The sequence below is a fragment of the Rhodamnia argentea genome, chromosome 3 (assembly GCF_020921035.1).
Source record: "Rhodamnia argentea isolate NSW1041297 chromosome 3, ASM2092103v1, whole genome shotgun sequence".
NCBI lineage: Eukaryota > Viridiplantae > Streptophyta > Magnoliopsida > Myrtales > Myrtaceae > Rhodamnia > Rhodamnia argentea.
Genome location: NC_063152.1, coordinates 6690540 through 6749992, shown reverse-complemented (window position 1 = coordinate 6749992; position 59453 = coordinate 6690540). Strand labels below are relative to the sequence as shown.

General features: G+C 40.1%; 5 protein-coding genes across 5 annotated transcripts; 4 read left to right on the top strand and 1 right to left on the bottom strand.

Moving 5' to 3' along the window:
• Positions 1–6706: 6706 nt before the first annotated feature.
• Positions 6707–8809, bottom strand: LOC115726403 (disease resistance protein RGA2-like). The gene has a single exon (XM_030656258.2). The coding sequence runs from the start codon at positions 8807–8809 to the stop codon at positions 6707–6709; it is 2103 nt and encodes a 700-aa protein (XP_030512118.2).
• Positions 8810–15661: 6852 nt separating this feature from the next.
• Positions 15662–21039, top strand: LOC115730784 (external alternative NAD(P)H-ubiquinone oxidoreductase B2, mitochondrial). Its single transcript, XM_030661389.2, is given in 11 exon segments — positions 15662–15913; positions 16845–17115; positions 17333–17452; positions 17454–17540; positions 17811–18061; positions 18570–18786; positions 18898–19002; positions 19704–19976; positions 20068–20189; positions 20471–20590; positions 20685–21039. Coding segments are annotated over 11 exon segments (1743 nt in total). The 5' UTR covers positions 15662–15824; the 3' UTR covers positions 20773–21039.
• Positions 21040–24899: 3860 nt separating this feature from the next.
• On the top strand, positions 24900–26935 carry LOC115730782. Its single transcript, XM_030661387.2, has 2 exons — positions 24900–26850; positions 26886–26935. Exon 1 carries the CDS (start codon positions 25063–25065, stop codon positions 26836–26838), a length of 1776 nt encoding a protein of 591 aa, XP_030517247.2. The 5' UTR covers positions 24900–25062; the 3' UTR covers positions 26839–26850; positions 26886–26935.
• A 2901-nt stretch (positions 26936–29836) lies between these two features.
• On the top strand, positions 29837–32533 carry LOC115726408 (pentatricopeptide repeat-containing protein At5g46460, mitochondrial). The gene has a single exon (XM_030656263.2). The coding sequence runs from the start codon at positions 29843–29845 to the stop codon at positions 32006–32008; it is 2166 nt and encodes a 721-aa protein (XP_030512123.2). The 5' UTR covers positions 29837–29842; the 3' UTR covers positions 32009–32533.
• Positions 32534–37674: 5141 nt separating this feature from the next.
• LOC115726414 (sugar transport protein 1-like) lies at positions 37675–39679 on the top strand. Its single transcript, XM_030656266.2, is given in 5 exon segments — positions 37675–37723; positions 37726–37806; positions 37930–38252; positions 38349–38978; positions 39129–39679. Coding segments are annotated over 5 exon segments (1563 nt in total). The 3' UTR covers positions 39609–39679.
• The last annotated feature ends 19774 nt before the right edge of the window (positions 39680–59453 follow it).

Genomic DNA, 59453 nt, shown 5'->3' with positions numbered 1-59453 from the left:
AAGATCCAATCTCGTCCAAGCATCTATTCTTTATTTGTGTATGTAATTCACCTGAAAATTATCGTCTAATGTCGCTTAGAATAGTTAGTCGACGGAAAATACTTTCATGATCAACAATAATTTATATGTAAACATTTTAATTGATGATCAAAATCTTTTTCCGTTTATTCAGTTTTGTGAGAGATACAAATGATCATCTTTATTTAGGAAAATATTTTGTACATCATTTACTTTTCGCGAAACAAATACACACTCACTATATAGTTTTTTTTTTCCTACCCATTTTATATGGGTCTCTCGGCATTTCATTTCGAAAAAGAAAGAGATAAGTACAATGAAAGTCCTAAAACTTATCATGAAAGTGTAAATGAGCCGTAAAACTTGTTAAATTGGTGCAATCTAATCCATAAAGCCTGTTAAGTTGATGAAATCAAGCCCTCAAACTTGTTAGCATTTTTCGTTTGTCAAGTTGAACGGAGTTAATGGAAGGACTTGATTGCACTAACATGACAAGTTTTTAGGACTCAATTATATTTTGGTAGATAAGTTTTAGGACTTTCATTACATTTATCCCTTAAAAGAGAAAGTTAAGTTGGCATGCGAAGAAATCAATAAAAAGAAAGATGGAACAATGAAGAAGAATAAAAAATTAATTCTGCCTCAACAATTTGAATCAAAAAGGTATTTCAGTTTCAATCGGTTAATTCAAAGCAAAGCAAGGCATTGGGAACTCCTAGACTCTTCACTTTTCTTCCGTCCCAATCAAACCAAGCAAAGTATCTGTGACATCCCGTAATCCGGCTCGTTTTGAACCCTTGAATAAATGAAAAGTCTCATCGATGTATTTCAGTCGAATCTCACTCGGAATTGATCCCTCTCGAGCATACTAACCAAATGGGAATGGCTAACTAGGAAAAATCAAGTACGTGGACCTAAGAACTTGATCCTGGACTGACTTTTTGGCCATGAAAATTGTCGAGGAAATATTTTGGACCAATATAGGCCGATCATAGAATAATTAAGGAACGAGTTGGGCAATACCCTACGTTTGGATCACGGGTGATTCCGTTCGACCTCGTATGGGTTCCGAACGTTCCTGAATTATTTTCTAACGATCGTGTCCATCGGGACTAGTGATTGACCCTCGTAATTGAATGACAACCAAGGTCGCCAGGGCTCGAGTAATTCTTAAACGTGATTTTAATCACGGGTCGATACGCGTAACTCCTAAAAGCCGTCTGTTAGTTTGAGATACGCTGAAAATTCTATTGATCGAGATTGATCGCGAATCGAGCTTCAGAATTTGACGTCGGACCTTCAGGGGTTTCAATAAATAAAATTTTGGACGTTTCCTCATCCCGTGTGAAATTCTTTCGCGGTTCGCCCCAAAGAGGTTCGGGAAAAGTATATTTGGACTGGATATGGGAAAGGACCCATTTGCCCTCAAAAATACCCCATTTTTCACTTGGAACTAAGGGTATTTTGGCCATTTTCCCTTTTGGCCGAGATTGACTAGTCAATGAGGGGAAATAATTATTTTTTCTCTTGATTTTGTAGGCATAATTAATTATTATTAACCTATATTAATTATTATATTGGCCCTCTTCTTCTTCATTATCCAAGAACTCTCTCTCTCTCTAGCTCACTTTCTCTCTACCTCACTCTCCCTCTCCCTCTCCCTCACTTGGCCGAACACCCTCTCTCTCACCCTTCATTGCCGAAAATTCTTCAAGCCTTCTTTGGTGTCGCTTTGGAGCGCTTGGAGTCGCTAGATCGTCGCCGAGTCACCGGCCATGCAAGGATCGCCGGAATCGCCAATTGGTTCGAGCTTTTTCTCAACCGTTCAACGGACGTTTTTGCGAGTTTTTGAGGTAGGATTGTTTCTAAACCTAAATTAGGTGGTTAGGTTGCTAAAAGACCATGAAATTGTGAATTTTTGATGAAGAAAATTGTTGGATTTGGGCTTGAGGAGGGGCTGGACGAAAATTGCAGATTTGAGGAGAAAGAAGGCTTGTTCTTGCATGAATAGTAAGTCAAGAAGATAATAGTGGTCAAAGTTTAACTATGGTTACTTTATGCCCTAACTAGAGTTACTTTATGCTATAGTTTAATCATGGTTAGGTTAGTATTTGACTCTAGTTAATTTTTGAACCATGGTTAGTTAATATATTAACTATGGTTACTTTTATGTGACATAAAGTCGTTATGTCACGGTGCTAATTAAATGTGACATTATTATAGTATAGTACTATGGTCATGAATTAATTATATGTTAGAAAATTATTATTGTTCGGCCGTGATAAATTTCCACGTTAGTATAATTTTAGTGGCGCGTGATTTACATATTGCTACGTTAGCGTAATATGGTCGCATGACGTGGATTGGATACTATGGTAGTATTAATTGATCGGGTAGTCTGAATTAATATTTGAATTAGTGTGAATTAATTGGGTGATCCCGAACTATTAATTCTCTAACGTGAGTGAATCACGTGGTCCCGAACTATTCTAAGAAATGAAAAGGTCGTATTTAATCAAGTCGTTCGAGGCCAAAGTGAGCCGTATTCGTCCGATTGTCTGAGACCGAGGAAATGAGAAGGTCGTATTCAATCAAGTCGTGCGAGGCCAAAGTGAGCCGTATTCGTCCGATTGTCTGAGACCGAGAAAGTAAGAAAGTCGTGTTCAATTAAGTCGTTCGAGACCAAAGTGAGTCGTGTTCGACTAATTGTCCGAGACTTTATCCGGTCGTGTTCCTATGTGTCCGAGACCGAGATCCGTGGGTCGTATTCCTATGTGTCCGAGACCCCGATATATATAGAGCCGTGTTCCATAAAGGTCCGAGGCTCAATTTCATGAACTTATGATGGCGGCGGAGTAACGTGGAATATTTGTGGAGTAACGTGGAATATTCTGGAGTGACGTGGATTATTTTTGGAGTAACGTGAAATATTCTGGAGTGCCGTGGAATATTTTTGGAGTAACGTGGAATATTCTGGAGTGACGTGGAATATTTTCGGACTAATGTGGAATATTCTGGAGTAGCGTGGAATATTTTCGGAGTAACGTAGAAATTTTCGGAGTAATGTGGATATTTATATTATGGCCGGATGTGTTAAAAACGGGCCCCGGAGTACGTAGAATATTTTATTGTCGGACTAAGGCATGGAACGCCGAGACGGGAGTAACGTACAATATTTGAGAAGGTGTGAGAATTGTCGGAGAAAGAATGGAATTTTCTGGAATTTAATTGGAGAATTTTTAGGTAAGAAAGAAAGAGTTGTTGGAAATTGTTGCTCGCCTAGATTGTGTCTGGAGGCACTAGCGACCTGATCTAGGGTTAGAGATTTTCCTACTGAGATTTTATCTCACCCCGTCATGGGTTGGTTGTTTTCAGACCCTCCGCCGCAATGATCCGACCCGGAGATCGAGATGCCGGGAGACGTTGTGGAGCCTTTGGATGCTGAGTAGCCGCTTGAGATAGTGAGGATGAGGCTTAGGATAGTCGGCCCCTCGGTTTTGTGGAGTGTTGTATTTTGGTTGTGTAGCGGGCTTCAACCACGTGTCTTTTGTTATAGGTGGTCACAGGCTTGTACAATGGCCCCCGAAGCCCTAGGTTTGACAGTTTGTAACAACTATGTATATATGTACATATGTATGTTTTTACCATCCCAAGTTATCGTAGTGTTATTGGTTTTCTGTACGGAGATTTTGTTGCTTCCGCATGTGTTGTATAATATTGTTGGCCCGAGAATCCTGGAAAACTGTACGCAAGCGAGGCCATGTGGGATGTCGACGATTCGTAGGGTTCGGGTCGTGACAGTATCGAAAGACCTTGTAGGGGCCATTGATTGAAATCTTTTGTGATATGTTGGCTCATCACTTTTAAATTGGAAATTAATGACAAGCCCTTGTTTCCTAAATATTTTAAAACAATCTCTCTCTTTTTTCCCGATAAGAAACCATTTGGTTCACGAAAATATTTTAAATTTTCATTTTCAGTGAAAATGAGAATGAAAATAGTTTTATATCCTCAATTTCTATCCTCCTAAAACTGCGTTCGGCTTGTGAAGAGGAAAACTTTCAATAGAAATGAAATCATGAGAATATGTCTGGTTGCAATGTTTTCGGTAAGAGTACCTATCAATCCGTTTCGATTGCCTAGTTGTCTATTAGATTACAATCTATCGCCGAGAAAGCCCAATAGATCAATCTCCCTAAGAAATTTCAATTCCCAATCATACATAGCCAAAACACATTATGATGAATGTTTTAAGAGTTTCGAATTTATTAAATTTAATTTTCTCGTGCCGTAAGATTTAGATTAAGCAAAAAATAAATAAAAATTAAATGTTAATCTAGACAGCCAGACCATTTTAAGCTTCCATTAAAAAAAATCGGAGTGAGAAAGCAATTGTAAACGTGTGGAAAGTAGTCAATTAGACAGAGAACTTGTTTGCTTCCCTTTCTATGTGAAAGGGCGGAAAGTAAATTTGATACTATTATGGGTAATATGACACATACACACATATATATAGACATATCTTTTGGGGAACACCAAATTTAAATATAAATTTAATATCGATTGATAGATGAAGAATGGAAATGAAAAAAAGAAAGATATGTAGATGGGCTGCTTGCCAATGTTGGAGTTGAAATAATAAAAAAGGAAATTTTCAAAAAAAAGGCTTGAAGTGCCTTCGTTTTTTCAAATAAAGATCCGAAGGAAACCTTATTTCAAATAAAAACATGAAGTATTCTCATTGTTTCAAAGAATAGCCCAACCAAAGTACATTTTTGTCCTTTATTTTTTTACAATTTTTTCATGTCTTTTTTCCTTTTTTCTTGTTTCCCTCTTCCCTCCCGCCGGAGTCGGGGCTTGCCCTCGCCAGCGTCGGGCGAGGTGGGGCTGGGCAAGCGACCCTCAACCAACGTCGGCCAAGGCGAGGGTCACCAACATCGGAGAGACTCTCCCACTCGCCATAGAGGAGAGGAAGGAGGGAAGGGCATTTGATGTAACGACCCAACCCGACAAGGGTGGCAATTCCGGACATAAAATATCACAAGATTTGCAAATGCCTTTTCTCATAAGAAACCGATTTTGGGGGCAATTTGGGAGAGGAAGGAGGGAAGGGCATTTGATGTAACAACCCAACTCGATGAGGGTGGGGAGCGATGGCCGAAATTTCACTTACTCATTCCCACACGCTGCTGTTGTCTCTTACTGAAGCCCAGAATTGTTGATTGGCCCCCGAGAGATTTCAGAGCAAGTGGAACTCACTTGCATTTCTCGAAGATTTTGGATTGTGATCGCGAACCGGTTCAGCACACCCTTTATCGATTTGCCGTTAGAAAAACGGTAACGGGTATCAAGAGAGCTTCATGAACCGTAGACAACGAATGCGAATCGTCTCTGGTCTTTGGCTGAAGATCATAACGGCTATACTTAAAACCTGTTCCGACTCAACGGATCATTCTGTTTTATAAGCAACGGACTGAACTTTAACGTTGTACTATGGTGCGACCCGACCATTGGTTTATCTTTTTGTTTTCTCTCCTGAAAATGGTTTCAGCTTTGCACACAACACTAAAGTACAGGGACCGTTTATGGACGGAGCCCCCTCGACCTCATTCTCATGTTCAGGATGTCCAATTTGGGCAGTTCTGTCCACTCTAGTTTACTCATGAAATCAATCTGATGATGGCTTTGAGCAGATTACAAAAAAATTATTTGTTCGTGCGATTAGACTTTCTGCATTTATTTTCATAAGATTCAGTCTTAGGAGCAAAAGGAAAAGAAAATTCTAATCTTCCCTTGGAGAAGTGAAGTACAACATAAGATTTGGTGGTGTGGCACGATACCATTCGCTGTCCGTGGATGAAAGATAAATATCGACATAAACAAATTCAAGTAAAGATAATCAGACAGTACTTCTCATACAATACGAATTAGACAGTTTTTCCATAGAGAAATAATTTGCTTAATACAAGCCCATACGAAAAACAAAGCACTGCACTCATTCAAGGAAAGAAAGAAACGCATAAAACATCAACGACCATTGTTTTCATCCATTGAAATGAAAGAGATTGACGAAGGATTAGTTGAGGGTACATCCGAATCTCCCCAGAGATTCACGTGACCATGGGAGTTGACCTGCGCTCAAAAAAAGGAAAAGGAAAAGAAGAAATGACATTTAAGAACTTTCACGACATTTAAGCAAACATATTCGTATATATTAGCTTCACAATTTTTTTTAAAATATAAATAGCATTTTATATTTTAGCAAGAAAGAAAAAATACATTTTATTTTTGCTTAGCCATATAAATTTCATTTTTCTCCATTATATATTACATCTGTAAAAACAAAAAAGGAACGTTTTGTGGCCATGGCTTCATTGTGCCCCTAAATGCATTTTAAAAGAACGTTGTCGGAATCTTTTTTTTTTTTTTCACTTTTACGTGTTCTGTTGTGAGAGTTATTGAACTAAATCGTAAAGTAAGAAAAACCTTAATGAAACAAAATATATATATATATATATGTACACACATACATTACAAACATAAGAAGAAAATACTTATAAGAAGTTGAACCACATCACCTGAAAAATCGTCATTGTAAATATGTGCAACTCCTTTAATTAAAGGTTGATTTGATTTAGGAATTAAGTGAATCCCTATGAAAACGAAGAAGAAATAGATAGATGCTTACCTAATCCTCCGTCCATTGTACTTTTATACAATCAAGTAGGATTCGAGGAATGTGAGCGATTTTGGGCCAATGCTCGCCGGTTGTTGGTCGACATCTCTCGCTCGATTCACCACAATCTTCGACACGTAATTCTTTGAGGGCATTGAGGGATTGGATTCCTTGCGGCATAAATGACAAATTGGGACATCGGATCAAGCGAATGAATATGAGACGTGTATGATTGGGCAGCCATTCAGGTACAACAGTGAAGCATGGGCAATCATAGACAGCGAAGGTCTCCAAAGTGCAAGTAGACTTATCGAGACATTGGAGCAACTCCATCACTTGTTCAAACCTTGATATTGAAAGAGTACGAAGATTCAAAGGAAAGTTGGACTTGTTCTCCTTGGTCAACACGAGCTTGCAATCATCAATCCTCAAGGTCTGTAGGGCAACCAATTCAGCAAAAGGCAGAGATATTGGTCCTCTACAATTATGAATTTCCAACACATGAAGGCAAGTCCACCGGGAAGTGCCTTCAAACAAGGCTCGTAGATTTTGGCATCCATAGAGTCCCAAAATTTGCAGATTTTCTAGGTATTGTATCCCACTTTCTTGCAGACTCTTTTGCTTTGTTGTTGCAGATAGCAATATGAGATTGATGAGCCTATCCATATTTTTGGGTAATTCGCCAAGCTCTGAGCAACCATCAAGATATAAGTATAGCAAACTCTGCAGCTCGCAAATGGTATCCGGAAGCTTCTTCAAGCGCTTGTTCTCAGAGAGATTTAACGACCTCAATTGCTTCAAGTTGCATATGGAACTTGGCAGCTCCTCAAGACTACCATTTCTTAAGTGCAGATACCATAAATGGCTACACTTGGAGAGGCATGTTCTAGCAAATTCTCTAGTAATAACTCGATCATTAACATGGAGTGGAAGTATAATTGCACGAAGCCTCTTTGAAGTTGGCTTTCTCAAAAAAGGTGGGACTCCTTCAAAATTTGAGATATCCTCTAAAGAATCGCTAGAGAACGAAATGTAACGAGCTCCTTCCGAAATCTCTTCAGTGTCTAAGCCAACAACGGAGCAATCATTTCGTGCCACAATCGTTGCAAGGGAATGGACTAGATCGTGCACTTTAAAAGTCAATACTGATTCGGACTCGTCGACTTCTTGGATCAAAGATCTCTTCCACAACTCTTTGACGTACTCAACACCGAAGTCTTCTTTTTCCGTTGTTGAACTAACGAGTCCTAAAGCCATCCATAAGTCATCTAAATGAACGCTATGAAATTCAAACCCTCTGGGGAAAAGCGAAAATGTGGCAAAACAACGTTTCAAGTGGGACGGTAAATGATCATAGCTGAGCTTAAGTACCGGTAGAAGGTCCCTTTCTTCTTCCACTGACTTCCATACCTCGCTATCTCTTATATGGACCCAATATCGTACTTCCTCCTTCGTGTACGGTAGACTCCCCAAAGTTTTCACAAGGAGAGGAACTCCTTGACATTTTTTGACAATGTCATCTCCCATCTCAAGGAGATCGGGACGTGGGTGCTTTTCCTTTTGGTCGAAAGCCCATTTTTTGAACAAGGCCATGGAGTCTTCGTGAGAAAGACCTCTTAGATTATGTGCCGGATGGGTACCCGTTATAGAAGCGACTTTTGAACTGCGCGTTGTCACAATTATCTTGCTTCCACTCGCTCCTTCGGTTAGCAAAGCTTTCAATTCTTCCCATCTACTGCGGTCATTGCTCCATACGTCATCCAAGACTAGTAGAAATTTCTTGTCTTTGATGATGTATCGCAAAGAGGTTTGCAATTGCTGAATGTCAAGGTTACTCGAGCTTTGACCAGTTGCATCTTTGATGATTCCTTCGATAGTTTTCTTTAAACCAAAGTCCTCAGGCATGCACACCCATAGTCGTGATTCGAATTGCTCTTTCACACTGTCGTCGTTATAAACTAATTTAGCTAGGGCCGTCTTGCCCATACCTCCTATTCCGACAATGGGAATCACCGAGAGGTTTTTCCGATCTGATTGCATTAATATCTCAATCATCTTTTCCTTATCACTTTCTCTTCCGACGACATCCAACTTGTTTACGAAAGAGTAAGTCATCTCTCGTGATCACAAATGCACCACACCATTGTCGACACTCCGCACATTAAGATCAAACTGATTCTTTTCGATGGAAATTTTTGATAATGTCTCCCTAATCTCCTTGATCTTACGACTGATTTTTGCACGGAGTATCAGTGGATTAGAGAGAGAAAAGAAGCGGTGTACCTTCTCTTTGACGCCCCCGTACCGATTGATTACCCGCTTCCGTAAGGCTTCACACTCGAGTTCATCGAGCACATCCTCCGCATCGTACAACACGTCTCGAAGCCGACGCAGCCACAGTTGCAGGCGGTGGTTCTTCGCCTGTTGCTCCTCAGCATCTAACAGCACGGCTGTAATGGCATCCATCGTATCTTTAAGCTCGTGGATCTGATCTTCGACGCTGTAAATTGCGACAGCTTCTTGGAACGCCGGAGATGCTATCTTCCCCAGCACACCCTGGGCAATGCTGAAAAGGAGTGACTCAGCCATGCTAGGTGACGGGGAAATTGATTCAGGCTATTTGATTTGAGACGAATCAGAGCACACAATGTCTTCCTCTCGTGAGTCAGCAGTTGATATGATGATGACTTGCTCACAAATGGATGAAAAGGAGGTTCTTTCCTTAACGAATGGCCTGCAAGCTAACCGAAACATTCTTTGTACCTTTTCTTTACCTTGATGATCCGTTTGGTTCTTGAAAATATTACTTCAAAGACCCAATCTCGTCCAAGTATCTACTCTTTACTCGCTTATATAATTCACCTGAGAAATGCTTTCATAATCAAACCATGCCAATCAAACCAAGCAAAGAATCAAAAGATAGCACATATTGATGGTGTTATGTATAAAGCAAGATGGAACAAAGTGAGATATGGACCAGACGTTGTACGGACCATGGATTGAACTCCTTTTGCGATGTGTTGGTTCACTTATGAAAATTTTAATTAACGATGATCAACTCGTCTCGTAAAGATTTTAAAAGACACTATTTTATTCTTTGTTGATCCGTTTGGTTCTTGAAAATGTTTTCAATTTCCATTTTCAGTTGAAAATGAGAATAAAAATAGCTTTATATTCTCAATTTCTATTTTTTCTGACAGTGCGTTTGGTTCATGGGGAAGAAAACTTTCGATAGAGAAAAAATAAGTAAAGTTTAAAAGTCGATCCAGATAGACCGCACCTTCTAAAAAAAAAGTTAATTTTTAAGGATTATCGGGTTAATAATTAACTAACCTAACCGGACTCTCCCAAGTCCATACCAAATCGCAACTTAAGGTTCAAATAATTAACATCAATGTGATTTGAATTTGGATCCACTAATCATTTCGGAGGTGATTAGAAACCTAAATAAAATACGGAAAAACTATCTTATTTCCGCCCGAGATTTCGAATGGGATTTGGTTCGCATTTCTCAACGCCCTTCGGTACCATTTTCATGAAAAATATTTGATTTGACAATTTTGATGAATTTTACTTGAAATTCAAAGATGCAATTTTTGGTTTTTCTTCTTTTTATGGGGATGTAAAACATTGAACTTTGTACGATATACACCATGGGTGATTTAGAAAGAAATAAAACGCAGCCACACAGTATTTATAAAAATAAATTAACATGTAATAATCTAAAATTTAACACGTGGCATGTCTAAAAAAACAAACAAATGTTCAAACCAAACGATTACATTTTGTAGATCGAGATGGAAATGATTACCTTCTATTACACAAAATCTTACTCACATACACGTTATAGTTCCCTTCAAGATCTCGAGGAAAACGTGTCGTCGAAAACAACAATGGCGTGGGTGGCGAAAAATGTTCGGGACCGTCAAGATGATGCTCGACTAAAACTCTTTCTTCACTCTCGAATTTCTCTTCTAATTTTCTCAGAACTCTCTTTTCCTCTCTAAAAATTCCCCTCAAAAACTCTCTCAAAACTCTCCAATCTCTTCCACTCCCCCAAGAGCTCTCTACATTCCTATCACCAAAATTCTCCTCCCAATTCTCAAGAACCTCCCTCTTTATAGCCAAATTTCTCCACCCTTCATTCTTCATCTTCATTTCTTCACCTTCCATTTTCATCTTCCCTTCTTCATCTTCATTTCTTCACCTTCCATTTTCATCTTCCCTTCATCACCTTCCCTTCTTCATCTTCCCTTCTTCATCTTCTTTGGTATTTGCAATCCCAAATCCAAGTATTTGCAATGCGCCCGAAATTTTAAGTATTTGCAATCCAAGTTCAAATCTTCTCGGTGTATTTTTCATCCCATGCCTAGTCCAGACGCATGCTAAATTAAGTGTTCCCCCCAATTATATGCCAATGCAATGTACGCTAAAAATAAATATGTGAGATGATTTTTATTTAGAACTAAAATTAGTTCTAATTTTTATGCAAAAAATAGATTAGTCAAAATTTAGGCGTCAACAACCACTCTATGCTTTCATAAACCAAAAAATTATAGATGGGAGAAAATTTTTAAGATTAATTGGTATTTGCTCGGAGTGGACATTATTTCAAATAATAAAAAGGTTGAAACCATGTGGGAAACTATGATGAGACAGTTGGTGGAAAATTGGATCGCTCTTTCCATAATTCCTTCCTCGAACCAAACCCAAAAATGTCCAAAATAAGTAGGAGCGAGCATGGTTTCAGAGTAAAACTTGGAACCTAGAACCGGATCGGTCCGGTTCCACGTTCCAATAAATGCATAGTAGGATTCGGGTTCTAAAAATTTAGAACATGTACCAATGAATAACTTCTAGAGCCTCCGTTTGTTTCGTGAAAACTGTGAGGCTTTCGGAAAATGTTTTCCGGAAAGTTATTTTCCAGAAAAATAACAATATTTTCCGGTGGTGTTTGGCTAAACTATGATCCGACAAATATTTTCCATCATTTGGTTCCACGAATTTCTTTTAATAATTTTAAAAAAAATCATAATTTTTCTTTTTTTTTCTTTTCTCTTTTAATTTTCTCTTTTCTTCCTTTTTTTCCTTTTTCCTCCTCCTCCTTCCTCCTTCCTCTGGCTGCCGCAACTCCTTCCACCTTCCTCTAGCCGCCCCGCGATTGGCCATGACTCAGCCCATCATGCTCTAGGAGGCCGGTCTCGGCGATCTCGAGCTCGCCAAATCCAAGCGAGCACGAGCTCTCCCACGGCCGGACCAAAACGAGGTAGCCCGATTGCAATGCGGCCCTAAAGAGATCGAGACAACTCCTCTGGAACGGCGGCATTTGGATCCCGATGAACTCCTCCTGTCGCTACAATCGCCATTTTTGGGCTTCGGCGGAGGGCCGCTGCCGGTCCAATTCGCTCTAGCTCAGGAGAGCTCGAAGCCGATGCACGGCCAGACCGCAACGCCATCAGGGCGTCGCCGACGTCAACAACGCCGGGAAGCCGACGCTCCTATGCGGAATCCGAAGAAGAGATCGAGGGCGTCGAGGAGGAAGGTAGATTTGCATGACTTACGAAAGGCAAGAACGTAGTGAGATCCTAACAAAAAAAGATTGGAAAATGATTTCCTTTCCTAAAAAAAAAATCTTTTCTCTCAAATGTAGAAGGATATTTTCTGTTGATCGGGAAATAATCTCCTTGACCACATATTTTCTGTCCCGTAAACACCAGAAAATGGGGAAAACATTTTTCAGGAAAATATTTTCCGTAAAACAAACGGAGCCTTAATAACTATTTTTTTTTTCTCAAGCTTACAAGTAATGGTGATTTTATTCTCAATTGAAACTGGTTCTTTTAATGTCATAACGAAATAAGCTGCCACTTTTGTTAGTTCTATCTAATTGATATCTATTTCTACTATATAGCTTATAAATGAAAGATATCATGGAGTAATACAACAAATAAGAAGTATGATTGAGCACTTAGACATGACAAACATTGTTCGGTGATAATGATATTATGTAAGCATTTATTACTCAAGCTAAACACAAATCAAATGATTTCTCTTATTATGCACGAAAACAAAAATAAATGTAACCAAGCGGCACCTAATTTTGTTGTTATCGACTTATAAGCAATTGGCGTAATGGTTGAGGTGCAAAACTCTTTTTTAGGTATATAATCTTGGATAGTAGATGACATGTGTAAATGTGTAGAACCACGGGCTAATTCCTACAAAACACCAACTTTAGGTCTAATGACGATTCTAGCTGAACTTTTTTTCATCCCATGAAAAAACACAAACTTTAACTAGAGTTCCAAATCCAGCCCCTCTTAATTGGAACCATTAGTTGTCCAATATGACAATTTCACATCATCAATAAATCTACGTAGTTTATTCACGTGGATTTAAGATAATATTCATCGTCTTCTTGGTACGGAATCCGAAGTTGTTCATCCGCTTTGGGGGGGGGAGGGAGGTAGGTCTGGGCTTGTTAGAAAAAGAAGGCTCTAGTCATGAGCTTGGGGGATATCGTCCATGGCATCTCTCCATGGGTGGTAATACACAATTTCGGATTTCAGTTAGACAGGTTGATGCTTGCGGGTGAAGTGAAGGAGATGATGAATAGGTTAACCGTTGTCCTTCAAGTTGTAGCAGAGGGTTAAGCAAATGAATACCTTCAAATTCCGTGCTAAGAAGACAATGAATAGTGCCTTAAATTCACATCAGCAAACCATGTGGGTTTATTGATGACATGAAATTGCCACGTTGGATAACTAATTGTTCCAAATTAAGAGTGATCAGTTTTGGGACATAGTTGATCCGGACAAATTTTCACCCCTCAAGTTAGTATCTCTGACCTAAATCAAGCATCTTTTCAATATCCCGTCACAATGCATATACGGCAAACAACTACAAGACGGATCCTATGTTGAAATTCCACGCGTATTGACGAGTATGCATTTTGACAGGGTATTGGACGCGGATACTAACACGCGCGGACTTTCCAACCTCGGATCTATTGGTTCTCCACGCCATATTCGTTTTGTAATTGCTTGCCATTGTGTTAACACGCGCGCACCTTATTGAGATGCGGGACGAAATGCTAAGGAAGGATAGATTTGGGTAAAATAGGTTATGAGATATCGATTTGGATATATCCGTGAGACAAAAGTCGACTTTGACAAACGGTGTCGTGTGGTATCGGTTGGAAATTTTTTATGGGACGAAAACTAGCGTGGCATAAATATATCGCAGGGGCACCTGTTTGTAATTGTAATTACTAACTTCAAAAGTATTATTCGAAAATGAGAGCAACTCTAGAGCCGAAATACTACAAAGCTGGATGGCACGTGGGAAACTTCCAATGACCAGGTTGTTCAGAACCGGCACCCTCCTAGAAAGTCGGGTCACTCTTTCCGTAATTCCTCTCTCGAATTCCACCCGACAACGTCCAGAAGTCATTTTTTTGTACTGGTTTTTTATTAAATAAAATATACATGTGTGTACTAATTTCCATTCAAAGCTCTACAAGCGTGCCCTACTATTTTAATGTTTGGAACATTTCGAGATATTTTAGATGTTTGTCGCAAAATAAAAGTCGAATTCCATTGTGACACCCGTAAGTTTTATAAAAAAACAAAGAGAATGTGCGGAATTAAAATAACAGGATTGTAATTCTGCTTTTGATTTTTAAGCCATCGTGCTAAAATTACCTTCCATTTTTTAGCCGCCGGAAAAATGAGAAAAACGTGTTTCAGTCAGAATGTTTTCTGCGTAACGGACGGAGCTTTACGGGTTTATTTTTTTTTTCTTGAATTTTGACGTTTTTTTAATCTTATATCGAAAAATTGATTGAAAATTATGTTTTTTTTTTTGGGTTTGGCATGAGAAGAGAGGAGCTGTCCGAGTTTTCCGTACTCTGCCCGCCGAACCCCACGATGGGTCAATTGTCCAGCGCCGCATCCTAGATCTGACCATGTGCCACGTGGGCTCTGCTTATTCGTATCCTTTTCTGCCCCTCATATATTTTGTTTTGTTTTGTTTTTTTTTTTTTTGGTCCCTACCGACAAGTCATGGGTAGTCATCAATGACAGAAATTCCTAACCTTCATTCAATTTCAGCCCCAATCGAAGCCCTTCCCCCATCTGAGTTTTGGGTTCAGCTCACCAAGATTCCAATTTCGATTTTTGGGGTGTCAAAACAGTATTTTGGATTTGGGGGATGCCAATGCCCTCCCGTCTATTAATGGATTTCAAATTCATTTCATCAAATAGGACGCTATAGTAATTAAAAAGTAATCTCATCGATCTTATCAAATTTATGGCCAGTGTACATGTGAATTTCTCTCATCCGTGTCGACTAGTTTTCTGCTCCAATAGGCTTACGCATGAAAAAAGCGAAAGAGAAACCATCGGGAAGTTTTTTAGCTCGGGAATTGAAGGTCACTCGTTCGAATCCTGTTCACTGCAAGCAAACTTTTCTGGACTAGGATTACATGCGCAAGCCCAACGCCTGGGAGTTAATCGACTCACGAAGCTTGTAGAGTTTTCGTTGGCTCCAGTTGGCCTAGACGATCATTCAACATTGGAGACCTTTTCCTTGCGCCATTTCTATATATTCTCATGGGGATTGCATCTAAACATTTGAGAAAACGTTCGGACCGATCACGAGTCCACGTGCATCGCATGATACGCATCAGGCGGCCCCAAAAAGACCCGTGCGGTACAACGGAAACATCACATGCATCCACGAGGGTTGGGGCCCGCCACGATCTCCCCCCGGCGGCCGAAGACCGTCCGATGCGATCAAAACCCGAAACTGAAAAAACCGCGCGGCACGCATCGCCGGGTGGGCCCCGCAGATCCACTTGTCGCCACCCACGGGATCCGCCGTGATGGACACGTGGAGTCAACGGCATCGTGCTTGAAGAACAAGAATAGTCAAAAAAAAAAAAAAAAAAAAAAGGGAAAGAACGAAAATTCAAGCGAACAAGGCAACTAAAAAGAAGCGTGGAAAGATCGCGAATTTGACGATCTCTCTCTGTCTCTCGCTTTCTTTCTTCTGCTCTTCAAACAACACCGTTCTCTCCAAAATTGTAGGAGAAATCGTTCGCAGAGATCTAGCGAAGAAGCTCCGGAAGATGAGGAACTCGACGCTGCTGGACAGGCTCTCTCGCGCTTTCCACGACCACCCCTCGCTTTCCAAGCTCGTCGTCCTCTTCACCGTCAGGTCATACCTCCTCTGCTCTTTCCGCTTTCCCCCGCGAGCTCGCGCTCGCGTTTCTCCGCGCCTTAATCCGTTCCGTTTTGCGCGCGTGAATCGGAGGAGCCGTTCCGTAGCGACATCGTCCGAGCGGATGAAAGGGTGTCGGATTGGGATGTCGTTGGATTTTTTCGAGCCATGTTGGAATTTTATGGCAGTTTTGTATGTGGACCTACCTCTGTTCTATAGCGAAGGTTCTGAGACAGGAACCAGTAGAGCCCCGTTCCTGCTTGTTACCCCCCGAAAAATCCGATGTTTCGCTCGGGGACAGGTTTTAGAGCATTTGCATCTTCTTCCCGTGTCCTGTGAATGGCATCGGAAGCAACTCAGCCGTATTGTCGCTTGAAATTGTATGTCCTAATTGCTTCAGAGTGAGGCTGAGAACGGCTGGATTTACCCGGAAAATCGATAAACTTCATCCACATGTCAAGAGACAATGATGAAATGAGAAGGTTTATGGCATGGCCGTCGCGTCGCCGCGCATAGCGGTTCTTGCCGTAATACTTTGTAATCATACATACATTTTGCTATCCACAAAATTAAATATAAGATTGTTACTTTCGGCCCGAGATCGGGTATTCCAAATTCTTTTTTTTTCTCGCTTCCCCGAATCTGAGTTTCGATGTCCCCCTCTATCAAGAAGCAAGGATGCCTAGACGAAGTATTTATAAGCATTAGTTCTTTCGGAATCAGAAAATTAACAGCGTCGGGTGCTTTAAATAGCAATCACATTGCATACTCACTGAATATGAAATCGTGTCAGATGCCAAATTCCTTTCTAATAGTAGGTTTTTCTTTTAAAGGAAGAGATCGTATTCTCTTTTGCATATAGTTTTACATGTCTTATCATTTAATGTCAGAGTTCCTTAGCTTGTTTCTTCTGTTATGATTCGTTCAGTGGAGGAGGGCTTGTGGCATATGCTGAGGCAAACTCAGGTGCACAAGCAATTGTACCGGTAGAAGCAGAGAGCAAAAGGAAGAGGGTGGTGGTTCTCGGAACTGGCTGGGCTGGAACGTCTTTTTTACGGAATATTAAGAATTCCTCCTATGATGTCCAGGTCATATCACCTCGTAATTACTTTGCATTTACCCCTCTGTTGCCGAGTGTTACTTGTGGTACAGTGGAAGCTCGTAGCATTGTTGAACCGATTCGGAAGATTGTTCAGAAGGTAATAGAACTCCCATGGAATAAGAGTAAACCATCAGAAAATCATTAGATCATGTTTTATTTGCACATGAATTTCTTATTTGGAATGCTTATTGAGGATTAGACAGGTTCAATGAGAGTGATCTATGTGATAAGTTACTAGAGAAATATTTATCTGCTATAACTTTACTCTGCCTGAGGGATAGCTTCATATGGTTTGTCTTGTTTTTGTGAGGCAGAAAAATATGGACATTCGTTTCTCGGAGGCCGAGTGTGTCAAGATTGATGCAGAAAATAAAAAGGTCTACTGTCGAACTAATAACGGAACCAATTTGAATGGAAAAGAGGAATTTGTTGTCGAACTTTGACTATCTCGTTATAGCCATTGGTGCCCGGTCCAACACATTTAATATTCCTGGGGTAGAGGAGAACTGCAAGTTCTTGAAGGTAAGCTTCCTGTAATTGTCCACGTACTTTTAGATTTGCAAAGATAAAACAGTACCATATAGTTAATTTTCACTACAGGCACGATTGACTATAGGAATTAATAGAGTGGAGATTGTTGTGTGCCTAATCATGTATATTTAAATGGTAAGATGCGTGAAATAAACGGAACTAAAGTTTTGGTGCCTGTGAGCAATTGTCATTGTAATTTTAGTTACAGCACCAGGAATGGAGTTTATGAATTTTTTGTTTTTTGACATTTTGATATTTTAGGAAGTAGAGGATGCTCAAGAGATTCGAAGAAGTGTCATCGACTGTTTTGAAAGAGCAAGCCTACCAAACTTAAGTGATGAAGAGCGAAGAAGAATTCTTCATTTTGTTGTTGTTGGTGGTGGCCCATCAGGTGTGGAGTTTGCTGCAGAGCTTCATGACTTTGTGAATGAGGATTTAGTGAAATTGTATCCACGGGTGGAGGAGTTAGTGAATATAACACTTCTGGAGGCAGCTGATCATATCTTGAACATGTAATTACTCTATACTTCATTATGTTGTTTCTTTGGTGAACCGATTATATCTTTGTGTAGATGCATACAAGCTATCTAGTGTCTATCTAGACAATTTTTCTTCTTCCATCTTGGGGGGCACTTTCAAACATCACCATATAGATATTCTCCAGGATCAGCGCATACCGTAAAAACTGTTGTTTGATCAACCATGCATATGTGTTCAAGTCGAAACTATTTTAACTTCACTAATATGCTTGCCTCTTAAGTAGAAGATTACGTTGTGGAATGTCTGCTATTTGAGGATTCTAGCTTTTATGCCTTAGGCATGGCATGAGTCATGTTATCGATGGGAGTGTTTCTGTGCGTTAGTTAGAAGAATTGTAACATTTGCATCTTACAATGATAAAGCGGCCTCTCTTATCTATCTGGAAGCTGAAAGAGTAATATTCCTACTAATACTGGAAGTTTTATCATCCTCATAATCCAGACTCGGTTCAGCATACTAAAGACATTTATTCTTTGGCAGGTTTGACAAAAGAATCACACAATTTGCTGAGACCAAGTTCCGAAGAGATGGAATCAATCTAAAGACAGGGTCAATGGTTGTGAAAGTAACTGATAAGGAAATTTCTACCAAAGAGAAGACTGGAGAAACATCTTCTATTCCTTATGGTATGGCTGTCTGGTCAACTGGTATTGGGCAGCGCCCTGTAGTCAGAGATTTCATGAAGCAAGTTGGACAGGTATCTCACATAAATATTTGTCTGCTTCTAGTCTATATGACATTTAAGTTAACCATAAACTTGTAGACTTGTGCGAAATAATTATTTTGGATGAACGTTTTGGTGAGACAGGCCAACAGACGTGCTCTGGCAACTGATGAATGGCTTCGTGTCGAGGGATGTGATAGCATATATGCACTCGGTGATTGTGCTACAATTAATCAGCGAAAAGTCATGGTAACATTCCCATATAGCTCTGTAATACATTTCTTTCTTGTCGTTTACGGCTTCTTTCATTTTCATTGCTAGAGCTTTACTTCTCAATCTACCTTATAACTTGAATTGCTAAGGTTGACATGTCACCATTTATCTTCATTGAAAATTTTTTGTTCTGAATGATAGAGTTAACGCCTCTCCAAATTTATACACCCATTTGCCATGCGGCACTTTAGTAATGTGAAAATGTTTTGATGTGCGTTCAAGTTGTCTTGTCACAGCACATAATGGCTAAAGCCAGTCTGCAGTGCCTTAAATTTCATTATGAAAAGATCATCACCACATTTCTCTCATTTTTGTCTGTTCGGATTTCACTCGCTATGCAGCACCTGCTTCGGTGTGCAAAGTCAATTTAATCTGAGTGCCTAATAACTCTAGTTTAGAACTCTTTTCTTTGGCTTTCTCAGTTGAAATGCTAAGAGCTGCTCCAGGGAATTATTGAAATGGTTAATCTCAAAGTGGCTCTATTAAAAATTCAAATATTCAGAAAATTCGAACTGGAAATCTATTCGTCCTGGTATTGTAGCAGGGGCGGAAATTGGAGATTTCCCTCGAGTTAAGAGAACATGAATACGTTCTCTTAAAGATAGGGCTTCACTAAATATGCTGATCAGCTAACTATTAGTCATGGCATGACAATTCCTTTCATTTTTTGTTCTCAGGAAGATATTGCGGCTATATTTAGTAAGGCAGATAAGGACAATTCCGGGACGCTGACTGCAAAAGAAGCTCGTGAGGTCATTGCTGACATTTGTGAGAGATACCCTCAGGTGGAGCTGTACCTGAAGAATAAGAAATTGGGGGACATTGTTGATCTGTTAAAGGAATCGAAGGGGGATGTCAAGAAGGAAGCAATTGAATTAGACATTGCTGAATTTACGTCGGCTCTTTCCCAGGTGGATTCTCAGATGAAAAATCTTCCAGCAACAGCCCAGGTATAGGTCCGGACATGATCAAAAGCTTTTCCAGATGGTGCTATCGGGTTATTCATTGGTCGTTTTTCTTGAATCTGCCATATTAAAACAGGTTGCAGCACAGCAAGGTTCCTATCTAGCTGATTGTTTTAACCGGATGGAGCAGTGTGAGAAAAATCCAGAAGGTCCTCTCCGGTTCAGAGGAGAGGGTCGCCATCGGTTCCGTCCTTTTAGGTATGTAAAAGTTTGCTGAAGCATCCCATCCTTGAACTTTGAGAAAATCACTCCTTGTTTTTCCTTCTCACAAAGAATTATCGAGATCAATTTTAATCCTATGAATACAAATGCGGGAATTGAGCTTATTCTGCTTACAGTTACGCAGAAGAAATAATACACGTATCTCTGTGTTGATTCATTTTTCTCCTAGACTTTCTTCTAGTGCTCATTACATTTTGACTTTTGAGAAGTGTTTTAATATGTTAAACAACTTCATATGCTTGACTTGATTCCTGAAGGTACAAGCATTTAGGACAATTTGCTCCTCTGGGAGGAGAACAGACAGCAGCACAACTTCCAGGTGATTGGGTCTCAATTGGCCACAGTAGTCAATGGCTCTGGTATTCCGTCTATGCAAGGTCTCTCTCTCTCTCTCTCTCTCCCAAATGTTTCCTTCAAGCATGAGGTCGTTGAATAGCGTCTAACTGCAACCTTGCTAATCGCTGAATTCAGCAAGCAAGTTAGCTGGCGCACGAGGATGTTGGTGATATCAGATTGGACAAGGCGTTTCATTTGGGGGAGGGATTCGAGCCGTATCTAAATCTATGTAAGTTCATGCTGGTCTTCTTTTCCTCACCAACTGCGGCGTATAGGTTTAGTGATTCGATTTTCAAAGCTTTGAGAGCCACCGAAAAGTTTTGCTTGTAATAATAATTCAATTGACAGTCCCATTGATTAATTCATGGTAGGCAGCCAACTAAGCATATAGCTACCCAAATAAGCTCAACTGCTTGAACCTTCAAATTATTTTCCTTTGGGAGACATCCTTTCATCTGGATGGTGAATGTTAGTTAAAGTTTCTGCTTCATGATCAAGTTTTAAGTAGTTTGCCTACTAGTCGATGTTATAATGCATAATTCTCGCTAAATTCATGTAAATTCAACAACTTTGAGCGTCAGTCTCAAATATCAGATAATGATCAAGTTTGTCATGTCATTTTGGTGATTTCTTCTCTCATTCTCACCATCCTTTTAAAGCAAAAAATGGAGAACATTTCGTCTTTGGGCTTTAGTCACGGTTTTGTTATCGTTTCTCCCCACATGGGCTACGGTGGCGTTGGGAAGCCGATCCAGTAAGTCTTGCGCCTCCAAGATAAGCGCAGTGGGGATAGCCTCCTTTGACTATCAGCTTCTTCTTTCTATGTAACTCAGCACAACAAACTTATTCATACGATCCAAGTTGGAACATGAATGCAGCTAGTGGATCCAATTGGAAAAAGCTCTGTTTTGAGTTGATCCGAAGAAACTCAATTTACCTAACGAGTGTATAATCCCGATAATATGATGCATTTGAATCGTCAATTAATGGGGGCGTGCAGGTTTCAAAGTGAGGCAGGGCGTATCTTCTCGCCTACGAACTCATTTGATCGATGCCAGCCGTCTCTTCGGAGCGTACGGGTTTAGGTAAAGGATCGCCCGAATATACGCAAAACATTATCGGAAACTTAAAACTATTTGTTACGCTCAAACCGTGTCGCTTTCCATGTTGCAGAAACCCTATAGCATACATTGCAAAAGTCTCCCCCAACTTGGGATTGCCAAGCAAATTACATGGTTGAATTTGCCAGAATACATGAAGAGTAATGTGATCAATGATGAGGCATTCTTCATTTAAGTGTGCTTCATTCTGCAACCCCAGAATTCATGGCCTGTGTCTATACGCCACCCCCAGTCTCGTAGCAACTCGACATCTTGTAGTCTAGAAGCATCAAAAGAGAGGCTCCCACCAGTTCAAACTTTCATTTAGTGTGGGCGCAACATCACAACATGTGCACAATAGTCCTAAGTCTTTCAAGCAGAATTAGCATAGAACAATACTTGAATATTCGAAAACAACTATATTTGCACAATCATATTTTTTGCACATGATGCATAATAGATGGGGTTGGCCCAATAAAGTAGAACATTTACCATGTACAGTCTCTTGAATATTGAATTCACTACGTGTGGGAAAATTATCATAAAAGTTTTAAGTATGTTGTACGGCAATCAATTTAGTCATGAGCTTTCAATTTGATCAATTTAGTTCTAAGCCTTTGCGGGGGTTTCAAATGTAGTCCTTTTGGCCGGATTAGACTAGAAATCGCTGATATAGATCATTGGTTATCGAAACAAGATTAGTTTTTAGAGCCCAATGGGTTCTTTTCTTTTCTTGTTTAATTTTTCTCCTTCCTCACTATTCATCTTCCTGGATCCAGCCGGCAAGATCACTAGGACCTCGGAGTGAGGCGAGGCGAGGGCCTTCACGGCCTTGATAGACAATGCCGGGGTAGCGACGCCCTCATCTGACCAGATCAGTGTGAGGGGGCAAGAATGTTGTGGCCCTTATTTGTGGCTAACGATAGCAATCGTTGAGGCCCCAGCGACCCTACATTGGCCGGAAATCCGTAAGTTGAACAATGAGAGGGGGACAAAAAGAAAAGAAAAAAATTTCTTAGAAAGAATCAAAATAAAAATATTTAATTTTTATGCTCAAAACGAGTTCATTTTGAGCCCCATCGGAGTTGCCGGTTGTTAGGTCATGCTGCACAGGTTGGCCATCACTAATTGGCCCATAGCACCAGTTATTTCTAGCAAATATTGGTCAAATTAGAACATACCAAAAATTTGTCAAAAGATTCATGACTAAATTAACCAATTAATAAGTTTAGGACCGAATGGTCACCGTGCAATAGGTTTAAGAACTTTTGGATAATTTCTACCACTACATACCCTAAACCATCAATCTTGAAACTTTTCTAACATGACGGCCCATAGGTCTCGCATTTTCGCTTATACCGGTATGATTTTCTTCTTGGATTAGAGCTCCCCATAATCTTTTTTTTTTCCCGATTTTCCCTTGTTCCCAATCTTTGTTTTGGCTAATTGCCGATCTCAAGCAGTTGGAAATTGGAATGATTACAAGCCCGTGAAAACCGGATCAATAACTGACAATTCAAGTATACTCTTGGGTTGGTTCCTGCTTTTGTTTCCAACCCAAGCAATAATCTCTTCCTCTATGTATTCTCACTTATGCCGCTACATGTTACATAGCTTATAGGGTCAACTTTGCCCAACAAGACTTAGACATGTAGACGTACATTGATGCGTGGTGGTTACCTTTCCCTTTGAAGCAAAGCGACTTTTCGCAATTAGCTTTCCGTTTTATCTCTCCTTTCCCGAAACTTGTTCTATTGAATCGAGTCAATTATGCATCGAAAAAAATAAGGATTCATATCGACCGAATTATATGTTAATTTCCATACATTTTCGTGTTTTTGGGTGGATGTCCAAAAATATTGTTGTCGGGTGCCGAAAATGTCCCCATGAATGAATGAGGAAAAGAGAGAGAGAGAAAGAGAGGTAGGAATACAATTGAGAACAAAATTATTAGGTTAGAATTCCTTTTGATGGAAGTGAGCATTCTACAAGATCACAGAACAAACAGTTGAAAGGCAAGTGAGGAGGGTTTTTCAGTCTCTCACATGGGCGTGGGGTTACAAGAATTTATCATCCCCACGCCTCCGGATGTTGAAGTTGTCTGCTTACTTATGTGGTTATGTGGTCCTTCCCCCTCTCTCTCTCTCTCTCTCCATGCATTGGCCAATGCCTTCTTATCCAAATGGCAGAGCGCATACGATCGACCGGCGATATGCAAATGGCCGAGCGCATACGGTCAACTCGCAATGCCACAGAGGAGAGCGATTCATGCACCTGCTTCGCCGTTGGTGCGAAGAAGCTAATCAACCAGTTACCACCGGTACTTGAGTATCTAAAAAAGAGAAAACTTTCTCTCTCTATCTTTCTCCTAGCACCAATCCCCAAGCTTTTGTCTCTTGCTAATGAGAACCAAAGTCCTTTCATTTGCATTGTGGGATGCATCTCCTGTCGATCACATCTTCAAATGGCGAAAAGACAGTTTTTAACTTGAAAAGAAGAGAAGCCAGCGATGGAAAGAGAAGACCGTGAAAGGAATTGGGAAACGTTTGCGAAGTTTCCTTCCCTCAACGTGTAAATGTGTCGCCTTTTGGCTTTCTCTAGGGATATGAATGTATAGAATCGATGGCTTTGTCCGGCAATCCGAAGCTCTTGCTTTTCCCCAGGGATTAATCGCTCTTCTCCATAAGTTTAATCGCTTTTACCCAAAAATAATTACAAAATTTATTAGGGATAATTGTCCAAAAAATCCTAAACCTATTGTGCGGAGGCCAATTCAATCATAAACTTTTCAATTGTGCCAATATAGTTCTAAAAACATTTTGACGATTTGTCAATTCGGCCATAAACTTTTCGACTATGCTAATTTAGTCATAAAATTTTGGATGATTTAGTTCTAAATCATTTGATAATTTGTCAAACGTAGTCATTTCTATCAATATAGGTTTATGACTAAATTGGAAAAACTTCAGAAAGTTTGGCATCGAATTGACACATTTGAAAGATTTAAGACTATATTGACAAATCGTCAAAAGGTATAAGACTAAATTGACACATTCGAACGGTTCATGGCTGAATTAGCCGCCGTATAATAAGTTTAGAATTTTTTGGATGTATATTATATAATGCATGCGTTTGTTTTTTATAATAGTAAAAATGGGTCGGTCCAAGAAATCTCATTTTCGAAGTTTTAAGTGACAAAATACCGTTGTGTGAAGTGTCACTTTTTACGCGACACGCACCCCAGTCCAAATACTCAGAGCCCTGTACTGGCAATGAATGAAGGCACAGCCTCCGATTCAGCTCCTTCTTCCAAGAACCGAAGATGAAGTCTCGTCCTCTTTGATCCCCTCTCAAATTTACAGACACTGGCTTCGCAGATTGTCCTCCTTCGACAACAGCTAGTAGATGCAGAAATGGGGGAAGACGAAGAAGAAGAAGCAGAAGAAGAAGCTGGAGAGGCTCACAGACGATCACTCCAAGAACAGAGCTTCCGAGAATCATCGGCGGACCCGAACCCCACCTGCGAAGAGGCCATCGAGTCGATTTCTTCGGTGGCCTCCCTGTCTCGCTCGATCAAGGTCTTCGCAGTGAAATGGCAGCTCATTCGGAGCAAGCTCGTGGAGATATCTTCTGCGCTGGCCGTCTCCGACGAGAGCGCTGAGCTTTCCGGCACGGTTCGAGAAGCGATGGCCACGGTCAGGGAGTGCCGTGGCCTTGCTGAGAAATGCGTGGCTCGTTCCTACGGTGGGAAGCTGTTGATGCAGAGCAATTTGGACATGGTCTTGACGAAGCTGCATTGCCATGTCAAGGATCTCTCTGGGTTGCGCAAAGCTGGTTCTTTTCCTCAGGGGTATGCCATTGTTGTCTCCAAGCCGAGGTTCGGGGCTTGTAAGGAGGACATGAGGTTTTACGTTGAGGATTTGTTGACGAGGATGAAGATTGAGGAAGACCCAGAAATAAGGAGGCAAGCTCTGGCTAGTTTGCACGATGCTGCGAGTGAAGATGAGAAGTTCGTGAAGGTGGTCATGGGAGTTGGGGAGATCATTCACCTCCTGGTCAGCTTTCTTGATTCTCTGGAGATGGAAGTTCAAGAAGAGGCTGCGAGAGTGCTCTCGGTGGTTGCAGGGTTTGATTCATGCAATGGTGCGGTGATAATGGCAGGGATTGTGGCTCCACTGGTTAGGGTTTTGGAATGCGGTGGCGAAGTGGGCAAAGAACTGTCTGCAAGGTGTTTGATGAAATTGACTACTAATTCAGAGAATGCGTGGAGGGTCTCCGCTCATGGCGGTGTCACAGCTCTGTTGAGAATATGTTCTTCCAACACCGACTTCGCCAAGGCAGAGTTGATTTGCTCTGCCTGTGGGGTGCTGCGGAATCTCGCCCGAGTTTTGGAGATCAAGAGGTTTATGCTTGAAGAAGGCGTGATCTCAGTGCTCCTCAGGCTAGCAAGGTCTAGAGATGAGGCCGTGCAGATTAGCTCAATCGAGTTCCTGCAAGATTTTGTCTCGGGGGATGATTTCTTGAGGCGAATGGTCATCGGAGAAGGCGGATTCCATGCTTTATTGCGCCTCCTCAATCCGCCATCATCGTCTTCATCGTCTTCCAAAGCGCTGGAGGTAGCTTTCAGGGCAATTGAGGATCTCTGTTTCTCTTCCGAGACCGGCCTCAAAATAATGCTGAACCACGGGTTCGCGGAAGTCGTGGTCCGCTACCTCCGAGACCGCGAGGCCTCGGTCCAAGAACTGGCCTTCAAGGTGGCATTCAAGCTGACCAAGACATCATCGGACGATGCTAAAAGGGCACTAGGCGACGCCGGCTTCATGTTGGAGATCGTCCGGTTCCTCGACGCGAAATCACACGGGGTCCGCGAAATGGCGGCCGAGTCGCTCTCTAGCATGGTCTCGATCCCGAGGAACAGGAAGAGGTTCGCTCAGGACGAGCAGAGCGTGGAATTTCTGATGCATTTGATCGAGACGGATGCGGATCATTCGGGTCGGAGGAAGTTCTTGCTATCTGCATTGACGTCGTTGACGAGCTGCAGCAGTGGAAGGAAGAAGATTGCCAATTCTGGGTATCTGAAGGCCATAGAGAGGCTGGCAGAGGATGAGGTTTCTGATGCAAAGAGACTCGTGAGGAAGCTGTCCACGAACAAATTCCGCAGTGTGTTGGGTGGACTTTGGCATTCTTGAATCCAAGAACATGTAATGCTAAAAAAAGAACAAAAAAAGAATCCAAGAACATGGTTTTCCACTTTGTATAGTTTGTATCCCAATGTTTAGTAAACTTGTTCTTGCTGAAATTTTTCTGCTTCTTTGTTTTTTTTTTTTTTCGCATTTTCCTGAATTAGTCTCTTTTTTCGGGTGGTATGTTATTTTGCAATGTAGAGACTGCGATGAACCGGGATTTTATATTTTTAATAGGTATCAAATGGGTGGCTCGGATCGGGTTTAGGTAGGTCGAAAATTGGTGCTTTCTGAATTGGCTCGTTGAATCCACATTGAACCATTTTTTTTTTATATACTACAATTTTAGCGATTTATACCCGATCTAACTTGAAATCTTATTCTTATCAATTTCTCTGCTTAAGAAAGTTGTTATTTCTATAGCAGTAATATGCAATAGTATTAGATGAGATTTTAGGGAAATTACAAATAAAGGCATGAAGTGTCCTTTTCTAAATAAGAGCCTGAAGTGAATCTTATTTTAAATAAGGGCTGAAATCTTCTTATTATTTCGAAGAAAGAGCATGATCAAGGATATTTTCATTATTTGCATTTTCTGATTTTTTTTTTCCTTTTTCCTTCCTTCGTTTGTGGTCCATCTCATGATATGGCCAACCAACGGCGAGGGATGGATGGCCTCACCTGAGCAGGGCAAGGGTCACCTCAACTAGGCGAGATCGGCCTTGATGGCTGTAGGTGAGGATTGCCTCGCCTCGGCTCGCCTTGCCTAGGCGAGGTCGCTCAGCCCTCACCGGTGACTAGCTATTATCTAAGACCGGCCATCAACGAAAATGAATGGAAAGTAAAGAAGAAAAAATTTAAAAAAAAAATTCAAAAAATTTAAATGACGAAAATACCCCTTGATCGTGCCATTTTTTGAAAAAAAAAAAGGACATTTCAAGTCTTTATTTGAGATAAAATTTTACTTCATATTTTTATTTGAGAAAATGAGGATACTTTAAGTCTCTTATTTAGAATTTTTCTTGAGATTTTAGATATCATTTTCACGAATAATTTCTGTATTTTTTGGGTTCGATTTGGAGCATTTAAGCTTCAAGAAAAGTTGCTTGGTGGGGGGGACTAATTTCTTGCATTTAATGTGTCGGGTCATTAAATGCACGTCCCATCTTTAAATTATTTGGAGGGCCAGGGAGCTCATGATGCCGATCCATTACTCTGGAAAATCATGTCAATACCTCTTTACGGTTGTATGGTTGTATCATAATTCCACTCTTTTTTTTTTTTGAAAATTCAAAACGCAAACGGCTTGGAGCTGTAGCTAAAAATAATTGTGTTTATTGCTTTTTTTTTATACATATTTATAACATTATAATCTTCATTAAATGGACAAATAATAAGCGACGATATTACGTATTTTGGTTTTCAAAATTGGGCTTCGTAAAGATGTGCACGCTATATGAACGTTAACTTTTTATCGGGAAAAAGCCATCAGAAAACTTAATTTGGGATAAAATTACATCAAATTGTGACGCGTGTCGCAAGAAAAAAAGTTTAAGATAAATGTGTCGCACGGATATAAGTTCAAGGTTTTTTGTGTCACAAAGAAAGTTTGGCGTAAATGTGTCATAATAGATATAATTTAAGATTTTTGGTGGCTTTTTTTTTTTCCTTTTTTTATTTTGTGCAAACGAAATTATGTTATCGGAATTACTAAAACTAAAAGTACCTAATAGCAACGAAATTGGTCCACAAAAATTTGGTTCAAAATTCATTTCTGAGCTCTTTTTCGTTGGGTTAAAATATTATATATCTTTCATTTATAGTTTATATGCTTTTTATATAAAAGCAATTTCCTTCCATATATCTCTTAACATTTTGGGTTAGCGTATCTGACATGGTACTAAAACTAAGTTTTGACTCAATTTATGACGCGTATGTGTCTTTTATTCGTCAAATTTCACGTGTCATTTAAGAAGGTGTGTTCGTATGCGCACATCTCTTATTTACAACTTTGTAATAGTCACTTTGGTCATAAAGGTGTAGGACCTTCCGTTGCTACTCCCTAGGCTTCTTCTCTTAAAGCTCATTTTCTTGCGGTGGCTCCACCACCTCCATCCCATCTCAATATAGCGAGAATTTAAACTTGCCTGTTGTTGCAAGATTTGATAAACAGATTTAACAGTCTTAATATCATGAATCTTTTTATTAAACTAAAAATTTAGTATTGTAGCTTGTTAAATCGTTATTTTTTTTTTCATATTTCAATATTTGTAGCACTCTCTACAAATTTCAATTTATCTAAATACAATTTTAAAGTAAAGTCTAGACGATTTTATATATGTAAAAAAAAAAACTCTAAAATTACGTTTATATTCAAAGGTTAATACTACGGAGAACTCCAAATTGATACATTTGCGATAAATTTACCCATGGCGGCCAAAAATATAAATTGGTACACATGTGACAAATTTATCATTCGTTAATTTTCGTTAAATTTTATCATCAAATTACTGAGTTAGATGACACGTAGTAATTAAAGATGAGTTTTATACACAAAGTTTGGATTTTATATACTCAATTTAAAATAAACTAACGAGGGTAAATTTATAAAATACAAGTTGGCGTGTAAATGAATCATAATTTTTTCAAAATAAAAAATTATCACACACATATCAATTTTTTTGTGATGCCAATCATATCAAACAGAAAACTCATAAAATATCAAAATACAAACCCCCAACCTTTTACTTAATAAATTCTCAAAATAATTTTTGTCCAAAAATATAAATGTACGTTAATAAATTTATCCCTAATTTTAATTTACCATCAAATTCTGGGATTTTTACTATCCGGTTTTTTTTTATATTAACTCAATTTAAAAAAAACTAATGGATGATAAATTTATTACAAGTGTACAAGTATTGATTTTTTGGTGGTTAAAAAATTAGTTTGGGATAAATTTATTATAACTCAACTCAATTTAAAATAAACTAACGGCGGAGTTGGAAATATGTCTCATCCTTCTCCTTCGGCAGCAGAGGAGGGCGTCGTCATGATCAGTTTTCGCGCCACCTTTCCAAGTCTCAGACGCACCCGCACACGTTCATTCCCTTCTTCATGGCTCGGTTCATGCGGAACCTCCGCCCAACTCTGCAAGCGCTTCTTTAATCGCGCGAGCTACGCGGCTCGGGACGGCCCCGCAGTCTCTGCACACCTTAGGAACGGGGACCCAGATGGAACTCGGGAGGTTCTGGGCACGTTTCGATTCCCGGATGTTCGTTCGGTCACGAAGATGATCGCGGGTCGCTCGCAAAACGGCCGCCTTGGCGACGCCCTGAAACTGTTCTACGAAACGCCGGTGAGGGACTCAATTTGTTGGAGCACGATGATCAAAGGCTGCTTAGACTGCGGGGACTTGATGAAGGCACAAGAGCTGTTCGATAAAATGCCCGAACCCAATGTTGTTTCGTGGACCGTGATGATAGATGGGTTCTCTCGATTTGGACAAGTTGAGCGGGCAGAGAAATTTTTCGAGCAGATGCCCATAGTAGATCTTACTGCATGGAATACGATGCTTCACGGGTATTGTGAGAATGCGAGGGTGTATGATGCGGTAAAGCTGTTTGAGCAAATTCCTTCTCGAGATGTCGTTTCATGGACTTCAATGATTGGCGGGCTTGACCAAAATGGGAAGTGTGAGGAAGCTCTAGTTGTTTTTAAGAGAATGTTTGAGTCTGGTATCGCACCGAATGCAAGCACTTTGACATGTGCATTGAGTGCCTGTGCAAATGCATTGTCTTTTCCTCTTGGTGTGCAGATTCATTGTCATGTTTTCAAGTCAGGATTCTGCCTTAGTGTATTTGTATGTGCTTCCCTCATCACATTCTACGCTAAATGTAAGCGAATTGAGAAATCAACCCAAGTCTTCAATGAAGCAGTGTCTAGGAATGTGGTCATATGCACAGCTCTTTTGACTGGTTATGGCTCGAATGGTAGGCATGAAGATGGCCTTAAGGTGTTCAGTGACATGATAAGAAAAAGTGTTCTTCCTAATCAATCTTCTTTTGTAAGTGCTTTAAATTCTTGCTGTGGTTTAGAGTCTCTAGATCGAGGTAAGGAGGTCCATGCGCCAGCTGTTAAGCAGAAATTGGGGTGTGATGTTTTTGTTGGCAATTCTCTTATAGTCATGTATAATAAGTGTGGAGTCATTGATGATGCTGTTGCAGTGTTCAAAAGAATCAGGAAGAAGAACATCGTAACATGGAATGCTATTGTTTGTGGGTGTGCACAACATGGCCGAGGCATGTGGGCCATGGAGCTGTTTAGCCAAATGATACGTGGACTGGTACAACCAGATGAGATCACACTCACAGGATTGCTTTCTTCCTGTAATCATTCTGGGATGCTACAGAAGGGGAGATGCTTGTTCCGATACTTTAGTGAAAACACTTCCATTGAATTGAAGCACGAGCATTATGCATGCATGGTGGATGTCCTCGGACGATATGGGAAGCTAGAGGAAGCAGAAGATCTTGTAAGAAACATGCCCCTTAAAGCTAACTCCATAGTGTGGCTTGCTTTGCTTAGTTCTTGCAGGATGCATTCTAACATAGATTTGGCAGAGAGAGCTACAAACTATATTCTTGAGCTAGAACCGCACTGCAGTGCTGCTTATGTTTTATTGTCCAATTTATACGCTTCTGCTAATAGGTGGGGTGAAGTCTCGAGATTGAGAGTGACTATGAGGGATAGAGGGATTGTGAAGCAACTAGGTAGCAGTTGGGTTACCATAAAGGGGCAAAAGCATTTATTTCTTCCCGGAGATAAATCCCACCCTTTGAGTGAAAACATCTATTGGAAGCTGGATTGGTTGAAAATGAAGTTGAAGGAATTGGGTCATGTTCCAGATAAGAGGTTCTCTCTCCATGATGTGGAAGACGAACAGAAGGAAGAGTTGTTATTCTACCATAGCGAAAGGCTTGCTGTTGCATTTGCATTGATTAGTACTGTTGAAGGCAGTACAGTAACTGTAATGAAGAATCTTCGTATCTGTGGGGATTGTCATTCTGCGATTAAACTTATTGCAAAGATTGTTGATCGGGAGATAGTTGTGAGAGATTCCAGCCGCTTTCATCATTTTAGGAGTGGCATTTGCTCTTGTGGGGATTATTGGTAGCAAGGGCATGAGGTTATTTCTCCTGTTATGAACCACTATACATCCTGAAATTGCTCATCGTGTAAGGCAGTGATGAGAGTGGGGCAGCCACACTGGCTCTATTAAATATGGGCTTACCTTCATTGTTGACATAATAAATTCATGTGGAATCCATGGCTTTTTTTATCAGCTCCAGTGTGGACCCAGCATGATCCTTGAAGTCGATTCGTTTAGCCTAGTAGGCTGAAGGCATTCACGTATTTCTCAGCTCTATGAGTTGGGCATGTGGAGAGTTATATGACTTGGAAGGAACTCTTGCTTTGGATGGCATTGCCATCCATGGGCTCCATACAGGAATTTCTGTTGAAGGAAGTGCTTATCGCTTGCTTATGGCTTGGACCGACCCGAAAAAAAAAAACAAATTCATTGTAAGATATCACTTCTGCAGAATAAAATCAAGTGAGAAAACACAGACCTTGGAAATAGCTACTTTCTTTCTCTCTCGAGCACCGGGAGAGAGAGAGAGAGAGAAGAGAGAGAGAGAGAGAGATAAACTCAAGTGAGAAAAACAGACCTTGAAATAGCTACTTTTTTTTTTTTTTTTTTTTTTTTGGGGAGAGAGAGAGAGAGAGTAATTAGGGCATTTAGGAAGAAGGAAGTACCGCTTTGGTAAAAGAAAAGAAATCCACCCAACCCATAACGTACCTTCCCTGCCTCCCCTTTTCTGATTTGGAATTGAGAGCTGGTCCTTTTCTGGAAATGTCCCATCAACTCTTCTCCACAACCCCCCTCTATTAGCATTTTCAGAGCCTCTCTCTGTTTCTTCATTAGGTCTATGAGATTTAACAAAAGCTTCTTCATCTTTGGATTCAATATCACCTATGGTCCTCCCGCAATGTTGCTGAAGCTCTTCAACAAATTGACAGTACCAAGTGAGGTTTGTTTACTTGTGGTGCCAAAATCAGTCCTCTCATGTCCTTGTCTTGTTCAAGTTGAGCAGGTGTTTGTGATAGAAACTGGTAGATATAAAAGCACAATAAATTCTCAATGGTCTAGCACAATTGATCAGTTATCGATGCTCCCTTATGTATTGCACAAGAAGTGGAAACTATTTCTTCTAATAGCGCTTAGTCAGCTCTTTATTTTGCAGTTTTCACTATCCTAGGAGGTCTGCCTCCCTAAGAATTCTTTTACGCCTGTGGATTATTTCGTGTTGCATGGGGTTGAAGTCCATACTCTTGTGCCATCTATATTCTCGCTTCTTGCTAATATGTGGCTGGGGCTGCCAATTACCTGAATCATCCTGACCGCAATGGAGAACCAGTCTTGTTTATGTTGAAGATGAATTTCACAATACCTCTGCCCAGTAATAATCTAGCACTACCTTGTGGATTTCTTATTTCTATGGATAAAAGTAGGATCCCAGAGTGCATTTTAATTCATAGTTCTGATGATACATACTTGAACTCAGTTTACTTGTGGTAAGTTTCAGGTTGTGCATACCAAGTTTAAACACTTTCCACAATTGAAAGTTACACTTGGCCATACATTTGAAGCTGCGTGTACATTAAGAGAAAAGGTTATGGTGTTTTGTCGGACTATTCATTTTCTTTGGCCTCCCTAAACATTTGCACATTATGTCTAGACTGGAGAGTTGTCTCCCAAAATGTCTGCATAAACTGGTTAGAACATTTCTGTTTCTGTTATACTACACAAAATGCTAATACTCCTTGCCCTTCAGTTACTTTCGTCTTTCTGTCATGAGTAGTAGAAAGCGGTACTTCATTCTGGTCTTATTTGAAGAACTATTTTTGTTCTGAGGTTAGAGGTATAAACTTTGAAGAACTGACTCTTTTGACATCTAGTCAGGTATGTTGTGATTATTTGACTATTATAAAGTACTATTCTGATATGTAGGGTAAAAGAGAGCTCTGTCATTTGCTTACAAGTGAATATGATCAATATCCAAGAGGCTTGGACTCATTCTTTAGAAACGTGTCATGGTGTGATCTGATTCGCAATAAAGCTTTCTTGATAGTCATTACTTACTATCTTGCATTAGATGTTTATGACATAGCATACAGGTATGGCTATGTGATTTCTTCTTCACCCCCACACGACCCATAAATTACAACGGTTACTCTTTCAATGAAGTCTTCACAAAATTGTCATATAGATTTGTCTTGTGAATTTTGCCATGTGGAAATGATAAAAGAGGTTTCACTGGAGAGTGATTTAGCTATTTTCACCAGCAGCCTTTACTCTACAAGAAATAGGAAGAGAACCATGTTAGTTTGCAGCTTTTTGAAGTACATTTAGAAAATCTTCATTAGGAGATGCAACAACCTTGGCTGTGTCTCTGGTTGATGTTCTCTCATAGATGTTTTATACTGTTGGTTTTCTATTATTATTGTTCTACCAGTTCATGAAGCTGCATCTCTTTTGACTTTGCTTTTGCCTATATGCTTTAAGCAGTTCCCTATAGGCCTGAATGGCAGTGGCAGTCGCCCTTTAGTGACGGAGGCATGCGCAAGTGCTGCTTGAGAGTTTCGTTGGATATCTCCCTGAGAGTTCTCTTACGCAACGCGAACAACCACTTCCGGTTGGGAAAGCTGCAGGTGAAAGAATGGCTCACTATGGGCTCGAGAGGTTGATGTTTTTGTAGTTGCCTGTAGCACTGGGATGAACTGGCTTGGCAGAGAGAACAGGGGATCTTTGTCACACAGGGAGCACGAGAACAGTAGCAGTCTTCCCGCTCTCCAAAATGTAGCTCCATATAGTGACTTGCTTACTCAGAAAAGATTGATGCACATTGCTAAATATAGGAGTGCCAATTTAAAATGGATAATTTTTTTTTTACCTTAAAATGGTTTTTATTTTTTATTTTTTCCTTTCATCTTCATCATTTTCCTTCCATGCTCCGCCATCGTCCCCACTGTTTGAAGAGTTGCCAGAAGACATGGCTTCATCGGACTTTATGTCAACGGAACTTCCATTAAAGCAATTGGTTTCCCATAGCGTTCGTATAGGAAACTTGAAATTCAAATTCAAAGTGCTTGCATCCACAAGTAAGGGATGAAGAGTCACTCGTTAGGAGTCCAAAAAGTATCCTCGATGAAGGAATTGACGGGGGCATTTATACCTATTACAATCAGAAGATCGGTTGTTGGAAATTGATGGTAGACCAGCTCCCACGTGTCCGGCGGACACGAGCTAATCATGTATTGCTACGCGTAAGGTGGACCATCCCTAACGAGTCTTGTCCTGAGCCCACTAAGCCAAAACGTTTTTAAGTATCTCAAACGGACAGTAACAATCTAGGATCTTGCCACCAATCCCAAATCATTTGACGATGGAGCAATGCCAAAATGAAATAAACTTGCAAAAATTAAAGAAAGCACATAAAGAAATGGAAGAATTTGTTTATCTTTCACAATGAAATATCAAAATTGTACATTTACAGTATCGAATTTCACCTCCACAACTCTTTAGTACGTGAGAGGGTTCCTTCCGTAAAGGAAGGACTCATTTAAACTTTGTACATATATGGACAAAGCTGCAATTTTTCGAAAAAAAAATTGTACTCAATTGCAATCTCGTGAAAATCTCTGCCAATCTTCAAAATTTGACTTTAGTTCCTACTATTTAAATAACATTATATGCACTTCCTCAACTAGAGTTATGTTTCAATTTCGACATTTTGTCATTTGCAGTAAATTATATCCATTCATACCCATATTTTGATAAAGCTTTAAATTTGGCATGTGAAATCTTTCTTTTTGACAAAAAAAAAAAAAAAAAGGTCTCGTAAAAATCTCTGCCAATCTTCAAAGTTTGACTTTAGTTCCTACTCTTTAAACAACATTATATGCACTTCCTCAACTAGAGTTATATTCCAATTTCGACATTCTGTCATTTGCAGTAAACTATATCCATTCATACCCATATTTCGATAAAGCTTTAAATTTTGTACGTGAAATCTTTCTTTCGACCAAAAAAAAAGGATTTCGCATCACTATTGTTGAAAAAAAATAAAAAAAAAGGGAAAAGAGTGGTTGACCTAAAACATCTTCATCTCCAACTCTCATTTTTTCCTTTTTCTTTTTATGAAAAAAACATCAGAAAGAGAAGTAAGTTTGGCCGAGGATTATCCAGGCAGACACCGACCAATTCCATTTCTGGCATAATCAATTGATTGGTTCCAGATTCCCTACATAATTACCACAGCTGTTTCCCTCCATGCCCATGTAGTCGGACGTGTTAAATTAAAAGTTTCCCAAGACCCCCACCATTTTGGGGTATTTCGCTTTTGGTCCTTATACTTTGTTCGGTTACAATTATTGCCCTCCTGCAATTCTCCGGCTACAATTTAAGTCCTTCCACAAAATTCCCGTTCACAATATGCTGGAGATCAGTTGCCCCGTCGGCACCACCGGAAACTGACACGCAGGCAAGGCTCTAAAACAAGTCACGCTTTTGATCCCTATACTTTTGAAATATTCAGATTTGGACGCTGTATTAGTCCTCGTATCCTTGATTAATGAGATTTTATGTACCATTCTCTGCATTTCTATTCCAAATAATATGATTTAAACCACGTTTCTAGTAGGGGATATTACATTTTCGATGCCTGCAATTTGGGAGGATTTCGCTTTTGGTCCCTATAATTTGTGCTTTTAGAATTCTCACCCTCATACTTCCGCCGACAATTTTTTTTCTTGGTCAGAGTACTTACGCCGACAACTTTTAATTTGGTTCATAAGGTCGTGAACACACTAGGTATCACGTCTTAATAGCCGGTGCTTACTCAAAAATTTCCGGTAAATGTTGAATGGAAATGCTGATGGAAGGACTCAAATTGTCACCGGAGACTAGTACGGGGATTAGAATTATAACCGAACAAAGTATAAGGACCGAAAGCGAAATCCCCCAAAACTACGGAGGCCAAAAGGGTAAAATCCCCTTTCTATTACTTCGATTCTTGTAAGGAAGTTTCCAAAAGTGAGATTCCTTCCTGGCTAGATAAGTCATAATTAATAAGCCCTGACGATTCCCTCCATTAGATAGATTTAATTTCCTACTAAGAATGGCCGATTACTAAGATTAGTATGAACAAAGCGTGGATAATCATTAAATTGGGATTGACGGTGGATAATATGTAACCTGGAATAAAATATTATCACACGAGAACAACTCTCGATATGCATCCGATCCATTTGCATCGTTAAGTATTCCGTAAGCTATATACACAGATACGATGGACCTCATCAATCCGATTCATTTCTCGAGAGTAAGGTATCATCCTGGATTTTTGTAAAGATAAGAAACGATGACGATTGATTGACATTGAGTCTTTATCTTCTTCTTAATAAGGAAAGATCGAAAAAAAAAAAAGGGGGCAAACAAGGAATCAAGAAGCCGCACATTAATTTTGGATTAGGATTAGAATTTTGCCACTTTTGATAACTCAGATCCCTAAGCGATTAGCTGTAAGATAGTGGGAAGAAGCTTGCCTTTTCCGGCATGGTTCATTGCCATAACAGTCGACACTTCCTTCTTTATATAGTGCTCTCTCTCGTGATCCTCACCTTGATCGTTCTCTCTGCAACTCGTTCTCGACTTCACCATCGTCTTCTTCTTCAACCCCGGTGTGAGTATAGAGCAGCGAGAGCTAGGGTTTGTTAAGAATGCCTGCGGTGGGAGTCGTCGTCCCCGGTGACGGCCGGGAGTACCCGGGGAGCTCACGCCGTATGTGCTGGTAACGTGCATCGTCGGGGCGATGGGCGGCCTGATCTTCGGCTATGATATCGGGATCTCCGGTAAACGATGGGTTTCTCTATATGTTTCTCCATGCGCTCTTCCCCTTTGCCATGTTTATGTCTGTGTGCGGGTTCTAACCAGACTGAGAAAAATTTTGGGTTTTTTTCCTGTTGTGATCGCAGGTGGGGTTACGTCGATGCCGCCGTTCTTGAAGAGGTTTTTCCCATCGGTGTACAGGAAACAGCAAGGCGAGAAGACAACGAACCAGTACTGCCAGTACGACAGCGAGACCCTCACCATGTTCACCTCGTCCCTCTACTTGGCGGCGCTCCTGTCGTCGCTGGTGGCTTCGACTGTGACCAGGAGGTGGGGGAGGAAGCCGTCCATGCTCTTGGGCGGGATCCTCTTCTGCGCCGGCGCTCTCCTCAACGGGTTCGCCCATGCCGTGTGGATGCTCATCGTCGGTCGCATCCTCCTTGGTTTCGGTATCGGATTCGCCAATCAGGTTAAGCTTTTTTAATCTTTGATTTTCAATCGTTAATTTTATTGTACTTTTTGAGAGACTAATTTTTCTAATATGTTTACTTGGATAAATTTCCAGTCTGTGCCTCTCTACCTCTCTGAGATGGCCCCTTACAAGTACAGAGGAGCTCTCAACATAGGGTTCCAGTTATCCATCACGGTCGGAATCCTGGTGGCCAATGTCCTCAACTACTTCTTCGCGAAGATCAAGGGCGGCTGGGGTTGGCGGCTCAGCCTCGGTGGCGCCGTGGTCCCCGCCCTCATCGTCACCTTCGGGTCCCTCGTCCTCCCCGATACCCCTAACTCGATGATAGAGCGGGGCGAGCGGGAGGCTGCCAAGGCGGAGCTGAGGAAGATCCGCGGCGTTGAGAATGTTGATGAGGAGTTTGACGACCTGATAGCGGCGAGCGAGGAATCGAAGCGGGTGGAGCACCCGTGGCTGAACCTCTTGCAGAGGAAGTACAGGCCTCACCTCAGCATGGCGATACTGATTCCCTTCTTCCAGCAGCTCACCGGGATGAATGTGTTTATGTTCTACGCCCCCGTCTTGTTCAACACCCTGGGGTTTACGAACAACGCCTCCCTCATGTCCGCCGTGATCACGGGGCTCGTCAATGTCGGCGCTACGTGGGTCTCCATCTTCGCCGCTGATAGAGCGGGTAGGAGAGCCCTTTTCCTAGAGGGTGGTACTCAAATGCTGATCTGCCAGGTGCTTGATCTTATACTTTTGCTACCAAATTCTTCTGCAATCTTTTTGCTTAGTATATGATGGATATCACTGCACATGTAATTGGGATTAATGACCGAATTGTTGAAGACTTGACTAGACAAATTGCAATTTTTCCATTGACATGTCCAGGTTGTTGTTGCCATTGCAATTGGTGCGAAATTCGGAGTGGACGGTAATCCGGGCGAGTTGCCCAAGTGGTACGCGGGCATCGTGGTGGCTTTCATCTGCCTCTTCGTCGCCGGGTTTGCGTGGTCGTGGGGGCCGCTCGGGTGGCTCGTGCCGAGCGAGATCTTCCCCTTGGAGATCCGGTCAGCCGCCCAGAGCATAAACGTCTCGGTCAACATGATCTTCACGTTCATGGTGGCTCAGATCTTCCTCAGCATGCTGTGCCACATGAAGTTCGGGTTGTTCTTGTTCTTCGCCTTCTTTGTGCTTGCCATGTCCATATTCATCTACTTCTTCTTGCCCGAGACCAAAGGCATTCCGATCGAAGAGATGGGCATGGTGTGGAGGAAGCACTGGTATTGGTCTAGATTCGTGGGCGACGACGAGGTTCCTATCGGGCGGATCGAGATGGGCGAAGGCGGACAGACCCCGAAAGGTGTATGAATGAAGAGTCATGTGAAGATTTTGGACAACATTTTTCATTGTTTCTAGTCTTGGTTTCGTTCTAAACATAATCCTAATTGTTTTAGATGTCTTTGATCATGCACTTTGTTCTTGAACTTGCTTTCGTGGACAGCCAGTTTCTGAAATTTACTGAATAAAATCCTTGCACAAGAAGAAAATAAAATGTTTTTTGTTCAGAAGTAAAGAGGTGATGCTGCTTACAGGTGATATTTCTTGTCCATTGGTTTAGATAATTCTTTAAACTGATTGATAACACCTTCATGTGAACATTGAAAGACGAATAGAACATTTTCAGCTGTCAAACCTAAACCTAAGCGCGAAATTGGAGGGACAAATTCACCATGATAAATTAGGAAAGTTGCGATAGCGATATGGATTGTCACCTATGTGGGAATTGCGTGGCCAAAAATAATTGATTTACCATAATTGACGAAGTAAATCACAATAAGAATTTTAATCTCGCATCTAGTAGTTTTGTTAGTAGTGAATGAGCTCATATGGTCCTTGATTTGACCATAAATAAGGTGATATTGTTTTATCGCGACTTCATTTGAGACCCAATTTCCTCCGGCTCTCGAAAAAGATATTATATGGATCGGGTTAAAGGGGTTTGTCATCCTAAAATTAGGAGGTTTATAGTGCTACGACGAGTAATTTCCGAAGCTCATTAGAGTCTAGACATGAGTTAGCGAAAGATCACACTCGAAGGAATGAAGAAAAGTTGACATTCGACATATACATAAATCAAAAGTACCAAGACAAAAGAACCCTAAGATGGAGAAAGGTAGTCCAATCACTCCTTATTTATGCCGAGGTTAAATTGGTGACCCTTCCTGGATATGAACTCTTTTGGAACTCCATGAAGTAGAGTTTGAGCTGGGCATCTACTGAATGCAGAGCCACTGACCCACGTACAGAGAACCGCAGTCGACGTTCGGGTTGATAGAGTGGAACATGCGGTTCGTCATGCCGAACATCTCCGCCACGAAGCTACAACCATCCCCGGCCCTGACGGCGTAAGCCGTAGCGCACGCCAAGTCGGGATCGTCCGCTCGGGGGATCCCGGCTGCTCAATTTCACATCGAAAAGAAGAAAGGGTAAGTTTTAAGATCGGTGATAGATGCCTTCAATCACGAGCGGATGATAACGTCAATTATCATCAAAATATTTATTGATTCGCGATACCTATTTGGACCAAAATAAGGTATATTGACGATATTGTATATGTAACCAAACTCGAGTGCTAAGACTACTGATGTTGTCTCCTCGCCTGTGGCTGGTAGGGGTCAGCTGGCGACCCTTGCTGGCCCTCAACTTAAAACAAAAATAGCAAAGCAAAGAAAACCAAAAAAACAAAAAAAATTTAAAAACAAAAAAAAATTAAGAAAGTTCATGTCTGCGCACGGCCGTGCCACACAGGACGGTTGGAGTCTACGTTAAGGATTTTCGGCCAAAATTTGGCCGGATATACTCAATTGCCACAAATGCAAAAAGAGTTAAAGACTAAATTGGCACAATTAAAAGGTTTATAACTAAATTGACATCAATACTATAGGTTTAAGCGTTTTTTTACACTTTTTCCCCTTCGGTCCTTCAAGGAATCATCTGTAATCCTAAAATGAAGTGCGAAAAGAGCAAGACTTACAGCCTTTGATCAGCTTGTTCTCAGCCATGGAAACACCAAGCAGGAGTGAGAGCACCAGCAACATTTGGAAGAAGAAGAAGACTGCACTCTTCACAAAATCAGCCATTTCTTATGTAAATATGTACCTAACTTTAAAGACACCAATCAGACTCTGATTTTGAAGGCACTATAAATCATCTGTATATATGGTGAGGACGCTGAGAAACTGGTTGAGTGGACGATGACGAAAGGCCGGCTTTTAGCCAATACCTAAGCGAGAGATGATATCTCGATGTAAAGAATGCTAAACTCTTCCCATGTAACATGTGGTAAGAATGAAGTAAAACCGCTTATTTCACGTGGTGGTTTTGATTGCTCCGTGCAGGCCGGGCGTGTTGAAAGTATGTCTCGAGTTTGAGCTCATAAGAAAAATCCTATCCAAATAGATTTTCTAGTTTGAGCAGGTTTCCTTAAAGGGCTTCTTATTTATAATCTAAATACTATATAAGCAGGTCTCTGTGCCAAGGAGCGAGGCACGGCTTCTTTGTGAACTACACATTAAAGCAATTCAAGAGTGTTGAAGCCAATTAAATCTTGTGGTATGGTTTGTAAAAAATTTGTGAAATTGAAAGATTATGTCTGCGAGGAATATTGTGAGTGCTAAATTTTATGTGAGCAATTGCGTGTAATTGGGAGATGAGAAATATTAAGAGTGTTTGAGTGACTCGATTGTAATTTCCGTAGCATCGCTTGATCTATCATTTGCTGCTCTCCAAGTGGAATTGCGGATTTACTATCTCTAAGGATAATCCATTCAATTATTCATTACAAAGAAAAATTTCAAATAAGGGCATGAAGTGCTCTTGTTTTTTTCAAATAAAAGCCTCAAGTGGATTTTGTTTCAAAAAAGGGTTTGAAGTGTTCAAATCGTCTCATAGAAGGACTTGGATGAAAGGCATTTTTATCCTTATGTTTTTTAATTTTTTTTTCTTATTTCCCCCCCCCCCCCCCCCTACCCTCGCCTGGCTCCCGCTCTGCTGTTTTCCCTTTCCCAACGCACCGTCCTAGAAGGGATTATGCCTTTTTTGGCGGGCCAAGATGCCCAGGAATTGGCTGAACACAAAAGACAGGAATCTCATTAACGTAGATCAGCCAAAGAGGGCTCTAAACCGGCCATTGTGGGAGGGACGTCCTACTCTGCCCGCCCAAGCCACCCGATGGGCTCCACGTCTAAGCCACGAGGAGGAATACGGGGAGAGGAGAACAAGGACATGAGAAAGTTTTTTGGGGAGGACGTCCTTCAAGGCCACCATGGCCGTGCCACAGAGGGACGAGAAAGGGAGAGGGAAGAGAGAAAAAAAAAAAAAAAGAAAGGGAAAAAAAATACAGAAATACAGAAAGAAAAAAAATCAAAAAGGTAAGGACGAAAACGACATTTGGTCAAGCTCTTTTTTTAGACGATTTGAGCATTTTAGGCCCTTATTTTAAACAAGGTACACTTCAGGCCCCTATTTGAGAAAACAAAAGCACTTCAAGCTCTTATTTGAAATTTTCCCTTCATTATAACGGTGGACATAGATAATTTCCTAATATAATGTGTCTCTATTCGTGGAAGCTACAAGATTACCAGAAGACTTGGTTGTGTATGGGCAATTAGATCTCCGACAATTTTTTCGGCAAATCTATGATAGCTAAATTGATTACATTGAAGATAATTCAATTGTCATCTCAAATATTTGCAACTATAAAAAAGAACAATACAAGTCGAAGGAAGGGACAGGCAAACTAAGAGAACTTCATGAGTTTCACACGTTGTGCAAACGAAAGTTTCATTAAGAGTGATACATTGATTCTAAAGAGTACGAGAGTTGTAGTATTGGTCGTGGGATCTATGTGCTTGAAGCAGAAACAAACAAAACTTGTATATACAAAAGAATCACTATTTGAATCCAGCCTATTGGTGGCGGTTACTCCGAGAGAGTAAACATAAATTTGATCTAAACCGAACCACTATAAATCACTTCGCATCTATCTCGTTTGATCTTACTTATAATTTTAACTACTTGATATTAGCAGCTTCTTCTTATGTATATCGAATCTATTCTAAAATATATCAACTTGATCATCTCTCTATTACAAGAAAATTTGTTAGATTTCATATTATAACCTCTTCACCCCTTTAGGTCATATCGCTAGCCATAACACTAATGATTTTTTTTTAATCTAAATAACACTAATGATTCGACTGGCTACAACTCCGCCGTTTACTTTCTTAAAACAAGGCCACACAAGCAATGGCTAACAGGGAAAAAACATTCTCAGTTTTGATTCCTGTGCAACCGAGGAAGGTATCCTAATTGCTTGTGAAACTCTTGGATCATATTTTTCAATCAAGGTTGACAATTATTTACGTATCTCTCAATCACTAAAATGGAGGTTTATAGAGTTATATGAGTAATTTTGGAAGCTCATTAGAGTCTAGACACAAGGTAGCAGAAGACTGAACATGAAGGAAGAAGCACATTTGACCCACATAAATCAAAAGTACCCAGGAAAAAGAACCCTAAGATGGAGGAGGCGGTCCAATTCCTCCTTATTTATACTGAGGTTAACTGAAGCCCCTTCTTGGACAAACTCTTATGGAACACCCTGAAGTAGAGTTTTAGCTTGGTGTCCCCTGAACGCAAAGCCATTGACCCTGGAATAGAGAACCGCAATCGAGATTGGGGTTGATTGAATTGAAGATGTCGGTGGCCAAGCTGAACGTCTCGGCCACGGTGGAACATGTATCCCCAGCTCTCACGCCGAAAGCAGTATCACAGGCCAAATTCGCTTCGAGGATCCTGGCTGTTCAATTTCATGTTGAAAAGAAGAGTTATTAAGGGCTGCTGTTCCTTCCTCCGTTCCTTATTTTGACATGAATGGTTGTTATGAACAAAAGCATAAACATTCCTTGATTCGCTGTACTAAAGAAACCCTAGGCTTGGAGAACACCCTTTTGCTCTTTGGAAAGATTTTTTTGTTGCTTGTACAATATAAAAGGAGTTCAATAACCTGATTGAGTCTGTCCGGCTTATACGGAAAAGAATCTAATCGATCCAAAATGAGGTTTATCGATGATGGCGACTATCGAGCAAACTTGTGAGCTGAGACTACTAGCGTCGGGTCAGTCCGTTATTAGCGTAACACTATCAAGCAATTTCCATATAAGAATCGTCTCAAATCCTACAATGATGTGTGGGAGAGGAAAGACTTACGGCCTGTGATGAGCTTGTTCTCAGCCATGGAGACACCAAGCAAGAGGGTGAGAAGCAGGAACACTCGGAAGAAGAAGATGATTGCACCCTTTCCAACATTAGCCATTTCTTGAGTAACACTCTGCTTTGAAGGGACTATACCTCGTCTGTATATATACTGAAGACCTTGAGAAACTGGTTGAGTGGATGACGACAAAACCCGATGACTCCAATCGTTGGCCACGAAGGCTTTTAGCGGATTCCTAAGTCGGAGTTGACTTCTTGATGTGAAGAAGCGGCGGAATATGCTAAACCTCCGCATTCTGTAAGGTTGCAGGAACATTCTCTCCCCACGTGAGACATGTGCCAAGATTGAACTGAAAGCAACGAGTTCGAGCGGCAGCTTCCGTTCCTCCGTGGCAGCCAGAGATCCAAGTTTTTGATGCACCAAATGCCCAACCCCATCGATCCTTTCTTGGGTCTCCTGCGATGCAGGAGCCTCGACTTTTGGAACTAATCTACTACCACCCTATGGAATCATCAAGACACAATCAACATGCGGTTTGCGATTTGATTGAACTATTTTCGTAATAGGTATTACCCTCTAGGTTTTGATTGTAAAGAATGAAGTTTGTTTAACGAGTACATTAAGGGCCCTCGATAGCAAATTGGTGACGGATCAAGTCCTAGTCGAAGCAAAAAATGAGAACCTTTTTCTCCCCAAGTAGTAAGTCGAAATCGGATGAACCGATTAACGATTAATCTTTCACACCATTGCACAGTCAGTGAATTTCATAAATTCAAGAAATTAACCCATTAGAATCTCGCGCGCTCATCTAACATTGTCAGGCATACTAGCGCAACATGTACACAATCATCTACTATTTCGAAGTTGTCATTGGAATATCCAAATTGTCTTAATTGAGTTTCTCCCATCGTACTTAAGTCTCGTGATACTCCAACTTGTTCAAATCCAAAAGGAGAACAGTATATTAGAATATTTGAAGACCCATAAGCGGAATGAGTATAAGTCAGAGCTTTTTAATTTTGATCAAACTCAGTTCTAAATCTTGATTCAAAAGTGTAATCCATTCTCAAACCTGTACTTCATGAAATCAAGTCCTAAACTTTTACTCATAAGTACAATCAAGTTTTGCATCCATACGCACAAGTATGATCGAAGAGTTCGCTGCGACATTGCTAAACTCTTGTGCAAAGATTTGATTAAACTTTCGGCAAAACTCCTCGGACTTATTTAAGATAAGTGTTAATGGGTTCGCTACAACATTGCTGCTATTGGAAGAAGAAATCATCATGGCATTGTGTCGATTGGTTCCATTTTTAGAGCTACTGATTAATGCTTCTTGGCATGGCATTGCTTCATATTGTAGACATGGAAATAATAAACAAGGATAAGTGTATTAGAAGTCCTAAAACTCATCACAAAAGTGTAATTGAGTCTTAAAATTTTCAAAAAAAAAGTGCAGTCATGTCCTAATAATTCTCAAGAAAGTGTAATTGAGTTATAAACTTTTAAAAAATGCAATCAAGTCCTAAAACTTATCGAGTTCGTGATGAGTTTTAGGACTTTCGATGTATGTATCTCTAATAAAAAAGAACAATCAACCAGAAGATTTTGTGTCTACTTATCGGAGACAGGACATAAATCTTAAGTAAACTTTAGCTTTCACAAATCGAAGACTTTGCAAACTCGTTATGCTGACAATTGGTCTTAGATTTTAGACCCGATTTGAGCAACTTCTATTTTTTCACGATGGTACTTTGTGCTTATTATTTGGAGCAACAACACAATGTGTGCTTGATTCCGGACGTCAAATGATTGCTTTTGGCCGTTTTAATTCATTGGACAGAGAAAATTATGTCTTTGGTCATCTCGTATCCTGAAATTATATAAGGATTTCAAGGGCGTACGAGCATATGGGTAAAAAGAGTAGACCCATTCTCAATTTTCGATTCCTGTCTGGGTGAGGAAAATGCCCTAAATTGCTTTTGAGGTTCTTGGATCGTATTATTCAATTCAGGTTGGTAGTGATTTACCTATTCAGTCAACGTAATGTCCGATAGTGACTTCTTATGATGATTTCTTTTATTTGGTATATTCATTTATGTTATTTGTGTAATTTTAGGAACGTAGGTTTTGCATGATTCGTGCTTGTCATTTGGCTCATTGAGCTCACATGGCTGGCTACCCTTCCTATCAATAAACCCAATTGATTTGTCATTGCACAATTTGAAATGGAGTTTTATAGAGCTACAACGAGTAATTTTCGAAGCCCATTAGAGTCCAGAAACAAGGTAGACACATAAATCAAAAGTATCAAGACTAAAACAAACCCTAAAATGGAGGAGGTAGTCCAATTACTCCTTATTCATACTGAGGTAAAATTGAACCCAATTCTTGGATGAACTCTTGTGGAACACCATGAAGCAGAGTTTTTAGCTCGGTATCTACTGAACACAGAGCCATTGACCCACGAATAGAGCTTCACAGTTGAGATTGGGGTTGAGTGAGTTGAAGATGTCGCTCGACAAGTTGAACGCCTCCCCCACGGAGGAACATGTATCCCCAGCGCTCACGCCATAAGCCTGATCACATTCTAGGGCGGAATTGGCAGCGAGGTTCCTGACTGTTCAATTTGATGTAAAAAAGAAGGAACGGATACTTTTAGATCGGTGAAAGATATGTTAATCATGAGCTGCTATTCCTTCCTCTCTTCCTTAGTTAAAATGCATGGTTCATAACATCAATAGCATCGAAGCATTTCTTGATTCTCCGTATTTAAAGAAGCCCTAGACTTGGAAAATACCCTTTTGCTCTGTGAATAAAATTTAAGGGAAAAAGATCATAATTCCTCTCTCTGCTTTTGTTTGTGCATATGAGGAGGGCATTTCGAGACTAAAGTATCATATCAACATTTAGTTTGTAACATGGTTAATAAATATAGTACTTGGTTGGACAACTTTAAAGAAGTTCGGTAACCTAATTGAACAAATCTAAGCAAACAATTAGAAAACCTAATTGAACCGAAATGTGGTTCATTGACGATGTTGAATATCAAGTGGAATTGGAGAGCTGAGACTATTGGTATCACGTTCAAGCAATTTCTATCTAAGAGTCGCCGCTAATCATGTAATGAAGTATCGGGAAAGAAAGACTTACAGCCCTTGATCAGCTTGTTCTCAGCCATGGAAACACCAAGCAGGAGTGCGAGCACCAGCAACATTTGGAAGAAGAAGATGATTGCACTCTTTCCAACCTTGGCCATTTGTTCAGTGTGTGTGAATATGTATATCTAAATTGAATAGAGGAAGGTGGCTATGATTTGAAGGGACCATAGCTCCTCTATATATATAGTGAAGAGCTTGAGAAACTGGTTGAGCTTTGTGTGGATGATGACAAAACCCGTTATCTCCAACCATTGGCAATGCCGGCTATCAGTCGATACCGAAGTTAAGAGTTGATGTCTTGATGTTAAGAAGCGGTGGATGCTAAGTCATGCATTTTGTAAGGTCGGAAGAACATTCTCCCCCCATTTAAGATATGTTGAGTCCCAGTGAAACAACACGGATGTTAAAAGTTCTTGCAATCTAAGCCTAAAATGAGAAGAAGAAATTACCAGAGAAATCAAGAAAGAAGTGCGAGGGCACTAAAGATTTATGTGGTTCGGTTAGAGTGTCCATACCTATTCCACTAGGAGACCTAGCCACCAAGAAATTTGCCATGTATCTTGAAAATACAGAGTTCACAACTGCTCTATTACCCAAGTGTTTTTCAATCATAAAATTACATTCAAAGCAAAACTCACATGTATTAACTTACAAATTATCATAGAAAACACAATGAGAAAACTCACGGAGAGCCTTTAGTTTTCTTCAAAAAGTTCTAGACTTTTTGTACTTTTGCCAGTTCAGTCCTAAACCTTTTGTATTTGTGCCAATTTAACTCTTCCGGCCACTTTTAGCCGAAAATTACTGATGTTGTGCTATTGGTGCTGACATGACATGATGGGTGCTGTCGTGACCATTTTTTTTTAGTAATTTTAATTTTTTTTTATTAATTTTTTTCATTTTTTCCCTTTCTCTAGTTAGTTTTTTAACAGCCTACGAGAGTCACCAGGCCCTCGCCCGGCCTTGTCTAAATCTTGGCAAGGCCAACGCAGCTACGAGAAAGGTAGGCTTGCCTAGATCTAGGCTAGGCTAGGCGAGGTCCACGACATTGCCCTTGCTCTGCAAGGCGTAGTAGCCCTTATCGGTGGTCGACAAGTGTCGCAACCAATCCAAAGAAAGAGAAAAAAAGACAAAAAGGCAAAATTAATTAAAAAAATAGAAAAATATTAAAATTATATTAAACATTGGCAATGTCGGTTCCCTTCGGGCCATGTCAGCCCCGGTTGCATCATGTTAGTGAATTTCGGCCAAAATTGAGCGAAAGAACTGAATTGAAACAAATACAAAAGTTTTAGGACTGAATTAGCAAAATTGAAAAGTTCATGATGAATTGACAAAAGTGCAAAATGTTTAGGACCTTTTTGATAATTTTCCCTATTCTTAGATGACTTGGTAACTCAAACTAGAAATGCAATTTCAATTTGGAAAGTATTTCAATAATTTCTTGCTTATTCAATACGTCACACCACTACTCCCATTAGAATTTGAAAATTTTTACTTGGACTGAGTTTCTTTCACAGGATCAAACTCGAGGCATAATTTAACTCCAAGAATGAACAAGAAAGCACTAATTTCAAGGGGTGGTTTATGTTGCTCTATGTGGGCCGAGGCGTTCAAGTTTTGATGCACTGGATGGTCGATTGTAACTGGATCGACACGTTAGTGATTTATTCGGCAAAAATTTGATCGAAAGGACAACATTGGGATTTGATGCAAAGGCTTGTTTTTCAATTGGCGGAACTGAAAAGTTTAAAGCTGAATTGACATTTGTACAGTAGATTTATGCCTTGACTAGGTTATTCTCCTCACAAAACGTGCAACGATGATTAACACAATTCAGAGCAAGCGGTTGTGTATTTTTTTTTTCCTTTTTTCTTTTTACCTTGATTCGAATCGGCGTCGTATGACATAACATCGGGATGAGTTTGGTCAATATAATCCTTTTTCTGATTTGGTTAGCAGAGTGAGACTTATGAGAACTAAATCCTCTTTCGTCCCTTTTAGCCACAACAACTGTTAGAAGAAGGGAGATTACCACGATCAACCGTAAGAGGACGAACGCATTGTTGCTGCTAGTCTTAGTCATGGATGAGTTAATTGTTTTCCTTCCATGCCTTTGCAAATAAATTGGCAAAAGGACACTTTTAGTGCCGAAAGTTGTGTATGGAGATCACTTTAATACCAAAAGTTTCAATCAAATCACTTTAGTGCCAAGTCGGAGATCAAAGGATCATTTTGGTGCCTTCGGCGAGAATTTTTGGCCAAACTTGCCACATGTCATTAATAATTATTTTTAATGAAAAATGACATTTTAAAAATAAATAAATCCATGTGGGCTGCCACATGGACTTCTGCACTTTAAAATAAATTAAAATAAATCAAATTCAAATTTAAAAATTAGCTAAAATTTAAATTCATTTAAAATACAAACTTTATTTAAAATAAAATTAAAAATACGCTAGAAAAATTAACAAAAAACCATAAACTTAAAAATAAAACATGGGTAGAGAACTAGCCCTCGCCGCCTGGAAACATTCTTTTTTTTTTAGTTTTTATTTTTTTTTTTGGGTTAATTTTAACGTAATTTTTTAATTTATTTTGAAAAAACAATTAGTATTTTTTTTATTTTTTAAATTTTTGTAAAATAATTAAGTTTGTCTTTTTTGCAATTTTCCCTTTTTTTAATTGCTGACCGGACCTCGCCGGAGCCACGTCAACTTCAAATAATAGTAAAATAATGTCACGTCGATTTCCGACGAGCGAGACTTGGCACTCAAATAATCGTTTTTCAAAAACTTGGCATTTAAATGATCCGATTGAAACTTTTGGCACCAAAGCAATCTCTATGCACAACTTTTGACACCAAAAGTGTCCTTTTCCCCAAATAAATCTAGAAATCTCCCCCTGTGAGCTTGCTGAATGTTGATCATGTAATACTTTTTTCGTGTGGGCTTTAATTAATATTGTTATTAATTAATTGGTCTAATAAATTAAAGAGATAAGATTTCTTAGCGATAAGGTTTCTTAATTAGTCAAATATGGAACTGAATAGTGTAAACCAAGTTAACTCTTATCCGTAATGAGAGGATCGGGTTACGAATCCTATATGGAGGGAAGCACGTTAAGCGTCCGAGCTTCGTGTGGCCGAATGAATGGATAAGAACACGAAGGAAACAATCAAAGCTAGGCCGGCTCTTCAATACAGACGAACATGCCACTTGGAGAGATTACCAACGTTTGTAAAATATGTATGACGGATTGTGCAAGAACAGCACATTAGGAAACGTCTTCATTCCGGCCAAAAAATTGAGTCGGCTTGTTCGGACATGCACGTGAAATGTTCGACTCACGATGAACAAAGTAGGATTATAAACATAATAATTCATTAGTGTTTGTCACTGTGGAGGTTATGTTTATCTACTACCGATACTTCTGCCGTTGAGTTACCAGCTAGTTTTGGTTTACCAACTCCCATTTGAGTTGTTCATCGACGTTCTTCTTTCATTTTAGTTCACCGAGTTTATTCATTTCTTTATTTGAGTTATTAAATTTTATTTTCCTTGCTTACAAAATTGTTAAACTTTAATTCTTGAACTACTTTAGGAGATTATAACCGTATTTACCAACTTTCTCCGATTTGGTTACTGGCTAGTTTTACATTACCAACGCTTATTCAAGTGAGTTATTGACATTTATTCGGTTTTTTCCTTACCAGCTTCTCTTTTCTCTGAAAAAAAAAAGCATTTTTTTTTAAAGAAGCTACTAGCCTGACAGTCGTATAGTACTATCAGTTATTTCCAACCATATGATTTCTCAATCAATGAGTGTTTTATGTAAAACACAATGATCATGTGTGGGTCTACGATTGAGATCGTACCATTCCTAATAGTACTGTTAGAAAAACATTTTCCATTTTTAAACGGGACAAGTAATTTATATTGCTATTTTCCCTTCATTATAGATGAAGATGGCGCAGTCGTCAAAATGTAGCGACAAACCAACTAGATCTTGAACTCTTAATCCTAAAATTATGTCATACAGTATAGAACAAATAATTCGAGATTTATTTCAAGACAACACTTGATGCGATATATACATTTATACATGATCCGCTCGCAAAGATTCACCATGAATGTTGACAATACTTGCTGCGAAATGGCAAAACCTGTCGATGATGATTCCACACTTCTACTAATCTCCTGGTGAATCGCCGAGGTCCGATCTCCATAACACGATGAAAAAAAGCAGACATCTTTCACAGCGCCCTCGACTCACCTCCTCGCCAAAAACTCGCTGTGCTCGATGGTCGTAACCGAAGGGCCTAGAGGCGGTCCAACTCAATCTCATTCGGCGCAAAGACGGACGTCCAGTCGTCAGCCAGGACCCCAGCAGCTCAAGTACATGATGGTCCTGAGAGAGTCTTCGGCTTGCTTGCACCATCTCTCCTTGCCCTTGCCGATGCCATCTTTGAGAGCCATCGAATCGTCACCAGCTCCACCTGAGAAAAGCCTCCTGGATCTCTCTGAACCAGACCGAAGAAGAAGAGTAATCTCCCGGACTCTTGATCGCGGCATCACACGACTTGGATCCTTGGTCGTTCATCGCGTCTCCGATCCCTCTCAATGTTATTAGCATCACTTGCGAGAACACAAAGCATGTAAATCTGAGTAAGACTAAAACTCCAGAACCAGTTGATTTCACATGGAAGTTGTGAAGTGCGTGGGCTTGTTTATACAGATTTGAGACGCCCCAGGTTTCGTGCAAAACAGTGGATCAAATGATGGGAAACAATTGGCTGCGATACGCGGATAGCTACTTCGGGATAAGGACAAATTGGGTGTCCCATGTTGCTAGAAAGATTTTCATGTATTTGGAGATAAGCTTTGCAACTTGCCTAGGACAAGATTAGATAACATGTCTCAGGAGCAAGATGAACCAATCGAACCGAAAACTGCTTGAACCGGAACAGAACCGGTTCGGTTCGATTTTGAAGGGTGCCAATTTAGTTCCTGGTTCCATAAAATTGGAATGTAGGATTTTCAATCCAGTTCCTAATTGTAAGAGGAATTGGACCACCTGGACCGGACCGATTATTTTTTTTATTCTATTTTTATTTCATAAATGTAAACTTAGGGCGCCAATGATAACCATTCCGTTATTGGCAATAATTTTTAGCTATTTCTATTCCCTGGACAAGTTTCTAAACAGAGAAACACGTTTAATAATAACATAAAATTTCTATTCTCGGAACAACAATTCATTTGATAATAGCATCAAGTTTCTACGGTTATAATGGACGAGTTTACGAGCAGAGAAACACGTTTAATAACAACTCCTGGGGACCGATGGCATCTTAGGTCATGTTGCTTGCTACCCAAGTCTAGAGTCTATATATAAGTTCGACCATTAGTAACCTATGTCTAATCTCCGGGGATGAAGGGCTTGGAAAAGGAATCTCATTTTCGGTTGTGTAGGGCCCTTGTTATGGCTATCGGAGTCCGAGATGGGTTGGATAGAGAATGGAGATCTAGTCATCGAGCGTCGGTGACTGAAGTCCTAAGTTTGACTCCTGGGTCCTCGATGATTAGTCTAAACAACCCTGGAGCCAAATTTAGCCACCCCATTCGCCGGTTGCCACAGGCTTTTAGCTGATACCTAAGCAAGAATTGATGTGTTGATGTCAAGAAACGGCCAATTATGCCTAAACCATGCATTTTACAAGGTTGCAAGAACATTCTCTGCCCATGTAATATGCTAAGAATGAACCGAAAGTTTTGATGCATTGGATGGCCGACCTGTAGAGCCTTTCTTCACCTTAGGTGGAGCAGAAACCTCGATTTCGAACCAATCCAAGCTTCAATTCTGACCGAAAAACAAAATAAAATAAAACCCAAACTTCAAGTCTCAATCAACATACTGTTTTGCTGTAAAAGGCTCTGGATGTGATTTCACGTGGGAAAGTTATTAACCTCTAGGTTAAAGTTAATCCTCAGCAGCATTTTATAGTTAGGATTGCAAAATTGGCAAAATATGAGAATTGACAATTGGGAAAATTATCAAAAAAGCCCTAAACTTATTACAATTGTGTCAATTCGGTCATGTCACGACCTGCTTTTCCCTCCTGCGAGGGTCGAGCGGGTTTAGAGGTATTGCTTATCGGTCTAGGCATGGACTCTCCCGGTCCTACCTCGCGTGACGTTAAATTTCGTTTTCATGATTAGCAACCTAAGTCATTACTAGGAGTTGCCACTAGCTTCTTGAGGTCAGCCCCAAAAGCAATCGAGACACGGGAGTATTGTTTCAATTTCTACATAATCAAAGAATCTAGGTTTGTACACTTGTTTACTCTAATTAGCTAATCGGCGCTCTTTTGATACCTAACCAGTTAATATTGCTAAGGTGATTACACATTTTGCATATCATCTAAAGCCTAACAGGTATCCTACCAATGCTAGATGAACATGCATAATGGTTTTATGTCATTTTCGTACAATTACCTATTTAATTCTTACCCTATGGAAAGCAATTAACATGCAATTTATCGAAATACAGAGCTATAATTAAACACTCAAATAGTTGAAGTAGCTACCTACTAACTGGAAAGTAAATGTGCAAACCAATCAAAATATGTTACGAACCGAATAATCAAACCCGAGACATGATCGGATGTACAATAAATAAGACCTGAATGGATATTGATCACCCTCCATCGGAAATAAGGGCCTAAAATACTTATGAGACTAAAAATGCAATAAAAACATTTTCAAGATTTTTCCAAAATTTTCTTGATTTTTTTGGAATTTTTATGATTTTAAAAATTAAAAATGCCAAACGGGGCCGTTTTGGCCTTAGAGTGAAACGGTGCCGTTTGGTCGTGTAGACCCCGCGTGCCAGCCCAAACCGGAAACCAAGCCGGATCCCAAAACGACGCCGGATTGCTCACAAAAGTCTTCTTCTATGGGGCATTTCACCAAACACTTGACCTTCAGAGAAGTGGCTATAAACCAGCCTTCGGGGGAATTTTGTGGTCTTCAATCTCCAACCTCAAGCGTAACCAACGGAAGAATCGCACATAGATGTATACTAATAAATGCAGGGAACATTTTGAACTAAATAACAGCAAGTCGATCACATGGAATCACGATGAAAATCTGCTCCAAAGTGGCGGGTTTGACATGTTTTGGGGGCAATTGGGCTTGAGCCCAGGTCGTGTACACAAGTTACACGCCCGGATTCAAGCCCCTAAATATTTCACACGGGTATCGTACAAGAAACGGTACTTGATCCAAATAAAAGTACATAGAACGGGGTTTCAAATGCACCAACGAGCTCTGGAATTGGTCGAACAAACACCTCACAAAAGCATCGTAAAATAGCCCACATGCGAGTCGTAGTTGGTCGGGAGCCGTGAAAAACTCACCTGGTCGAAGCTCCCGGAGGCAAACGGAGGGGACAAAACGGTGGAAAATGGTAGGAGTGTCGGTCTAGGTTTTTAAAGTTTTTTTTTTCTCCCTAAAACTCACTCAACTCACCATTGTGCTTGCTCAAAATTCGCTCGTCACCAACCTTTTTCGGCCTCCGTTCTGGATCCTCCTCTTTCCGGATCTGACCACTTATATTTTAATCAGTTTTTGGGATCGACCACCGCCCATCCCAGCCATCATTGGTCTATTCATGAAGCTGGTCACGTCGGCCGTCGTTCAGAACCAATCACGAGCCAATTGGTCTGCAACATTCCCTGCAACTTTCCCTGTACAGCTGGGCAGTTGCTTCCGCGGCGCGCTTGTTATGTTCGACAGAATGCCGCAAAGAGATAGAGAGGAGGGCCAGCGGGCCACATGGGCCTGCTCCCCGCGGGCCGGCGAGAAAATCAAATGGGCTGCTGAGCTGTGCGGGCCAGCTGGGGAAGGTGCTGGGCCACTGAAAAACAAGGAAAAGAGTGGGCCTGGGCTGTCCCGGCCCGATCCGACTCTTTTTTGCTTTTTTCAATAAGACAAATAAAATAGAATAAACTAAAAATAAAAATAAAATAACAAAAAAATGAATTCAAATTTCCTAATTTACAATAACGTAGGAATAAGGCAAATTCAATTTGGGCTTTTTTTTTTCCTATTTTAAGTCCTAAAGGAAAAATAAATAAATTCGAATGGAACCGACAAAATTAGATGTCAACAAGTCCTAAACTTTTTTTTAGCCAATGGAATCCTAAACATTTTACATCTATGCCAATTCAATCCATCCTACTAATTTTGGCCGGAAATCGTTGCATGGATGCGGCCGTCCTTCATGGTGTGACCATTATTGGTGGACAACTTTTGATAATATTTCAAAAAATTTCGAATTATCTATTTATTTATTATCTTTTTCATCCTTTTTTTCTTTTCTTTCTGTTTCTTTTTTTTTTTATCCTTCCCTTTCTTTTTCCTCCAGTTGGTCACCAGACTTCAGCGACTAGCGAAAGGCAAGGGCCAACGAAGTGGACCTCACCGGCCTCTACCAAAGCTTGCCTCTAGGATTGGCAAGGAAAAGAAGGAAGGCGGAAAAAAAAAAGAGAAGAGAATGAAAAGAAAAAAAAAAGAAATGGAAATTCAACAAAGCATTAGAGTTTTATTAAAAATTATCCACGTCGGCGTCGATAGTACCATGAAGGAAGGAACTAGCACAAATGCAAAATATTTAGGACTAAATTAGCAAACAATAAGTTTAGAAGTAACTGAATTGGGATAATAACAAATTAACAATAGGTTTATCTTTTTTTTTTTTTTTTTGCAATTCTCCTGTTGGAAATGGGTACCGTGGAGCATTTGTTGTGTAACTGATTAAGAATAAACTACATTCATCAGCCTGTTAACTATTCTCGGACAGTGTGCAACTAGTGTTGTTAAAATCGAAACACATTGTATGCATCGCACTCGTTAATAAATTGATGACAAGATTACTTTCTAGTGTAAGCAAAGAAAGGACTTTTTCTTCCTAAGTAGTAAACACAAGTCGGATGAACTTGATTAAGGATGAATGTTTGACAAATTACACCGTGGTTGAGATTCATAACTTCAGGTAAATGTTATTTGGATTATCCAAACTGTCTTAAGTGATTTTCTCTGATCAAATTTAACACTCAAAGGTATCCCAACTTGTTTAAAAACAAAGAGAGAGAGAGAAGTATAATAGAAAATTTCAAATCTTATATACGGGAAGAATCGAATCTAAACCTTTCTAATTTTAGTCAAGAACTTGATTTAAAAGCTACAATCAATTCTTAAACCTTTAAAAGTCCTAAAGTTTCACTCATGAGTACCATCAAATTCTTAATCTATACTAACAAGTTTGATCAAAGGCAATTTTGTTGAGATGTACAGATTAGCTATGTTTAAAAGACTCACATCGAAGAATTGATGTTGTATGAATCGATTAATATAGCATAATTAGCTTATAACTCATTAGCATAAACTTTTGAGTGAATGTCGGTTTAATTAGAAGTGTAAACGGATTGGACTTGAACCCTCTCAGCTGAAGGCAATTGATTTTTGTTGGGTGCTCCAAACAAATGGTGTCTTGCCGTTCAATACCCAGACCCTCATCATCCACACCGCTGTTAGCAATGAGATCCTCGCCACCTTCGACTAGACCCTCACCGTGCGCCTCTTGCTAGCCATGAAACCCCTGCACGCCGCCCTCCAGTTGGCGAACCTCACCAAAATCCAGGTCACAACACCGCACTCGCCCGGGATACTCTCGTTGTCGGAGCCTCCGAGCACCGGCCGGTTCCGCCGTGGCTATGATCGGGTCATATTTGCTCCGATCCTGGAATCCCACCGCCCGACGAGGTGCGCCTTCATGGTGAACCTGTACCAGTACTTTAGGTTCTCTGCCAGGACCCTGAACTACGCATTGTTGAAGCCGAACGCCGACGTTCGCAAATCTTGTTCATTGACTCGGACTGGGTATGTAATTAGGGAAATAATTAAAGAGTTAAGTACATTGAAATAGATGATATCAGGTCTGATTTTAATGATGGTTGAACTTTCGTACTCTACCTTGCTAACGTCGCAAGGCTCGGGACATTAATTAACTGCGGATATTGATGGTAACATTTTACGGATTGGCGGACCATGGGCGGTAGCGGGTGAAGGTGGAGGATAGCGGAGGTGGCAATAGGCGGCGCAGACAGCGCCGGGCGGCAAATGGCGACATTCTACTTCTCTAAACAGTTTATATTTTTTTTTCTTTTTTTTTCCCTTTTAATTATAGAAAGTAATAATAAAAATAAAAATCCTAAAAACATAAATCGATAAATTTTACAAGTCAAGTGAATTGTAAATAGATTGGGTTGTTCAAAGACAAACCTAATTTACAACTCACATATTATTAGGCTTAAAATTCATACACATTAATGACCCATTTATTAGAACTTCATTGACGCATATTATAAAATGGGTCAAATATGGGTTTTCAACAAATATTGACACATTTACTTTTGACTATTTGTCATTGCAATCATGCCAAATATCTAAATTATAAATTTAGAACTAAAATGATAAATTTTTAAAATGTTTAGGACTAAATTGACAAAAAAAAAATTATGACTGGATTGGAATAGCCTTTCAATTTATGAGTATTAGAACTAAAAGGTACTTTTAATTTCTTTTAAAGGAATATCTTCCAATTTACGATTATGTTCCATGAAGGGCGCCAAGGTGCATATTGGTGCAGTCGACTAGCTCATAGTATTCTGACACGTCACCTCGATGGACTCGGCCAAAAAATTGTCATTATCATGGATCGCTTCTTTTCGAATAGCTACCTTCTAAGTTGATGTCTATTCCAGGAAGGTGTATAGGCAAATAAAGATTTGATTTCTATACCTTCTTCGTCTCTGGTCTTGAAACCCTAATCCTTTGTCTGGTCTGAAACCCTTGGTTTTTTTTTTATTCTCTTCCATCCTTTCTTCTTTACCATTCTCTATGGCTACTAACGATAGTGATAGTGACAGAATCACTGGTGAAACTATGACAAATTTTTGTTTATTTGCATAATGTGACCCTGTATCCTTCGATGATATAGCTGTAATTGAAAAATGAATCCAAATAATGAATGAAGAAATCCGCTCCATGGAAAAGAATGACACATGGGTTTTATCATCTTTACCACTTGGTAAGAAGCTCATTGGTATCAAGTAAGTGTCGAAGACAAGGCACAAACCTAGTGGTCAAGTGGCCAAACTATTTGTAAAGGGCTACAAGAAAAAGACACTTCTAAGTTTGTTTTACAAACAAACTACCAACAACAACGTGGTTGGATGTGCCTCGTATAACATAAAAATAGAACGAGCAAGTTCAATGACTTACAAATGCCGAATCCGCTTTTGTCGCTCCTAGCCAAAGCAACTGTCGAGCGAAGGGAGATCGCCGCGATTAATAGTAAGAAGATGGCTTCGTTGTTGCTGCTGGTCTTAACCATAGATGAGCTATTGCCTTTGCCTGTGAGCTTGCTCCTCGTTGATCAATTCTTGTCTGCTATATATAGAGGGAAAAACGAAAAGCGACCGAGCTTCAGGGTGGCCGGATGATTTGGCTAAGAACATCAAGAAAACACCAAGCTAGGCCGGATCTTCAATACGGACGGACAGGCAGCTTTTAGACAGATTGACAATGCTTATGTAACATATATGACGGATTGTGTTATGCCGAAGCAACAAAAAATATATTCCTATTATAGATCTTGTCAAGAATATTCTATTGAGCCAATTGAATCTCAGTCGCTTGCTCGGATGTG

Bases quoted from the DNA above. Each gene is read 5' to 3' on its own strand.
- LOC115726408 (XM_030656263.2), top strand. From the start codon at position 29,843: ATGTCTCATCCTTCTCCTTCGGCAGCAGAGGAGGGCGTCGTCATGATC.
- LOC115730782 (XM_030661387.2), top strand. From the start codon at position 25,063: ATGGGGGAAGACGAAGAAGAAGAAGCAGAAGAAGAAGCTGGAGAGGCT.
- LOC115726403 (XM_030656258.2), bottom strand. From the start codon at position 8,809: ATGACTTACTCTTTCGTAAACAAGTTGGATGTCGTCGGAAGAGAAAGT.